The sequence below is a fragment of the Pristis pectinata genome, chromosome 32 (assembly GCF_009764475.1).
Source record: "Pristis pectinata isolate sPriPec2 chromosome 32, sPriPec2.1.pri, whole genome shotgun sequence".
Taxonomy (NCBI): domain Eukaryota; kingdom Metazoa; phylum Chordata; class Chondrichthyes; order Rhinopristiformes; family Pristidae; genus Pristis; species Pristis pectinata.
Window position 1 is genome coordinate 13533889 of NC_067436.1, and position 72089 is coordinate 13605977.

A 72089-nucleotide genomic window follows, 5' to 3' on the forward strand; every position below is an offset into this window, starting at 1 on the left:
TATAGGCTAGGGTATTGGAGGTTTGTCCACTTAAGTCTTGGTCATTACTTTTTTATTCATGCAAGGGATGTGGGCTTCACAAGCTGAGCCAGCATTTAATTGCCCATCCCTAGTTGCCCTTGAGAAGGTGGTGGTGAGCTGCCTTCTTGAACCTCTGCAGTCCTTGAGGTGTAGGAATACACACAATGCTGTTAGGGAGGGAGTTCCAGGATTTTGACCCAGTGACGGTGAAGGAACAGAGATATATTTCCAAGTCAGGATGGTGTGTGGCTTGAAGGGCAACTTCCAGGCGGTGGTGATCCCCATCTTTTTGCTGCCCCTTGTTCTTCTAGGTGGTAGAGGTGGTGGGTTTGGAAGGTGCTGTCTGAGGAATCTTGGTGAGTTGCTGCAGTGCATCCTGTCCATGGTGCAAACTGTTGCTATTGTGCTTCGGTGGTGGAGTGAGTGAATGGCTGCAGATGGGTTGCCTATCTAGTGGGCTGCTACATCTTGTATGGTGTCGAGCTTCTTGAATGTTGTTGAAGCTGCCCTCATCCAGGCAATTGGAGAGTGTTCCATTGCACTCCTGACTTGAGCCTTATAGATGGTGGACAGGCTTTTGGGGAGTTTTGACGTGAATTACATGCCGCAGGGTTTCTAGTCTCTGACCTGCTCTTGCAGCCACATTATGGCCACTCCAGTTGAGTTTCTGATTGATGGTAACCACCAATATATAGATAGCCAGGATTCAGTGATGGTACTCCCATTGAATGTCAGGGGGTGACAACTGGGTTTTCTCTTGTTGGATATCATCATTGCCCGGTACCTGTGTGGCGCGAATGTTGCTTGCCACTTACCAGCCCAGGCCCGGTCTTGCTGCATTTGGACTATAGGCCACAGCATTACAATGTTGACCATTGCAGACTTGTCTATTTTAACTCTAAGCATTATTAGCTTACCATAAATTGCCCCTACACAGTTGATCATTATTAGTCTTTTTCTGGTTGGAGCACAACAGAAGCTACTGTAATCTTCATAGCCAAAGGATTAACCATTGGAGTCTCTCAGAGTGTTCTCAGTATTTCATTTTTAATTGCGATCTGAGTTTTTTTGCCAGTCAGAGCTAGATAATCAGCTTACTTTTGACCTTTCGCACACTTCATTGAGACAGGACCTTGAGCTTTTTCCCCTTTGGCTTCCAAGATGTTGGAAGTGGATTGACGAGAGAGTAGGCACCATTGGTTACACGTCGCCTGGCCTTGTAGAGAGGATTTATGCACTTTTCCCTCTGCGTTTACCACACACGGTTGAGTATTTGGAAAAGGATATCAAAGGGGAGAAAATGGAATGGTTAAAGGATGTTGACTTTCAGATTGAAAACATTTACATTAATACACCAGATTTAATGTTATTGATATATGGGATGGTCTAATTTTTGAATGAATAGTTTCCCCATCATTTAGATTGTTGGTGATAAAAATAGATACAATTTTGCACAATGCGCCAATGAATCTCATAGTGTAGCTTGATAAATATTGCCCATAAATCTCACTTAGTCTTTGACATCATGAGTGGACTTTGCCTCCTTTAGCTACAATTTTCATCAGTATTTTCCAATCTCACATTTGCTCCCGTTTCTTAGTGGGGATTTTATAATTGTTTCTGCAGGTGTTTCCAAGTGGGTGGTATTCATTTGGTAGAGTAAGTGACTTGGAATAAAAGTGGTGCAATACATGGGATTTACAGTACAGCACCAGGGTTAGTGATGAATAGCTATTTCTCCAGTTTCTGGTCTGTGTGTGTGTGTGCATGCGTGCGTGTGTGCGTGCGTGCGTGTGTGTGTGTGTGTGATTTAATAGTCAGGATTTCTGACTGAGCATACACTGCTGATATTGCATAAGGTTCCAAAATGTAAAGCTACATAGGTTAGACAAAATATTCTGATGTGCCAGACTCTTGATACAAGAATTTGATGGAGATAAAATAGTGGCATTTAAGAGGCTGCTAGACAGACACATGAATATGCAGGTTATGGAGGGATATGCATCATGTACAGGCAGAAGAGATTTAGTTCAGCATCGTGTTCAGCACAGACATCGTGGGCCGAAGGGCCTGTTCCTGTGCTGTACTGTTCTATGTTCTAGCATGCATGATAATTCCCCTTATAAACAACCATAGTGACTTTCACAAACCAGCAGAAGTTTCCAGAAGTGAGTAATTTTTAAAAGCAGCCTAAAGTTGCCATATATCTATGGCTCTCTGTAGCTGAGCACTTGCACCAGTGACCTTGTTTGAAATGCCACGGTGTCAATTTACTTTGCATTGAGCACCATCCCTTTTTTGCCATCATAGAAAGTTGTGGCCCTTGTATGATTCTTTGATTACTCGAGGTATGCTAGTCACTCCCGAGTAAACCAGTCAAAACATCCAGCGCAGAGGAAAGAATAATTACTTTCTCTGAATAGCTGACCTAATGAGCCCAGCAGATAAACATCCCTGAAGGGTAGAGGAAATCAGTGCAGCAACAGTCTTCAAACATTTCTTGTCACTAATTATGGCTCATGACTGAGCATGTAAGTGTCTAATTATTATGCTAGTGTAATTCTCACATCTGTCTTTGCCATTAAAAGAGGCAAATTCCAGCCATTAGCTTGTTCAACGATCAAAATGCAAAGTTCTGTTCTATCTACCATCTCCCCAAATCTGAGCATTGAGTTGAAGGCCCTCTTTTAATATTTAAGACAAGATAAGATAAGATTTCTTTATTAGTCACATGTACGTCGAAACACACAGTGAAATGCATCTTTTGCGTAGAGTGTTCTGGGGGCAGCCCGCAAGTGTCGCCACGCTTCCGGCGCTGACATAGCATGCCCACAACTTCCTAACCCGTACGTCTTTGGAATGTGGGAGGAAACCGGAGCACCCGGAGGAAACCCATGCAGACACATGGGGAGAACATACAAGCTCCTTACAGACAGCGACCGGAATTGAACCCGGGTCGCTGGCGCTGTAATAGCATTACACTAACTGCTATACTACCGTGCCTGCCACCTATGGGTAAAGTGTTGGCAATTCATGCGAGACTCCTGGTGTTTTTACAAGTAAACACCACTATGTTCAGGATTCCAGCACAGACACAAACCCACCAAATGTTGGCAGATCTTTGCTGGTCATTTTACAACTGTATTCCAACACTGAATTTCTTATGAAAACCATGGTTGAGCACAAAGCTGTAGCAACACTCACTTCTGCAATACCCTTCATTGGAATGGAGAGGAATATCATTGAAGAAGCAGGTAATCAGCAAAGTTTTGAATTAGTTGAGTTTAATTAAATGTTTTCAATTGTTTTAAGCGTTCTTAAATGTTTTAGATTTTGTTTCATTGTTTTAATTTTACGTCAAATTTAAATTATTTTATTTTTAATGATTCTGAAGGCAAAAGACAGTTGGACAAGTACATGGATGGGAAAGGTTCAGAAGGTTATGGGCCAAGTGCAGGCAAATGGGACTTGCTTGGAAGAGAATCTTGGTCAGCATGGACCAGTTGGGCTGAAGGGCCTGTTTGCATGCTGTATGAGTCTATGACATTCAAAAACATTCCTAGCTTTTGGCAGAGTTGATAGCCAGTTAAGTCAGGGGAACAGATTAGCCAGTTCCTATCAATTCCCATCACATGGTAATGTAGCAGTTAGCATAATGCTATTACAGTGCCAGTGACCCAGGTTCAATTCCGGCCACTGTCTGTAATGTTTGTACATTCTCCTCGTGTCTGCGTGGGTTTCCTCCGGGTGCCCTGGTTTCCTCCCACATTCCAAAGACGTACAGGTTAGGAAGTTGTGAGCATGCTATGTTGGCGCCGGAAGCATGGCAACACTTGCGGGCTGCTCCCAGAACACTCTATGCAAAAGATGCATTTCACTGTGTGTTTCGATGTACATGTGACTAATAAAGATGTCTTATCTTAACATCTGCCTCCATCCACACACTAGCAGAAATTTACAGTGGCCAATTAACTTACCAACCCTACTAATGTGGGAGAAAACCAGAACACCTGGAGGAAACACACACAATCACAGGGTGAACATGCAAACTCCACACAGACAGCGACGGAGGTCAGGACTGAACATGGGTCACTTGCACTCTGAGACAGTGGCTCTACTGGCTGCACCACTGTGCACTAGCCAATGTGCATAAAGCAAGATCCCACAAACAGCAGTGTAATAGTGACTAAATAATCCTTTTACATTAATTAAAAAGTAAACTTTATCTGATAAGCAATAGGTAACACCCCTCCGGGAGAGTTGACAGGACATCAGTTCAATGTTGCAGCGGAAAAATGGCAGATTCAACTTTCGAGTGCTCCAGTAATACTGGGGTATTAATACTGGGCTGTAGGGGTGGGTACTGCACTGGGCCATCAGTGTAGATTTTAAGCCAGAACAGAGAGTCCCAGGGATACAGGTACATAGTTCCCTGAAAGTGGGAGCACAGGGAGACAGGGTGGTGAAGAAGGTCTTTGGCACGCTTGCGTTCATTGGGCATTGAGTAAAGGAGTTGGCACACTATATTGCAACTGTACAAGTCGTTGGTGAGACCACACTTTGAGTACTGTGCTCAGTTCTGGTCACCCACTTGTCATTAAGCTGGAAAGGATGGAGAAAATATTCATGAGGGTACTACTGGGATGTGAGGGCTTGAGTTATAAGGGGAGGCTGGCATTTTATTTCCCTACAGCATCGGAGGCTGAGGGGTGACCTTATAGAGGCATATAAAACCATGAGGAGCATAGATAAGAGGGATGGTCACAGTCTTTTCCTCAGTGTAGGGGAGTCTAAAACTAGTTAAAGTGGGAAGGGAATGGTTTAAAAGGGACCTGAGGGGCAACCTTTACACACAGAGTGTGGTAGGTATGTGGAACTAGCTGCCAGAGGAAGCTGTAGGGGTGGATCCAATTACAATGTTTAAAAGACACTTGGACAGGTATGTGGATGGAAAAGGTTTGGAGGGAAATGGGCCAAACTCAGACAAATGGGACCAGCTCAGGTAGACATCTTGGTCGGCATGGGTGCGTTGGGCCGAAGGGCCTGTTTCCATACTCCATACTTCCATACTTCTAACTCAAGACTTGAATGGAATCCACTGAGCCCACTTGACACATCATAGAGATATAACATTGTGAAGATGAAACTCACACCATTCTATGGAAAGTCAGCTAGCTTTGTGTTTTTTGAAGTATTCTCATGTTAAATTGATCCTGCCTGTCTACTCCACACACACTCTGTGGGTCCTATTTAGGAAATTGTGAAGACTTTCAAATTAGACTTGTTTTGTATCTCGGCTCCAACAAGACTCAAAGGCATCTAGAGGAAACTGCCCAAATAATTCAGATTGCCAGTTCATTATTAACACAAAGCCCATGAACAGATTCACCTGAAGATGTTTCAGTAGTGAGGGCTACGACAGCTGGGCTTGATAATATCAAAGCAAGCTATTTTTCTTTTGAAACAGCAGATATACAACACTCTGTGTTTATCTGTGCTTTAACCCATTTCTATGTTGTTCTCTTCTTATTTAGGCTCGTTGCAGATTAGGCAATGATTTTGAAAGTTGCCATGCTAACCGGGAAGCTTTCTCCTGACATTTCATTGTTGATTTGATGGGACTAATCATGGTATTTCATTGCCAGTGTGGGACCTCAAGCGCAGGGTAAGCACCCACACTAGCGTTTTATATTTTGGTCTCGTTCTACCCTCCTGTTGAGTGGGTACACTAACTCATCTTCTACAGATTATGTCGACTTTTTTCTTTTCTTCTGAATATTTTAACTTCATCTTTCCCTCTTCTTTGGGGGGTTTTGATGCCAATCTTATGTTGGCTGCCTCTCCAATGACATGTATGCAACCAGTTGTCGTCTGTCATCAACCAATGTACATTTGGGAAACAAAGATCTTCTGTTCCAAATGGCTTGGCATTAGGGTCCTATTTCCCAAAATGCTATTAATGGAAAAGGAAGATCCAACCCAGTCCTCCACCTGTGAATATAAATATTGTTATAGAGTGCAGAAGAAAATCTGTAAAAAACACGGGTTCGGCTTTGACATCTGTACATCAATGAAATTTATGAATCTCCCTTCCTTTATTCAAAAGAACTACCTAGTGGGCTCCAAAGCTTTCATACACTGTGTCAGAGATATTTGTGAAGGTGGAAAGGAGGAAGCTGCCCTGTATCCTTGGGGCTGCTGGGCTCTCAGGGAACGTGAGGAGTGCACAGTCAGAACCAACGGTTGTGGAGGTTGGGCAGAAAATAGAAGGCCCCGCTGAACTAAACGTCTGCTCTGGTGATCACAGCTGGAGTCCTCCTGTTCAGTACAGGCATTATTTCAGCACACAAATGGTAAACTGTAACAAACAAGCTGTAACTCATACACAAGCACACCCTTACGTGTGCGCTCACACACACTCACACACACACGCACGCACGCACGCACGCACGCACGCACGCACGCACGCACACACACACACACACACACACACAAAGAGCACCCAAGATCAGGATTGAACCCGGGTTTCTGGCGCTGTGAAGCACAGAGGCACAGCTAGTAGAAGTTGTATCTTCGCAGTGGCAGCAACCTGGGTTCAATCCTGACCTCAGGCACTCTGTGTGTTTGTGTGTGTGTCTGTGTGTGTGCATTTGTGTGTGTGTTTGTGTGGGTGTGGGTGTGGGTGTGTCTGTGTGTGCGTGTGTCTGTGTGTATGTGTTAGTGTGTGTGTGTGTGTGTGTGTGTGACCATCTTGATGATCAGTATACTCATAGTACACAAAAACACCTTTGTTGCCTGTGCCAACTTCTCGCTAAGAATATTGACCAAGAAGTGACTCCAGCTGAGATCTCATATCAGAATCAGTTGACGTACAAGTACAAGGAGAGAATTCTTCTGATAATCCAAACCAGTGCTTTCAATCTGCCGATAAATGGTTAAAAAATGTTACATGTTAGGTACATTCCTAACATGTACTCTGTTTCCATGAAACATGGACACATTTTCCTGCCAACACCATGCATTATCTTGTCAACAGTCAGTATTTAATTTGACTCTGTGAACTGCATTTGAGGGATGTGGCCATCAGATGTCTATTTATCAAGGTCTTGAAGTCTGGGTTATGCTACTGTATGAGTAGTCCATGTGTTGGCCAATAATACAGAAACGAGTTCAAATCCCACCAGAGCCTACCAACTAGGGAATTAAAACTCAGTGAATCAAAAGTAACACATTGGACAGTGAAGAAAATCCATCTGGTTCTCCAATGTCCTTTAGAGAAGGAAACCTGCTCTCCTCTTTTAGGTTGGTCTATGCTTAAGGATATGGTAGAATAATGATTAGTTCATTAGAAATGCATCCAAATGCCAGATCGTTGATCAGGAGACATGGGATCAAAACCTGCAATGGGAATTTAACCAAATAATAAATAAATTAGGAGTTGTATTTAAATCAAAAGCTATTTGTAATAGTGGCTATGAACCTGTCAAGTCTGCACAAGGCCATGCACTTCATGAATGTCCTTCAGAAAAAGAAATCTGCTATCCCTACCCAGTTTGTGACTTCATGTGATTTGAGGCCCACCAATGTGGACGATTCTCTCCTCATGAAAGACAGAAGCAGAGTTGCCCACAAGATCCCTCATGCCTGTTCTGCTATTCGATGGAATGACAGTCGATTTGACTTTGGCCTCGGTACCACCTCCGCCTGTTTGCCACAACACTTGAACTCCTCTCTAGTCCAACATTCTCTCTATCAGAGCCGCTAATATCATTCAGAGGTAATCAGTGGCAAGCTATAATTGCTGGCGTAGCCAATCCTGAACTCACCTGTAACACATGTGCCATACATGAAGTCCGTAGTGAATAAATGCTGTTGTTTTTACCGCTTTAAAGATTGTATCACGTGACTAACGGCTCCCTGCGTAGTGTCCACAATGTGTAGTGTGGAAGGTTCCTGCACCTGCCTGCCTCTGTAGTAGAGAGATGCCTTCACAACTGTTAAAGTCATAGAGTCAAAGTTTACAGCACAGAAACAGGCCCTTCGGCCCATCATGTCCATGCCGACCTTTTTTGCCCATCTATACTAATCCCATTAGGACTGTATCCTTGTATGCCTTGCCTATTTAAGTGTCTGTCCAAATGCCTCTTAAACATCATGATTGTATTTAGTTGCCTTTGTTATTCATTCCTCTTTTCTAGTGCCTGAGAAAGAGGAATACTGAACCTGCCTTGAATTAAACAAAAATTAATAAAATAACTGATGGTGAACAATTTACTAACGTTCAGCTAGGGTGGATTATATTCCCTATCTGCAACCCATATCATATATCTCTTCTGCACATTGTGTGAAATCTTAACAGTAGCTCATTTGTAGATATCTGAGGTGGGTAATTGGTATATAGCTCTCAACATTTTATTCCTGAAAGAATAGGGTGACATTACTGGTATAACACACGAGCATTATGTGTGTAAATGTTTGTGGTGCTTTAGGGGTGTTTGAAGTGTATCTCTTTACCTTTCAGTCATACTGGTAGAATTCTACTGTTCGGTATCTGAGGACGCAGAGAATACTTTAGCCAATTTTCCATTAATTGATAAGAATTATAATGACTGTTGCGGTTTGCAATTTTCACTCTGGGTTTTTAGTATTATAGCACAGAGTTTCTCTCTGCTAAAAGAGATAGTCTATAATGAGAATCTATGATAGGTTTATCCTCAATCTCTTAAAATAATGGGGCTGTTTAAAAGGAAACCTTTCAAAGTATATAACACGCATGGGTAGCAATGATAATATGAGCCAAATTATTTCCATTACTTCAAAAAGATTTGGCAAAGTAGGACAAGAGGATATAAAAGGAAATTAGTGGAAGTAATTTCACAGCAGACATCAGGAAGAATATATTTGCACAAAAAGTAAATATTTATGTTTGGGATATTTAGCCAGACTGCACGTTATAGGGGTGTTGGAAATATAGCTCTTTTTTAGCCTACGCAATGTGACTGAGATTCTTACTGAGACATGCCAAGAAGCAAAATACGGCAGGTGCTGGAAATGTGAAATGAAAACAGAAAATGTGGAAAGAGAGACTGAGTTAATGTTTCAAGTCAATGGAAGTTCTCAACCATCGATGAGAAATCCAGCAAATCCATCAGATTTTCCATTGAAATATCATCTGCTTGATGACATTTCGTCTGAAAGTCTGATGAAAGTTCTAATGAAAGTTCTCTCTGCTGCCTGATCTGCTGAGAATTTGTAACATTGTCCTTTTTAATTCAGTCTGCTGGTTGGAACATATGAGATCCGAAAGGGTCTTGAAAAGTTGGATGTAGAAATGTTTCCTCTTGTGGGAGAGTCTATAACGAGGGACCACTGATTAAAAGTAAGGGGTCACCTATTTAAGACAGAGATGTAACAAAACCTTTTCTCTTAGACTGTCATACGATTGATAAATTTTTAGATATGAAGGATGATATTTAAGAAGTATCATAAATCACCAAGGCGTAAAAGGATATGGCCCAAGTGCTGATAAATGGGATTGGAATAGATAGCTACTTGGTAGTTAACATGGTCATCATGGGCCAGAGGACCTACTTCTTTGCTGTGTGACACTAGGACTCAATGAGCCTAAATTGATGGCTATGGGGTTTCTGCAAGAAAGTGGTGCTGAAGTAGAACAATGCCAGAGAAGTCATGAGGGGCAGAATGGTCTCCTTCTGCTTCTATTTCTTATGTTCTTATAGCCTAATGTCAAAGACATTAACAAACATTCAATAACACTAGAGCAGCCAACATTCTACTGGAGGAACTCAGCAAGTCAGGTAGCACCTGCAGGGGAAAGGATTTGTCGACATTTCAGGTCGAAACCCTTGTTATCCTGACGCAGGGTTTCAACCCAAAACATTGACGGATCCTTTTCCCCCCACAGATGCTGCTCGACCTATTGAGTTCCTCCTTGTTGCTCCAGATTCCAGCATCTGCAGTCTCTTGTGTCTCCTATCAATATCACAGATGGCTTTGATAGTCCCTTTGACTAGACCAGGTGGAGCGGGTGGAGGTGGGGCCTAACCAGCTGTCAGAACCGTCGTATGATAGCAGCTGACTGCCTCCTCTGAGTTGGCCCCTACCTTGTATTGGACTATGTTGAAATACTGGGAGACAAGATATAAGGAAGCTGCACTGAGAACACACTGGGCTCACATCACAGACCAGCGACCTTGGGTCAATGGGAAATCAGCCCCATTGTCATAGTCTTAGAAATAAATCTACCATCATAGAGTCATACAGCACGGAAACAGGCCCTTCAGCCCATCTGGTCCATGCCGACCAAGATGCCCATCCAAGCTAGTCCCATTTGCCGTGTTTGGCCTACATCCCTCTAAACCTTTCCTATCCATGTTCTTGTCCAACTGTCTTTTAAATGTTGCAATTATACCTGCCTCTACAGCTTGCTCCTGCACCTCTTCCAACATATACACCATCCTCTGTATGAAAAAGTTACCCCTCAAGTTCCTATGAAATCTTTCCCATCTCACCTTAAACCTGTGCCCTCTAGTTTTAGACTCCCCTACCCTGGGAAAAAGACTGAGTATATTCACCCTATGTCCTTCGCGATTTTATACACCTCTATAAGATCACCTCTCCTACACTCCAAGGAAAAAAAGTCCCAGCCTGTCCAACCTCTCCTGATAACTCAGTCTTCTCATGAACAGCAAGATCTGAAAGATGATTGGTGTCACAGAAAATCTGCTTCACAAAATCATTAGTAATTTCCACCCATGCTAGCTAACACCTAAAATTGCCAAGAACATATGTTGTAGCAGGTACACACATTGATGGGATTAAAAGCATTAAAAAAAACAGTCTGCAGCTATTGATTTTTATCAGTGATTATTGAACAATACTTTCAGACTGAAGCCTTTCAAGCTTATTAATAATCTGTTTTCATGCTTAGAAAGGCAAAATGGAAAAGCAATCTTCAATTTGAATTCTGTCCAACTGTCCGGATAGCCTGTAAGTTTTAATTAAGAAGGACAGGACTATGAGGAACAGTGGACAGATCTCAAGTGTAAACAGCATATTGACAATCAATGGGCACAAACCAATTCATTTACTACCATTTGAAAGGGACGGGTGATGCTTATCAATAGTTCGTGAAAATGTTGGGACCAATTAATGCTAACTGACAGCTGTCCAATTGACAGACTGACAAAAATCGAGTGTGTGACATGATTAAAAAACGCCTGTGGATGAGATAGTACGCAACTGGTGGATGAGAGTGAAGCTGTTCCTTCGATTCCGGCAGCTTTCTGCTTGTACATTGAGTCACAGTGGTCATAGAGTTGTAAAGCACAGAAGCAGGCCATTCAGCGTATTGAGTCTGTGCCAACCATCAACCACCCAGTTATACCACTCCCATTTTATTCTCCTCATACCTTCATTAACCCCTCCTGGATTCTACTGTTCACCAATACACCATTGGTATTGGTATTGGTTTATTATTGTCACTTGTACCGAGGTACAGTGAAAAACTTGTTTTGCATACTGATCGTCCAGGTCAATTCATTACACAGTGCAGTTACATTGAGTTAGTACAGAGTGCATTGATGTAGGACAGGTAAAAACAATGACAGTACAGGGTAAAGTGTCACAGCTGCAGAGAAAGTGCAGTGCAATAAGGTGCAATGTCACGACAAAGTAGTTCGTGAGGTCATAGTCCATCTCATCGTATAAGGGAACCGTTCAATAGTCTTATCACAGTGGGGTAGAAGCTGTCCTTAAGTCTGGTGGTCCGTGCTCTCAGATTCCTGTATCTTCTACCCGATTGGAGAGGAGAGAAGAGAGAATGTCCCGGGTGGGTGGGGTCTTTGATTATGCTGGCTGCTTCACCAAGAGAGCGAGAGGTAAAGACAGAGTCCAGAGAGGGGAGGCTGGTTTCCGTGACGCGCTGGGCTGTGTCCACAGCTCCCTGCAGTTTCTTGTGGTCAATTTACACAGGGGACTGCAGATGCTGGAATCTGGAGCAACAAAGAATCTGCTGGAGGAACTCGGTGGGTCGAGCAGCATCTGTGGGAGGAAAGAAACTGTCATCACACTGTGATCCTCCAGCAGGTTGTTTGTTGCTTTAGGGGCAACTTACAGTTGGCTATTAACCTACAAATCCACATGCCTTTGGGATGGACAAAGAAACCAGAGGAAACCCATGCGGTCACATGAAGAACCCTGAGGTCAGGATTGAACCCTGGTCGCTGGTGCAGTGAGCCAGCAGCTCTACCAGTCGCACCACTGTCTTGCCCGAGTAGTAAGTGAGTCCATTGTGAGACGGAACAGAACACAAGGCTCCTTGGAGTTTGAGGTAGAGTGATCAGTATACCTTTGACAACCCAAGCCTGCCACCCCCACCCTGTCACCACCCCCTCGCTTCCTCCCTGTGGCAATTGCACATCACTTCTCCCTTTGGCGACATTACCCAGAAGTTCTAGACCTGGAATGCTTAACTTAGCTTGAACATTGGGCTGAAGCTTGGTCTTAAGAAGTGTGCTGTGGATAAAACCAGAAATGGTGGATAGAATTACTTTGCATGGACTCACTTAGAACGCAGAAAGAGGCCAACAGATCCAGCAGGTTCATTTATGCCCCCTACAAGCCCCCACCCACTCACCCTGTCAGTCCCTCCACTCTCTTCTCCCATGTGCTTGTCTAGATCCCCTTAAATTCACCTCTGTTATTACTGTCAATGACACAGTGCCGTCGCAAATTTCACATCCTTATCACTCGCTCATTTTTCAAGCTCCCCGCTGGGTTTTTCAGTACTGTCATATATTTCCAGCTCATCACGAATAGAAAGGTCCACTACATGCTTAGCTTCAACCCCTTCATGCCTCAGAAGCCTTCTCGGAGGCCATCTCTTCCTTCTGCAGGGAGTCCCATCCTGTTAAGTCTTTCTCGACAGAGATACCCTTTATTTTGACTGGGATCCACAAAGTATTGGACCCCCTATAGAAAGCCTTTATTCTGCTTTGCTTCAGAATCAGTGAGTCCAGTCTTGCTGTGAATTCACAAGCCCATCTTAGCATCGGGACATGGTGTGAACAACTCTGTAGCAATGCCAACTTATCGGCATAACTGTAGGCTCAGACTCTGAAGTCTGACAGCTATCTTTCACTGACAGTGTCCTGGTCAGGTCTGAGTGAGTTACTTGTTTCTTAATGTTATGTGTACATTGTCAGATCCAGATGGAAACGGGCACTGTTTCTCATCGTAGAACTTTTCAGATGCCCAATTTACCCTTGACCTTCCTCTGAGAGAAATGCCAATTAGTCTCACTCACTCTTCTTATTGTCAACAGCTCAGGGAATGCTTCCTATTTTAGTAGCATTTTCCTATCTCCTTAGACAATCCATTAAAATGCAATGGAAGGAGATAGATCAGCTCCTTACAACATGAGGTTCTGTTGTCAATTCCACTCGGTTTTTTTTGGATCATTCCATTGATTTCAATTAATTAGAAAGCTGTTGAATAAAGTGCAAGATGGTATCTGTGCATCGGATATAATGTGAATGGGATTGTGTATCTCACACCAATGCCAGGCATCTCCACTGAGCCATTTCAATTAGTGACGTGAAGCAGCTTACGTTTAGATGTTTGATTCAATTCAATCTAAGTCCATTGAACATAAAGCTCTTAGAATCCTCTTCTCTCTCCAACTGAATCAGATGCACTGAAGTTGGGATTTCAGTATTCGTTGAAATACGTTAGTTCATTTAGTGTTGCAAACTCCACAATGCCAACTGCAGAATAATGTTTAAAAGTGTTGGTTCAGATAAAGGAGAGTTGAGGAGTTGAGGTTCCATGGAAGTTGGATGGAGGATTCATGGAGGTCCTAGTCACAGTGTCATACAGCAAGAAACAGGACATTTGACCCACCATGTCTATATTAACCATCAAGTTTTCATCCGTATTAACCCCATGTAACAACATTTGGTCCATAGCCTTCTACGAACTGGGAATTCATTCTTCAATGTTGCGAGAGTACCTGCATTATCCACTCAAACAGTGCATTCCAAAGTTCAAACACCCTCTGAGTGAAAAAGTTCTTCCTCAGATCCCCTCTAAACCTCCAACCCAAAACCAATGCTGTCTAGTTGTAGATACCTCTGCTATAGAGAAAAATATCCTACTATCTACCCTATCTATGTACATTATAATTTTCTGTACCTCTTTTAGATCGCCTCTCACCCTTCTCCACTTGAAGGAGAAAAAAACCTTGCCTATCCAGTCTCACCTCATGACTGAAGTGCTCCATCCCAGGCAACATCCTGGTGAACCTCCTCTGCACCCTCTCCAATGCAATTACATCTTTCCTATAGTGTGGCACACGGAACTGCACACGGTCGAATCCAACAAGCCTTATAAAGCATCAGTTGTGGCCTAACTGATGCTTTACAAGGTTCGTTGGATTTTACTGTTTTAAGTGGTTTTTTAACATGCATAGTGTTTAATACACCTCAAGTGGCTGTAAAAGGTATAAACGCTTTTTAGCTTATTGGTTCATCCATCAGGTGAATACGTGTTTTCTCATTGGTTTGTTTTACCACAGGTATCTAATAGGTTTCCTGATTGGACTATTGTTAGCTCAGGAGTACCTCTTATCTCAGGTTTAAAGGTGTCGTTCTTTTGTTACTCTCTCTCTTGCTCTCTTCCCCCTTGCTCTAGCTCATTTTAGTTCCTTTGTCTCGGCTCATCTCCTAGTAGTAAAGCTAGTGCCATGTGCTCTGTGACTGTTGCTTTGTCTTAAACTTATCCAATAAAACTTTGTGAAGCACTAAGTTGTTTTCAACTCATTCTTGGACTCCTGAAAGAACCTGTGGATTTGAAAATAACCAGATCCGATAGGTTATACTGGGCTTTATATGAAATCTAGCATCTCAAGAGCACCACACAATCTGCTGGAGGAACTCAGCGGATTGAGCAGCATCTATTGGAGGAAAGGAATTGTTGATGTTTCGGGTTGAAACCCTGAATCAGGATCTGAAACATCGACAATTCCTCTTCCCCCACAGATGCTGCTCGATCCGTTGAGTTCCTCCAGCAGATTGTTTGTTGCTCCAGATTCCAGCATCTGCGGTCCCTTATGTCTTCAACATCTCAAGAACTGAAAGTGGAAACCCTATTGTAAGTGCCGGCCTGGAAACCTCAGTGATACTACATTAAAAGAATGTTATAAATACCTAACTGTAGATAGGCATCAAGGTGGTGCAGCAGGTAGTGCGTCCCCCCACTGTTGCAGGAGCCTGGGTTTGTTCCTGACCTCATATGCTGTCTGCCTGAAATTTGCACATTCTACTGTGACCACGTGGTTTCCTCAGGATGCTCTGGTTTCCTCCCATAGTCCCAAAGATGTGCTGGTTTGTAGGTTAATTGGTTCAGTACAACACCAGTCTTGCACTCTCAGTGATGCTATGAAACCGAGCGCCTTTCAGGTAAATGTGACAGATCTCATGGCCTATTTTGAAGAAGAGAATTAGAGTCCTCCTTAGTATCCTGGTCAGCAATTATCTCTCAATAAACATCACCAGAAAATCTAGATATAATCTAAATGGTCACCACCTCATTACTGTCTATAATTGAAACTGGAAGTGGTGGAGGCGGGTACAATTATAATGTTTAAAAGACGTTTAGGAAAATACATGGATAGGAAAGGTTTAGAAGCATATGGGCCAAACATGGGGAAATGGGACTAGCTCAGGTAGAGAACTTGGTCGGCATGGATGGTTTGGGCCAACGGACCTGCTTTTGTGCTGTATGCCTCTATGACTCTTATGTTTGTGGGAACTTCATAGAATAGAAAATTTACCGTCTTTCTGTCGCTCTTGCACAATGAGCATCTGGGCAGACTGAGAGCAAGTTAAGAAGACCATTCAGCCCATTTTATTCATACTGGTTGAGAGAGAGGCACACAACTCAATTTACACCTTTCAGCGTTGGATCCTGTAGGTCACACCTCTGCATCCACATCCAAGTACTGCTTCAATGTGATGAGAGGTTTTGTCTCAACCACCCTTTCAGGAAGTGAGTTCAAGACCCCTCCCACCCTCTGGGTGAAGAAAATCTCCTCTCTAATCCTATTAATTACCTTCTGACTCCTGATAAAAGAAGTCAACAGGTTCTTCCTATTTACTATATCAAGGGTGCTCATAATTTTATACACCGCAATTATCTTCCCTCATGTTCCTCTGTTCCAAACCAAACAATCCCAGCCTCTCCAATGCAATCCCAGCCTCACAGATGCAATTTTCTAGTCCTGGCAGTAATGGGTCATACAGTAATGCCTGTAGAAGAGCAGCTGCCTCATGGATCCAGTGACCCAGGTTCATTCCTGACCTCTGATTCCACTGTGCGGAGTTTGCACGCTCTCCCTGTGACTGCACGGGTTTTGCATCCCAAAGACGTGCAGGTTGGTAGGTGAAATGGCTGCTGTAAATGCCCCTGGTGTGGAGGTGTGGGGAATTGATGGGAATGTGGGGAGAATAAAATGGGATTAATGCAGGATTTGTGTAGATTGATGATCATTGTGGACCTGTGGGCTGAAGGGCCATTTTCCCTGTTTTTTGATTCGATGAACATAAATCTCTTCACCCTTTCCAATGCAATCACATCTTGCTGCATGCTAATTGATTGCTACTTTCACTACATAACGCAAGTTGTTATATTTAGGATGTCCTAAGGTCATGTAAGGTTCTATTTTTCCCTGGGGTGCTAACGGCAGCTCAGAAGTCAGGCTGATAACTTACTCTCTAGCCTGCTCTTTGCCTTGTTGCTGGCTCGAAGCTCAGTGTGCAAGAGTGGCGGGAAACTGCTCCACCGTACCACCTAGTGGCTTGAACCTGTCACCACACCGTGACAAAATGAAAGGTAAGATGCTGACAAGATATTGTGAAGATACACAACAGTCAAAAAAATAAAAATCTGCAGATGCTGGAAATCCAAAATTAAAGCAGAGAATGCTGAACATACTGAACATTTGTGCAGAGACAAATAAAGTTAATGTTTTATGTTTTCAGAACATAACAAAGAGTGGTAGGAATATGGCCCTTAAGTCAAGTTTATTGTCATATGCACAAATACGGTGAGGTACAGATACAATGAAAAACTTGCTTGCAGCAGCATCACAGACACAGGCAACACACAAGATATAAATTATACATAAATTGTACATAAATTATACAAGACAGTGAAGGAAAAGACTGGGCAAAACAAGACATTAGTGCAAAAACACAGAGACAAGTCCGTGGTACTGCAAGAGGTGGTCCGTAGTGTTCCATTGCTGAGGTAGGGTTAGGGTTGTGCAGGTCAGTTCAAGAAACCAAGGTTGTAGGAAAGTAGCTGTTCCTGAACCTGGTGGTGTGGGGCTTCAGGCTTCTGTACCTCCTGCCCGATGGTAGCTGCGAGAAGAGGGCATGAACCAGGTGGTGTAGGGATCCTTGATAATTGATGCCGCTTTCTTGAGGCAGCACCTCACGTAGATGCTTTCCATGACAGGGAGGGCTATGCCCGTGATGGATGGGGCTGTGTCCACTGCTCCCTGCAGCCTCTTATGTTCCCGTGCATTGGAATTTTAATACCAGGCTAAGATGCAACCAGGATACTTTCTACAGTGCATCTGTAGAAGTTCACAGGTAGAACCTGCACTACCCTAATCCTACTTCAGCAACAGAACCACTTCTTGCACTACTATGGACTTGTCTTCTGTTGTGTTTTTTTGCACTAATGTCTTGTTTTGCACAGCCTTTTCCTTCACTGTCTTGTATAATTTATTTATCATTTATGTTCTGTGTGTTGTCTGTACCTACATGCCTGTGATGCTGCTGCAAGCAAGCTTTTCATTGTACCTGTACCTCACCGTACTTGTGCACGTGACAATAAACTTGACCAGAGAATGCTGGAAGTACCTAGCAAGCAGCATTTGTGGAGAGTGAGAGTTAATGTCACAGGATGACGACCTTTCATCAGAGCTGATACATACTGGAAAAACTGGTCATCTGAAATTGTAATCTGCTTGTAACCTGCTTGTAACCTGCCCCATCCAAAGATAAGATGCTGAGTTCGAACAGTGCAAGAGATCAAAGAAGAGAGACCAGAATGGGAGTGGGACGGAGAATTAAGGTGACAGGCAGCTGGAAGTAGTGTGTACCTCTTGAGGACCAAATGAAAGTATTTTGCCTTACCTGTTCAGTATTTCCAGCATGCTCTCTTATCATGTCAGATTTCCAACATCTACAATGTTTTGCTTCTCTAGTGTTTTGTATCCCAGTTTGTTATTTTTCTATTCTCCCCTTGCTTCTGTTCATCTCCTTCAATTTACACCAGCTACTTACAGATCTGCAGCACTTAACAAGCCTTCTCTGCCCTCCCTCAGCAGGTACCACCACACCCTCTGAGACTTCCCCCCCCGCCTTATCAGAGAGTCCCTTTGTTCTCTTTTCCCTCCCCGCTCCCTTCTCTCTAACTTAAAATATGCTTAATTTCAGTTTCCTCGGTTCTGATGAACGGTCTTTGGCCGAAAGCATTAACTGTTTCTCTCTCCACTGATGCTGCCTGACCTGTTGAGTATTTTCAGCTTTCTCCATTTTAGTACCAACAAAAAGAATTGTTAACAGCATGCTTGCGTATGCCGTGAAGGATTTTTTTAGTAATAAATAGATAGCAGGTAGGGTGATTCCACTAATGGTATAACAAGATTCTAAAAAAATAAATTTGCCACTTATAAACTATGTCAGTGTTGTGATTAGATTCAAATAAGTTCACCTTCACAGGTATTTGTCAAGATCTAGTTATTCATCTTGGTTTAGAAACCAAAGACACTGGAACCATATGTTATCATTCTAAAAGTTCACCTAATGTAAACTATTCTATTTTTACAATGATATTTACGCTTCACAGTTGCTGGGTCATCTCTTATTATCCAAGGAAGTAACCTTGGATTTTTTTTAAAGGTTCCTGTGGATCTAATTGTCTCAGACTGAAAGTACCTCTTTTTTTAGAAGTCATCATCTCTATGAGTGTTCTGCTTGTTTGTAGACACAACATAGTTTGGCAAAGTTCAAGGTTATGCAGTGTGCAAGCAACAACATTGTGGAGAACTCACTCCCCCCCTCCTTTTACAACAAAACAAACTCGACAAATTTTATTTTGTGAAGGCAACTCCACATTAACCATATCATGGTTATTTAGTACAAATATACAGAATCATCACAGAATCTCCTAACGCAGAAAAAGGTCCTTCAGCCCATCAGATCTGCATCAACCACCCCATTTACACATCCTACACTAATCCCATTTTATTTTCCCCACATTCCCATCAACTGCCCCCAGATTCTACTGCTCACCCATGCATGAGGGGCAATTTTCAGTGGCCAATTAACCTGCCAACCTGCATGTCTTCGTGATGGGGGAGGAAACTGTAATGCCCAGGGGAAACCCACACAGACAGTGGGAGAATATGCAGACTCCACTCAAACTGCACCGAAGGTCAGGATCGAACCCGTGACAATGGGACAGTGAGGCAGCAGCTGCTCTATGGTAAGCATTTCTTAAAATCTGGCCCCACGTCACAATGGGAACTTGATTCAGGGTAGATCTTCCTCAAGGCTTTGCTACAGACTGGAAGTGAAAGGCAGTAAAGTTGCATATTAAATGTTGCAAAATCCTGATGGAGTGACTTTCCTGGAAAAGTTTCAAGTTCGGCTCTGAAGCGTCATGTGATTTGATCAAGGTAGATCTCACCACAGACAGTGGTTGGAGTGAATAAACTGTAGATGAAGCAACACTAAAGATAGATTGGACTTGTCAGTGAAGGAGTTTACCTGGATAGCACTGTCAATGCACATTTACACAAGGTAAACTTGTGTGCACCAGTACAAGGACCTCGCTCGTCTTCCTCCAATTACACTCCTTGAGCCAGATCAGCTATGATTAACTAGCTGTCATTGCCTTCTCGTTGAGTGTCACCTGGACAGCTTTGGCCTCCACTTATCCCAGGCATGCCCTTGGTTCTCTCCACCCCTCTGCCCTCCTTGCAACTTAAAACACATTGGCTTTCACGTTTTGCCAGTTCTAATGAAGGATCACATTCTGACATTGACCCCTGGAAATCTCTGGCCCGTGACTGCTCAGAGTGGAGTAGAAGCAGTCAGGATGTATGGACAACCTTGGAGAGTAGAAGCAGTCAGGATGTATGGGCAACCATGCATTGGGAACACGGAGAACCCCTGCGTAAGCGGCAGAATGGGTGCACCACCTCACAAAGTACCCTCACCCCCACCCCATCCGTGGAAGTGTCTATGGTTCCCACACTGACTTCATCAGCCACCTTAGAATGCACAAAACCAGAGTGGGAAGCCAGTCATCCTTGATGTTAAGGGTCTTCCCAAGAAAGAAGATCAACCAACGCTATGACAATTATCTATTGTTTCCTGAAGCCATTGCTAAATGCAAATGGAGGTTAAATGTCCAGGAATCAAGGCATTGTCCTATTTCAGGGTACTTTGAACCATCCAGTTAAGTAGAGGTTAGAAACTACCATTGACAGCACTTGCTCAGTCATACTACAGTCCACTGCTTGTTGCTTCAATGTTTTCCAGCTTGAATGTGTTAACAAAATTAACAAAAGATATGCTGAATTTGCTGGATGTTAAGGAAATCACAGATTCCGGGAACAGTGTGAATGGTGTGGAAGTTCAGCTATCATCACCCAGGGTAATAGTGGAGACTCAATGGGGTAAGTCCAACTCTGCCTCTCATGATAAGTACATACTACTCATATTTTTCTCACTGTATCAGAAGCCTGAGCCTTTGTGTGTTATATTATTGACCTGGTGCCCAGAAAATGAATTTGAGGTGTCATTGGCCATTCTAGACACCTCACCCAAAAAAACTGACTTTATTAAAGCTTGCTTGATCATCAGCAGTTCATGGATATTCATAGACTGATATTATTATCAAAAGTCAGTCCAACCATCCAAGCCAAGTCCATCAATCGGCTATTTTAATTGACTTATCTCTATTGATTAGACGTGACCAGATTGGTCAAAGGCAGTGTTTAGATACTCAAAAAATTCCTTTTTGTTTATCATGCATGGAGGTTCACTTACTTGTGACCAGTGAGACACAGAAAGCTAAAGGAGCGATTGGCTCAGGCAGTGATGGCGATACTTCATGAGGAAGACACCACTGCGTGGCCACGCATTGTTCGAAGGACAAATGGACCTCTTGGAAATGATCCACTGTTGTGTTCTTCAGTCGTAACTTCTGACCAGCCACTGTCATACAGACATACAAGTTAGGAACAGGAGTAGGGTACCCAGACCCTCAAACCTGCTGGGCTATTCAATAAGATCATGGCTGATCCCATGTAATCTCGGCCCCTCATTCTCAGCTACCTGTGGTTACCTTACACCACCTTGCTTGTCAAGAATCTACTGACCTTTGCAATCAAAGTTTTCAAAGCTTCTGCTTCCACCATTCCTTGAGGAAGAGAGTTCCAACAGAAGGGAGAACTTCACCTCATCTCAATCTTAAGCGGGTGACCCCTCATTTTTAAACAGTGACCTTGGTTCTATTTTCTGCCACAGGAGGAAAATTGTCTTCACATCCACTATTATACGTTTCTTGTCCTTGATAGCACCATTTCAATCACATATATAATTTTGTCAAGAAGCAACATGTGTGCAATGTAAGGAAGTGTATTTCACATGAAAATGGCCAGTTTATATTCAGTGCAAACACTTGCATTCATTCCATTTTACCAAAGTTTGGAACGGCAGCATTAATTTACCAGACAATTCATCCTGGAACAGATACAGGTTTTATGCCCTAGTTGCAACCAATGATTCATTGGGTTAATTCCCGGCATGAGATAGTTATCGGGTCACAAGCGCTGAAGGAATTAGATTTATTTTCTTTGAAGTTTAAAAGATTGAGGGGCGATATTGAAGGTTTTGAGGGGATATGACAGGGTAGACATTGAAATGTTTCCATTCATTGGAGAATCTTGAACAAGGAGACATTGTTACAGGATTAGGGGCGGTCGTTTAAACTTGCGCAGAAACTTCTTAGAGCAGAGGGTGGTGAATGTCTGGAATCCTCTTCCCTAGAGGATTGTGGAGGTGAGATCAGTGGAGGTGGCTAAAGAGGAAGGAAGTAAACTTTTGAAAGATCAGGGAATTGAGGACTATGGACAACTGCCAGAGAAAAGGAGATGAGGCCTGGGACAGATCAGTGGTGATCATATTGAATGGCCAAGTGACCTACTCCTGCTCTGATTCTCATTTATTTCTGATGGTCAGTTCAGCCAGGAGAGAGCAGAGAGCAAAAACAGGGAATGCTGGAAACACTCAGCAGGGCAAGCAGCATCTGTGGAGAAAGAACCAGAGTTATTGTTTCAAGTCAATGGAAGTTCTCATCACAATTACTGCTTGGCCTGCTGAATATTTCTAAAATTTTCTGTTTTTATTTCAGATTTGCAGCATCTGCACTATTTTATCTTAGGTGGTTGCACTGAATGTTGGTTTGCTGAACAAGATTCTAATAACTCCTTCTCCTGCTCCCCATTGGATACTGCCATAACATGCCTTGTTGCAACTAGTTGGATCTTGCCTCCAACTGGTCTTGAGCAGCTATCCCGATTGGTCTAATAGGTCACCCTGACAGCGAGACATAGATCAGTTACAGAAATGGGCAGAGAAATGGCCGATGGAGTTTAATCTGGGCAAGTATGAGGTGTTACACTTTGGGAGGTCAAATGAAAGGAGAAAGTACACAACTAATGGTGGACCCCTTAACAGCATTGAGATACAGAGGGATCTTGGGTCCAGGTCCATAGCTCACTGAAAGTGGCTACGCAAGTGGATAAGGTAGTAAAGAGGGCATATGACATGCCTGCCTTCACAGGTAGGGGTGTTCAGCATAGGAAGTCATGCTGCAGCTATATGAAACTTTAATCAGACCACACTTAGAGTATCATGTGCAGTTTGGTCGCCCCATTACAGGAAGGATGTGGAGACTGTGGAGAGGGTGCAGAAGAGGTTTACCAGGATGCTATCTGCATTAGAGGGTATGAGCTATAAGGAAAGGTTGGACAAACTTGGGTTATTCTACCTAGAGAGTCAGAGGCTGAGGGGAGACCTGATAATTTTAAAACTATGAGATGCATAGATAGGGTAGACAGTCAGAATCTTTTCCCCAGGGTAGAAATGTCAAACACCAGAGGACATGCTTTTAAGATTAGAGGGGGGATGTTTAAATGCGACGTGAGGGGCAATCTTTTTTTACACAGAGAGTAGTGGGTGTCTGGAATGGGTTACTGGGGTAGTAGTGGGAGCAAACTGTTTGGTGGAGTTTAAGAAGTTCTTAGATAGAATATGAAGGGAACGAAGGGATATGGATGATACACGGCAAGAGGACTTTTAGTATAAATTGGCATCTAGATCGGCACAACATCGTGGGCCGAATGACCTGTCTAGTGCTGCACTGTTCTATGTTCTATAATGGTTCCATGGTCCCGATTGTGTTTCCATGATGAGCTGGGCAAGAAGTCTATTGGCCTGAGTTAACTAAGCCGGATAGTTGTAATAATCGGGAAGGCGGAAGAGTAAAGATCCATATAATATTACCCACTCCAGAGTATGGAGTAATGTAGTCTCTGAAGCCAAGATACATGGTTACATTCTATTGGAACAGTACAGCACAGGAACAGGCCCTTCAGCCCACAATGTCTGTGCCAAATTAAACTAAATCTCTTCTGCCTGCACATGATCCATATCCCTCCATCCCCTGCATATTCATGTCTAACAGTCTTAACCTCCACTATTTGCTTCCACCACAGCCCGTTCCAGGCGCCCACCACTCTCTGTGTAAAAAATCTGCCCCATACATCTCCCTTAAACTTTCCTCCCTCACTTTAAATACATGCCCTCTAGAATTTGATATTTCTACTCTGGGAAAAAGATTCTGACTGTCTACCCTATCAGTGCCTCTCATAATTTTATAAACTTCTATTGGGTCTCCCCTCAGCCTCCGACACTCCAGAGAAAATGACCCAAGTTTGTCCAACCTCTCCTTTTGGCTCATACCCTCTGTTGCTGGGTTCATGCATCAAGATTGTTGATTATCTCTTCAATATGGTCTAAAAACATTGATTAAAAATACAAAGCACTGACCTTGAGAAAAACATGATGTTAAAATAATCTAATGATTTAGACTATGCATGAAGATAGTCAAATGTTTAAGTAAATTTACAAGAAGACAAGAAAATGGGAGCAGGAGTAGGTTGCTCAGTCCCTCAAGTCTATACCACCGTTCAATATGATAATGGCTAGTGCTCCTCTGTCCCATTCTCCATAATCGTCAATTCCTCGATCTTTCAAATATTAATCTATCTCCACCTTAAATACATGTAATGACCTGACTTCCACTACCCTCTGGGGCAGAAAATTCCAGGGATTCACTCCACTACATTTTCCCTTCAATGATACAGACGGAATGTTATATTTTATGCTGAACTCATCCAACAAGCACTATTACTGGGATGTTAATACTCTAAAGGTTTTCTGTCTGTTTTATTTTGACATATGGATGAGCTATGTACTGGCACTTCCAAATGATGGCCATCTCAAGGCTATGAATATTCCTGAATAACAGAGAGTGCATTGCAAATGTGTTCTGTGCAGTAGGTTGGTAGAAAATTTAAAGGTCTTGACTTTTTGAGTATGTCAAAAATCATAAGCTGTATTATGAATGTCAAGGACCAAGGGGACCGGGACGTCAGCTGTCATGTTGAAGAGCAGGAAGCTGAACTGCCAACTGGGTTGAAATTTCTCTTTTAACTGAAGACTGAGCAATGCTTGATTTTTCTCTGCAATTTGCAAGCCAATAATAGTTATAGAATTACAGAGAGATACAGCTTGGAAACAGGACTTCAGCACATCAAATCCAGAACACTCATTTACACTAATCCTACAACTTTATTCTTCCCACATTCTCATCAACTCCTCCCTGATTCCACCACTAACCTACACGCTAGGAGCAATTTACAGAGGTGAATTAACCCACCAAACGTCTTTGGGATGTGGGAGGAACCGGAGCATTGGGAGGAAATCCAGGCGGTCACAAGGTACAAACTCCACACAGGCAGCGGTGGAGGTCAGGATTGAACCCTGGTTGTTAGCATTGTGAGGCAGCGGCTCTGCTGTTGTACCACTGTGCCGTCCCAATCAAAGTGTATCCTCAGAGATTCTGTTTAAAATTCCTGAAACTTTTGGTGGATAATTGCTAAAAGAAAGCTCAATCCTGAAAAGTGCGATTAAAAGAAAAGTGAACTTCTGGCATTGATTCCACCTTTGACTGCACCAGATTTGGTTGGTTGGTCTACGAAGAAGAGTAAATTAGCGTCAACAGTAGCCCCTCAGTGAGAAGTTCAATGGATCGACTGTGAGACGGGACTTTCCAACTTTACAATTCTTCTACCACTTACCTCTCCGGTAACAAGCTAGTTCCAATGCTCAAAGTTGAGCCTAGTGGGGACTGTTCTCAAACAGAGACCACCTTAAGGTATCTTCTACCTTTGAGCTTCAGCTCAGAAGCAGTTTTGTGCCTGGCAGATTGGTCTCATTGCTTCTTGATGGCCCTTCAGCTGCTGACTTGGATATGGAGGTTGTTCAGAGTCTTCCCAGTGTCAACCACACTCTGCAAGAAGCAGAATGAGCTTGTGTATGTGTGGGAGTGTGTGTGAGAGTGGCCGAGAGTATGTGGGAGTGGGAGAGAATGTGTGGGAGTGTGTGTGGGAGAGACTGTAAGAGTGTGAGTGTGAGAGAGGGTGAGTGTGAGACAGTGTAGGTGTGAGTGTATGTGAGAATGTAGGAGTGTGTGAGGGTGTTTGTGATTGTGTGTGAGGGAGTGTGTGGGAATGAGTGTGAGACAGTGTGTGAGTGAGTGTGAGAATGTAGGAGTGTGTGGGAGTGATGTGTCAGAAGGTGTGAGCATGTAAGAGTGTGACAAGTGTGGGATTGTGTGTGAGAAAAAGAGGGGGTGAGGGCAAAAGTGCGAGTGTGGGAGTATGTGAAGGTGTGGGAGTGAATGTGTAGGGACGATGTGAGTAGGTTTGACTGACTGGTGGTGAAAGGGAAAGAGAAACCTATGTGGATGAGAGAGGTGTGTATACACTGAAAGAATATGGGACGATGTGTGAGTGAGGGCAGGTGTGTACAAGTGTTAGAGAGTTATAAGTTTGAGAGGGTATGAGAGTAAATGTGTGAATGTGTGTATGTGAATGAGCATTTGTGTGGGAGGAGAATGTGTGTATGTGAATGAGCATTTGTGTGGGAGGAGAGGACATGTGTGAATAGGTGTGCATTTGTGTGTGTGTGTGTTGTGTTAAAGAGAGGATGAATGTGTTTGTGCGTCCTTGTGTACAAGAGCATGCATGTGTGCGGTTATTACTGAGCATGTGTATGTGATTTTATTATCAATTCTTTTGATTCATTCAAATGATATAGGCAGAAAGGTCAGCATTTATTTCCCATCCCTAATTGCCCCTAAGGAGGTGATGGAGATCCACCTTCTTTAAACCCTTCTGTTCTGCTGGAGAACATGCTCCCACTGTGCTGTTAGTGTGGGAGTTCCAGGATCTAGACCCAGCAATAAAGAAGACACAAGAAAGACTGCAGACACTGGAAGTCTGGAGCTACACACAAACTGCTGGAGGAACTCAGCAGGTCAGGCAGCATCTGTGAAGGGAAATGAACAGTTGACGTTTCGGACCAAGACCCTTCATCAGGTCTCGGCCGAAACGTCAACTGTTCATTTCCCTCCACAGATGCTGCCTGACCTGTTGAGCTCCCCCAGCATTTTTAGTGTGTGGCTCCAGCGTTAAAGAAGATAGGTTAATATGATTCCAAGTCAGGACGTCGTATGTCATGGGAACCATGGTCCTGCTGCCCTTGACCTTGGTGGCTGAGGTCATGGGTTTGGGAGGTGCCGTTGAGTAGCCCAGTTGCTGACTTATTGTAGTGTCACCCTGGAGTCATGATGTGTTGGTAGTGGAGGGAGGGAACATCTTGGGTAGTGGAGTGAGTGCCAATTAAGCAGCTTGCTTTATATTGGATGGTGTTGAGCATACCCTTGAGTGTATCACACACACAAAAACAAACATATACTCTCTCTCTCTCTCTCTCCCTTTCACACACTCTCACACATCAACCTCCTCAAGTTTATACACGCTCTTGCTCACACACACTCCTAAACTACAATGAGTACAGGCACATTGAAACTGTAATAAGTAGTTGCTAAGCTGTCTTTGTAAAGTCCATAAGATACTACAGAGGCACTTTCTATTATATGCACCTGCTACAACACTATACTCCATATAATACAAGGTAACTACTTTATTGCAGCAATGTTAAAAGTTTCCAAAGGTGATGATGCTTTTACAGGAGCGGCTGGTGAGTTGAATGGGAATATTATCCTTCCAGCTGGAGTTGAAGGCAAGCCACAATTAGAAAATTGAACATAGAACAGTTCAGCACAGGAACAGGCCCTTCAGCCCACGATGTCTGTGCCAAAAATGATGCCAAATTAAACTAAATCCCTTCTGCCTGCACACAATCCATATCCCTCTATCCCCTGCCTATCTAAAAGCCTCTTAAATCCCACCACCGTATCTGCTTCCATCACCACCCCTGGCAGCCCGTTCCAGGCATCCACCACTCTCTGTGTGATAAACTTGCCCTGTACATCCCCTTTAAACTTTCCCCCTCTCACCTTAAAGCTTTGACACTTCTACCCTGGGTAAAAGACCCTGTCTACTCTATCTGTGCCTTTCATCTTTGTCCAACCTCTCATAGCTAATAAACCTCTTCTGCAACCTCTCCAAAGCCTCCACATCTTTCTTGTAATGGAGCAACCAGATTTGTTGAGGTGCAAAGTAAAATGTGATTAAGGATCTTCAAACTAGTCCCATGTCTGCTTCTGAATGCACCATCAAAGTTCAGCACTAATTGGACGAAGCTATCAGTCTTTTTCAGGGAGTACAGGTTTTGTCTCCATATTTGAAGAGGGATATCCTTGAACTTGAGGCAGTGCAGGGAAAGTTCACCCTGGGATGAAGGAGTTGTCTAATGAATGGTTGAGCCTAAACTCATTGAAGTTTAGAAGAATGAGAGGTGGCCTTAAGATTCTGAGGACCCTTAAACAGGGGATATTCACCCTCACTTTGAATCTGAAACTAAGGGGCATAGTCTCCGAATGAGGTGGTCAGCTTAAGAAGAAGGTGAAGGGGAAGTCAGAGTGTCATGAACCTTCAGAATTCTACAGCCCAGAAAGCTACAGAGGCTGAATCATTGAGTACATCGAAGACTGAGGCACACGAGAGTTCTGGACCAGAGGGGAGTCAATGGTAATGGGGAGGTGGAGTTGATACTGTTCAGATCAGCCATGACTTCACTGAATGGCAAAGCAGGCTCGAGAGACTGATTGACCTGTTCCTGCCCCTGTATCTTATGTTCTCATGTGAAACCGCGTGAATGACTGGCATGGAAATTAGAAATGTCACACGAGATAGTGAAGGGAACATTGCTGAGACTGTAATGTGTGCAAAGGGGGACTAAAATTGCTTTGCTCCTAAGAGTCACACCACAGAAATTCATTGAGTTTTATGGCTGAGTATACAAGTCCCATCCACATTCTCGCTAAAGCCAGCTCTCAGTCTGAGATCTTGATCATCCTGGCCTTTTTGAAACATGACATAGGTATCTGCTGTCACTAGGCTGTGAGTTTTTGACCTTCTCTGCCCTTTGAATAAAAAATTCTTTCCTTTAGCACTGTTCCTATCCTTTTACCGATGACCTCATATATATGTCTCCTCATTACCAATCCCTCGGCTAAGTCCCATCCAGACATCCCTAAGGTTATTTTATGCACCTCCATGAAATCCCACAGCCTCCTCTGATCCAAAGAATATGTTGCCATGATCTATAAAAAATCATCAGAATCTACCCCCTTCCCCACCATTGAAACCCCTCAAATTAACACAAAAAATTCAATGAACATTCCCACTTGTTTTAGCTCCAGAATTCTCTACCCTGCAGAGTTGGTTCAAAGCAGCTACCTAAAAGAGGTATCAGATACATTTTAGAAAGGTCTGTGAATTGAGGGCTTGAGGAACCGGCACAGAGGAGGAGATAAGGCCTGAGGCAGATCAGCCATGGTGATGTGGAATGGTGCGGTAGGTTTGAAGGGCCGAGTGGCCTACTCCTTCTCCTCACATTTCTCGGACTGTCCCTGACTGTCGCAGATAGATGGACAGAACTGGCTCAATCTGTGTGAAAAAAAATTCTAACCTTAAAAAAACAACATTACAGACTTAATGAAGCTTTTTAAATCTCAACCTTTTGCTCATCTCCAATATAATACGAACAGCATTACATACTTCATTAAATTCATTTAAAATAAAACGTTTCTATTTCCAAAATGCTTCACACTTGCTTCTGTGCGGATTGAATGACGCAGTTATTGAACAGGACCATGGTCGGCTGACCCACTGTTGAAGCGTATGGTTTTTATGTATATTTTACATCCACAACATGCTTCCGATGTGGCAATGTTATCATGCATTCATTCTAAATGTTAATTGTCTGCTGCTTTCCACAAATAATAACCAGAAATTAAGCAATAAACGCTTCCTAACAAATGAAGAGCTTTTAAACGACAGTATTTCATTTTAGGTGTGGGAACAGCATGGGTAGTTTCACTGGAGACAAGAAATACAAGAAAACAGCACCTGGATCAGGCCATTCAGCCCCTCAAGCTTAACCTAAAATTCATATGATCCTGATGCAGTCTCAACCCAGACGTCCTCTCCCCCCGCAGATGCTGCTCGACCCACTGAGTTCCTCCAGAAGATTGTGTGTGGCTCCAGATTCCAGCATCTGCAGTCTCTTGTGTCTCCAATATGATCATGTCTCAACTCCTGCCAGATCCTGAAATGGAGTTCAAATGTCTCCATGTTTACCCCTCTTTGGGTCACTCACTATCTCCCTTTCTTTTGATGACAATTTATTTAGAACAAGCCATTTTCCCCAGTGACTCTCTGACAGAGAATCCTCCCGTGATTTGACCTCACATTACAAAACTCTACTTGGTCAGATGAATTCAAACGAGTCATTTGGTTAGTTCTTCCATCACTCCACTGGCCCAACGCTCTATCAATGTGTGTAATCCCGTCCACATCCCTCAGCAGGGACTGGGAGATACTTGCTCAATAAAGGCAGGTACAAATGATTGACAGTCAATATTGGATCACTGTAAGCTCCACAATATGGTATGTACTTATTTATGGTTCCTTTGATAATATATAATAAAACATCCTATTAACCATTCCTCCTCTAGCCCTTTTCTCTCTCCTTCTGATCCACCTGGCCCCCTTTACCCATCTCTTTCCCCTCCGCAAACCCTCTCCACCTGCCCACACTCCTCCCACTGGGTCCCCTCCCCCACCTCCCTCCCTCTTTATTCCGTGCCTCCATACTTCCCCTGCCATCAGATTCCGTTATCTTCCACCCACCACCTCCCAGTTTCTGACGCCATTCCCACTCTCCATCTTCCTCCCACCTATCACCTGGCAGCTCTTGCTCCACCCCTTCCCCTCACATCTTTATACTGCCCACCTCCCCTCTCGGTCCAGATTAACAGTCTCGACCATTTCCCTCCACAGATGCTGCCCGGCCTGCTGAATTCTTCCAGCATCTCCTGTGTTGCTCCAGATCCCAGCATCTGCAGTCTCTTGCGTCTCTATCTTAGTTACACTGTCCATTCATAACCTCTAATATAGGAAATCTGGCGTCATGTTCAATCCTTCTCACTGCACAATGAACATTTGTTAATTTTTTTGCCAATGCCCTGTTATCTTGTGAATGTGTCATCAAAGAGTTTCGGTATGTTTTTTATATTGATAAATCTTCTGGAGAGTATACATGGCAATTTTTTTTTCTTCTAGGAAGCTGTTATTGTGGGAAAAGTAGGTCTTGTGGTTTGTAGCTTCAACTCTGATCAATACCGTCTTATTAATAATATTCTGTGGCTGGCCTTTTCAACTCTTGCTATGACATGTAACACATGCAAATGTCAAATGCAGGAATGAATCTTAACCACCTAAGTACTGGGAGAGATTGTTTCCAACCTTGAGAAGACAATTAGCTTAGAAATCCACAGTTCCTTTAACAGATTATTAATGTAGCATGTTCCAGCCAAACACTGCAGCATCAACTACAAGGGAGGGAAGTCCTCCGATTAAAATTCTTGTCATCAAAGACACAAGAAACTGCAAATGCTGGGACCTGGAGCAAAAAGACGAGCTGCTGGAGGAACTCAGCAGGTCAGGCATCACCTGTGGAGGCAGATGGATGGCTGACGTTTTGGATCAAGACCCGGCGTCAGGACTAAGAGTATAAAGGGGAGATAAGCCGGTATAAAGAGGTGAGAGGGTGAGGTGAGGTGGGAGCTGGCAAGCGATAGGTGGATCCAGGTGAGGAGAGGTGGATTGGCAGATGGTCAGGCGAAGGAAGGAGGGGCAGAGAGGCTAACAGAAAATGGGAGGTGATTGGCGGAGGCAACAAAGGGCTGAAGATTGTGGAATCTGATAAGAAAGGAAGGTGATAGGACGTCCCAGATAAGGGAGGGATGGTGGACAGATGGTAACAGAGGGAGGAGGAGAGGGGATTAGGGGACCGAGTGTGTGGGTTGATAGAAGGAGAGGGAAAAGTACAAGAGGAGGTGTGGTTTACCTGAAATTAGAGAATTCAATGTTCATACCATTGTGTTCACAAGATCACAAGACAAAGGAATAGAAGTAGGCCATTCAGCCCATCGAGTCTGCTCCGCTACCTCACTATGAGCTAAACTACTCCCATCTAGCCCTAGACTACCCGGATGGAATATCAAGTGCTGTTCCTCTAATTTGCATTTGGCCCCACCCTAGCGGTGGAGGATCCTGAGGGCACAGGTCAGTGTGGGAACAGGGAGGGGAGCTGAAAAATCTTGCAACCAGGAGCTCAGGATGGCCATTGCAAACCGAGCGCAGGTGCTCATAAAGCGGTCACCCAGTCTCGTCGACGTAGAGGAGGCCAGTATTTTCAAGCATCTTGCAGCAAAAATAATCTGTCAATACCTGGTACATATCAAACACTCTGAAGCTTATACAGGAGAAGGCTGTGAAACAGAGAATGGAATTACTGTCAGCAACATTTAGACATTGGTGTTTAAGTGTGCACATGTGTGTTCTCCACATGGTTCGTGGTGGGATGTTGGTCAGCGCTGGTAGATTGGATGTCATGATTTGGGGCAATGTGAACGTAACTAGAATAGTCACAGCAATGGGCGATCTCAGCTGTAAAGTTAGACTGGAGGAGCTGAGGTTGGAGCAAAGTAGACTATGAGGAGATTTGACAGAGGTGGGCAAGGTTAGAGGAAAGTTATTCAACATTTGGGGCAATGGGTACAAGGAAAAACTGGAGACACAAGAGACTGCAGATGCTGGAATTTGGAGCCAAAATTGAGCAGCTGGAGGAGCTCAGCTGGTTGGGCAGGATCTGTGGAGGGAAATGGACCATCAACATTTCAGCTCAAGGTCCTTCATCTGGACAATAAAAAGCTGTTTTACTCAAAACTTTATGTAGTTATGACCTCGAATTCACTGCCCTTGAGGGTGGAGGAAACAGAAGCAAGCAGGGTCTTCTGAAGCCAGTTGGTGAGGCAGTTAGAGTTTGGGGAAGAGGTGTGGGAATGGGAATGACAGCATTGCTCTACTAGGAGCTGGCATACATTCAGTGGGCTGAATGGCCTGTGTCATAACAATACAATTGGTCATTCTTTTGATGGGCAATAGAATAACCAGCAATTTTGAACTGCTGTAGATGGAAGCTCTTTGTTCAAGAAGAGAAGCTTGCTACTCCCACAGCCTGATCATAATAGCATGGTACATTTTAAGTACTTAGTGCTTTGCTATAATCGCACCATCACCCATGGTGGTGCACACATTGTACAGTACTTGCTGGTTCATCTGATGAGCTGCAATTAGCACATCTTCACAAAGAGTGTATCATTTTGCAAACCACCTTTCGAATGAATTGTACTAGGTATAATTCCATAGTCTCAGCAATTCATGGCTTCAGTTACAAGAACACAACCTCGATTCTGCCTTGAGCTCTGAACTCCAGTTGTGAGTGGGAGTACGTTCATTGTACATGGTCACAGAACTTCAAGAAAATGTGAAAAGCAGCTGTTAGCAAGGTGGAAATGTGGAGAAAATAAATAGTTTGTTACTCTGCCGTGTTTTATTGTCAAAAGAATCCACTTGTTTCACTCAAAAATTTTCCATTATTTGTCTATGGTTACCAACCTTTCCCGGTCTCTAACCATTCGTGATGAATACCAAGGGGCTGAAAATAGTAATTGAAGTTTAAAAGTGTAACCATTGCAAATATTCCAGTTCATTCTTTACTATTCAGAGGAGCTAAATCCATCTTCAGAAGGGTGTTGTCAGAGCAGAGTCGTTATATTTCCCTTTGACATCAAAGAAGGCCATTTCGGTTCATTGAGTCTATGCCATCTCACAGACCAATCCCATTTCCCCAGTAATTTTTCTCTGTGAGCCATTGTCCCCAAATTCCATTCAACTCCTGCCCCAGGATTCTACCAGTCACCTACAGCAACCCATTAACCTACCAATATACTCCCTATATACTCATGACTGTGGCCAGATTCTGCTCCAACTCCATCTACAAGTTTGCAGATGATGCCATCATAGTGGGCCGTATCTCACATAATGATGAGTTGGAGTGCAGGAAGGAGATAGGGAGCTTAGTGACATGGTGTCATGACAACAACCTTTCCCTCAATGTCAACAAAACAAAAGAGCTGATCATTGACTTCAGGAAAGGGGGTGGTGTACATGCACCTGTCTACATCAATGGTGCTGAGGTCAAGAGGGTTGAGAGCTTCAAGTTCCTGGGAGTGAACATCACCAATAGCCTGTCCTGGTCAAATCACGTAGATACCATGACCAAGAAAGCTCACCAGCACATCTACTTCCTCAGGAGGCTAAAGAAATTCAGTGTGTCCCCTTTGACACTCACCAACTTTTACCGATGCACCATAGAGAGCATCCTATCTGGATGCATCACAGCTTGGTATGGCAACTGCTCTTCCCAGGACAGCAAGAAACTGCAGAGTTGTGGACATAGCCCAGCGCATCACAGAAACCAGCCTCCCCTCCACAGACTATGTTTTTACCTCTCGGTGCCTTGGTGAAGCAGACAGCATAATCAAAGACCCCACCCACATGGATCATTCTGTCTTCTCCCGTCTCCCATCAAGCAGAAGATACAGGAGCCTGAGGGCACATACCACCATGCTCAAGGACAGCTTCTATCCCACTGTGATAAGACTATTGAACAGTTCCCTTATACGATGAGATGGACTCTTGACCTCACGATCTGCCTTGTTGTGACCTTGCGCCTTATTGTCTACCCAACTCGTCCATGCCAACCAAGTTGTCCACCTGAGCTAGTACCACTTGCCTGCATTTAGCCCATATCCCTCTAACCCTTTCTGATCCATGTACCAGGCAAATGTGCAGACAAAATTTACAGGTGTTCCAACCTGTGTGAAACATGCACAGAAAACACAAGGAGAACACAAAAGTAGGTTGTGATTTGGAATGTGGGGAGAATAAAATGGGTTAAGATAAAAATGGGTGAAAGATGGTTGGCACGGACTCAGTGGGCCGAAGGGCCTGTTTCCATGCTGTGTGGCTCTATGACTCTATTTTCCTTGTCAATGATTTTGCATTGAAACTGAATCACTTTGTGCACAAGAGGCAGATACAAGCTTTGGACTTAATCACTTTTAAGGTTTTGGTAAAATTTAGGGCTGTAATTAAACCAGATCATTACCTAACGGTGGATTTCAAGGGGATGAGCTGTGAATATTTTGCAGAGCTTTATTTTTAACGAGATAAGGAGAGTGACAAAATGTACCATTTTAAATGCCTCGTTTAATAATCATTCCTAGTGCAGTCTAATGAGTTATGTAGCAGGCGAAGCGTACACTGCAGGGCTGAGACACACAGAGCACAAAGGCTCCAGTACAATTCACATCTTTATATTAAACTAAGACATCAACCATATCTATGGGACAGTAGAGGTTCCTGCAAAGGATGTAGTGGTAGCACGACAGTTAAGTTACTGGGCCTGTAAACGAGGGGCATGGACAAACGATCCAGGGATCTGAGTTCAAATCCCACAACGATAGTTGTGGAACTTAAATTCAGTTCGTCATTTAAAAAGCTACCAAGTTGTTGTAAAAATCAACTAATATCACACAGAGGCTGGTGAGGATGTGGAACGAGCTGCCAGAGGAAGTGGAGGGTACAATTACAACGTTTAAAAGACATTTACACAGGTATGTGAATAGGAATGGTTTAGAGGGATATGGGTCAAACACAGGCAAATGTGTCTAGCCCAAGTGGGCGCATTTGTCCCTGTCCAGCCACAAAGATGCTTCGGTGAAGAAAGCACACAAACGCCTCTGCTTCCTCAGAAGGAAATTCAGCATGTCCCCGATGAATCTCACCAAATTTTTACAGATGCATCATAAAAAGCAACCTATCCAGATGCATCACAGCTTGGTATGGCAACTGCTCTGCCCAAGACTGCAAGAAATTGCAAAGAGTTGTGGACACAGCCCAGTCCATCATGCAAACCAGCCTCCCCTCCATTGACCCTGTATACACTTGCTGCTGTCTCGGTAAGGCAGCTAACATAATCAAGAACCCCTCCCAACCCAGTCATTCTCTCTTCTCCACACTCCCATTGGGTAGAAGATTCAAAAGCTTGAGAACATGTACCACCAGGCTCAAGGACAGCTTCTATCCCGCTGTTATCAAACTCTTGAACAGCTAAATATGAACTTTTGACCTCAATCTACCTTGTCGTGGCCCTTGCGCTTTATTTGTCTACTTGTACTGCACTTTTTCTGTAACTGTAACACCATATGGAAGGCACGGTAGTGTAGCGGTTAGCATAACGCTATTACAGTGCAAGCAACCCAGGTTCAATTCCGACCACTGTCTGTAAGGAGTTTGTACATTCTCCCCGTATCTGCGTGGGTTTCCTCCAGGTGCTCAGGTTTCCTCTCACATTCCAAAGACGTACAGGTTAGGAAGTTGTGGGAATTCTATGTTGGTGCCAGAAGCGTGGCGACACTTGCGGGCTGCCCCCAGAACACTCTACACAAAAGGTGCAATTCACTGTGTGTTTCGATATACATGTGACTAATAAAGATATCTTATATACTGTTCTGTATTTATTTTTTGCACTACCTCTATGTAATGTATGGAATGATCTGCCTGGATGGCACACAAACAAAAGCTTTTCACTGTATCTCAGTACCTGTGACAATAATAAACCAATTATCAATCACATTGGTTGGCATGGATGAGTTGGGTTGCATGCCTCTATGATTTCTTCAGAGAAGGAAATGAGATAAGATAAGATAAGATTTCTTTATTTGTCACATGTACATCGAAACTTACAGTGAAATGGATCTTTGCATAGAACGTGCTGGTGGCAGCCCACAAAGTTTATCACGGGTGCAGCAACTAGAGAAACAAAGGACTGCAGATGCTGGAATCTAGATGAAAAACACGATGATGCTGGAGGAACTCAGCAGGCCAGGCAGCATCCGTGGAGAAAAGCAGGCGGTCAACGTTTCGGGTCAGGACCCTTCTTCAGGACTGAAGATAGGAAAAGGGGAAGCCCGATATATAGGAGGAAAAAGCAGAGCAGTGATGGGTGGACAAAAGAGGGGAGGCGGGGTGGGCACAAGATGGTGATAGGTAGATGCAGGTAAGAGATAGTGATGGGCAGGGGTGGGGGAGGAGGGGAGAGCAGATCCACCAGGGGATGGGTCAAAGGAAAGAAAGGAAAAAAAAGGTAAAAAAAAAGGCTAAGAAGAGAAGAAGCATGGGGGGGGGGGGAATTGTGGGGAAGGGGGGTGGGGATTACCTAAAGTGGGAGAATTCAATATTCATGCCATTAGGCTGCAAGGTTCCAAGACGGAAAATGAGGTGCTGTTCCTCCAGTTTGCGCTTGGAATTCTCCTGGCAGTGGAAGAGGCCGAGGACTGACATATCAGTGATAGTGTGGAAGGGAAGGGGAGTTGAAGTGACCGGCAACGGGGAGATGCAGATCGCGGTTACGGACGGAGCGCAGGTGTTCTGCGAGATGGTCACCTAGTCTGCGTTTGGTCTCACCAATGTAGTGGAGGTAAGTGTGGCCAGGAAAGGGAAGAAAAGAAGAAGCATGGTTGGGGGAGACGTGGGGAAGGGGTGTGGGGATTACTTAAAGTGAGAGAATTCAATGTTCATGTGGATAGAAAGCTAGGCTTTGTGCCCATGCATTGATTAGACTGGTATTGATGTCAAGTGATGGTACCTTGTGTGTTTATTGTATCTGAATGTGAGGTTACCCTTGGATTCCAAGCCACTACAACCTCAGAGAATTCAGCTGAGACTTCACCTACAGCCTACATTTGATTGACACTGGCAAATTCTCAGATTCGCTTCTACAATTCCCAAACCCTTTGAAATACAAAACAAAATCTTGAAAAGGATCTGAATTTTCTATTTTCTTTTGAGAGGTTCAGGTTGAGGAGACATAAAGTGAGCTGTTCAGCTCTGGCTGAAACCTTCGCTTTGATCCTCACATTTTGATGCGGTGCACTTGTCCACAAACATCTGACACAGAAACACTACAAAGTGGCCCTATCTTAATAAAGGGAAGTTGTTTCTGGTTTGAAGGAAATGGGAATAAAAGCATCAAAAGGGTGAGATTAAAATTGCCGGAAACTCAAATAAATAAGCCTTGAAACTCAGTTTACACCAGGGGCAAGTGCACACATCTCTAGAGTGGCACTTTCTTGCTGTACCTCAACCCTATTAGAAAATCGTTCCTAATCCTTGGTTGTCATTCTCCAAGAGTAGGGAAGCCATGTTAAAAAGGGAGGTATCCAACCTTATCTCATCTACTATCCACACACCCCAGCAGGATATTCCAGCTGGTAAACTCACGACAGGTACACCTGTCCAGGTGGACCTTGTTTCTGCTCTGCCTCATTGAAAGGTTCTGACCGCAGCAACCAAAGTTCAAGGTCTCATCAGCTGGCTGTGTGGATTAAGCCTGGTTTCTTATAGAGCTGACCAAGGTGGCAAAATGGCACAGCAGATAGAGATGCTGCCTCACAGCTCCAGTGTCCCCGGTTCGATCCTGACCACTGGCGCAGTCAGTGTGGAGTTTGCATGTTCTCCCTGTGTGGATTTCCCCCAGGACTTTCACTTTCCTGCCACATCGCAAAGACGTGAGGATTGTTAGGTTAATTGGCTGCTGTAAGTTGCCCCTAGTACATGAGTGAGTGGTAGAATCAAAGACAAAGTCAAATTTATTGTCAAATGCACAGGTACATGTAGGCATAAGTGCAATGAAATGCTTATTTGCAGCAGGCACATAGCATCAGATGCACAACATTCACAAGAAAAACATAAATTATACATAATTTTTACAAGAAAGAACACAACTAGAACAAAAAAAAAATCAAAGTGCATTGTAGTACAAAGTGGTCAGAGTGGTCATCGCGTTGTTATACTGATGTTTTTGAATGAGGTGGAGTTGTTGGGAATGTGGGGAGAATGAAATGCGATCAGTGTCGTGCTAGTCTAAATGGAAGGTTGATAGTGGATGGAAGGACATGTTTCTGTGTATGTGACTGCACGGTGTATACTGCACATTGGGCCAAGTTTATCAACCAGATTTCTTCTTAAAATAAAAGTATTCCTTAACAGTTGGGGGCACATAGGAGATAAGTACTAAGCCAACGTTTGTTTTATCCAATACCGTAGGATTTGTTTTGCATCTCGGATTGGAATATTGGATCGATACGTTCTTGGATCAGGGTGTAGAGACAGTATTACTTTCCAGATAACTCACTTGGATAACATTTCTCTTGTACTGATAGGATTTAATTCACAGGATCTTTTGACAACGGTGTATTGGGAGTGGGAAAGATGTGTTTGTGGGTTTGCAGCTTACAGGGGATTGTACGGCTAACATCATCGTCAAATCAGGAAGACAAGCAGCATTGAAATTATTCATGTTAATTCTACCCCAAAACCCTGCAAGGTTTTATTTTAGCAGCCCTTCCTGCTCTATTCCACAGTGCATGGGACTGCATTGTGGGTAAGGCCCTGAACATATTAAATTGGTAAATTGGTTTATTATTGTCACATGTACCAAGGTACAGTGAAAAACTGTGATTTGCATGCCATCCACACAGATCATTTCATTACATCAGTGCGTTGAGGTAGTACAAGGGAAAAGTAATAACAGAATGCAGAATATAGTGTCATAGTTACAGAGAAAGTGCAGTGCAGGCAGACAATAAGGTGCAAGGCCATGACGGGGTAGATTGTGAGGTCAAGAGTGCACCTTATCATACTAGGGGACTGTTCAATAGTCCTATAACAGCAGGATAGAAGCTGTCCTTGAGCCTGGTGGTACGTGCTTTCAGGCTTTTGTATCTTCTGCCCGATGGGAGGGGGGAGAAGAGAGAATGTTTGGGGTGGGTGGGGTCTTTGATTATGTTGGCTGCTTTACTGAGGCAGCGAGAAGTGTAGACCGAGTCCATGGAGGGGTGGCTGGTTTTTTCATGATGTGCTGAGCTGTGTCCACAATAAAGGGCTTTCCCTTGCCTTCTCCACCAGCATTGTACGTGCAAAGGAGAACTGGCTGGTTGCGGACCCAGTTAACAAGTCGCAGGGTGGGGTCACAGGGAGAAGTATCTGGGATTTGGGGAGAAGGCTGAAGTGGGCTTCACCTGTCAAAAGAAGGCCATCCTCTGCATGATTGGTCACACTGTTGGACAAGGCACAGTGTCCTGCTCAGGAAAATATGACAAGATCCTACATTCTTCTTATCCAGTGCTATAAGTTTTATCATTGTTGAACACTCTCTGAGGACCCCTATACTTTAGGATGTTAGAAGCACAAAGTACTTGCAAGGAGAATCAAGGACTTTACGGGGAATATGATGATTCCCCAATATTCCTTTCTGAAGCCTTTCTCACTGAAGTTGTATGGTGGTGCATGCAAGACTAGTGAACAAGGTTATGAATTTTCTCGGCCAGAGAAATATATCTGAAACTACTACAATAAAAGCAGGAAAATATCTCTTAAAAAATGCAGTGAGTGGAGGATAGTTTAAGTACAAATTATGTGAAACAGAAACAGAAAATGATGGAAATGTTCAGCAGGTCAGCTGACATTTGTGCTTTTCTCTCTCCACAGATGCTACCTGACCCGCTGAGTGTTTCTTGTTTTGGATTTCCAACATCTGCAGTTCTTTTGATCTTCATACAAGTCAAGTGCTCGAAGTCAATCTCAGCCACTTAGAGCAGTTTAATTGCCAGGGGAATTATCCAATCAACTACACTCTGGATAGAATTACCTAATATCTTTTCATGCTTTGGAGCCAAACCGTTACTCCTACCCAATTAACATTACGACTTGGAAACTTTTCATTTGCACATTGTTTTATGGGCCGTGTTAAGATCTGTGTCAGTTTTCTTCCTCTGTGTGCAAAAGAATTTCAGGAGAATGTTGTAACATTGACGTTAGCAGTGCTAAATTTCTTGGTTTTGTTAGTATTCAGAATGAGAAACAAGAGCAGTGCCCTGAGTATCCTAAGCAGGTCCTAATAGCAAAAGCAATATCAAATATGTAAAACAGTGTTGGATTCTGAGGGATGAAACCATACTGGTGTTACATGTGGCTTAAAAAAGTAATGGACGCTAATATACTGAATTCTGCAGCACAGGCAGTTTATTTAGCTTGCAAGCCAATCGTTCCCCCTGACAATAGCCCTTTAAAAGCTCCCTTTGGTTTGATCGAATGCTACATTTTTCTATTAACTTTGTTCTCCTCTGCTATATGCTTTGTCTGACTCAGGCTGTCTTCAGCTAGACAGCCGGAGAATTGACATTAAAAATGTTGGGAAGCAGCACTCTAAACACACACGTAGCTTTGTGTTGTCCTGGAGGCATTGTGCTCAAGCCTTTTGTCAAGGTTTATCCGAGCTTCAATAATGCATTGCTTGAATCCTTCTCCAAACTGTGAAAAGCAATCTGTACAATGGGTGCAACCTGTCAGCCCTGAATGCTTCATTCTTACACGTCCGTTACAGTGACAGCAGCAAAGCTTAAACTGTTTCCCAACCTTGAGAAACACAATGGCTTGGAATGGGCAGGCTTTAGCAAGGCTGGTGGTGGAGTGGGAATTTCAAAACAATGTTCCCATCTTTTCCGATGTTCAACTGCTCACCAATACTCCGTGGTTGTCATGCATTCTCCTGGAATTTAAGATTAACTTCCAGACACTGCTTGGGTAGGCACGGTAGTGTAGTGGTTAGCGTAATGTTATTACAGCACCAGTGACCCGAGTTCAATTCCGGCTGCTGTCTTCAAGGAGGTTGTACATTCTCCCCATGACTGCGTGGGTTTCCTCTGGGTACTCCGATGTGTACGTTCTCCCCATGACTGCATTGGTTTCCTCCGGGTGCTCCAGTTTCCTCCCACATTCCAAAGACGTACGGGTTAGGACGTTGTGGGCATGCTATGTTGGCACCAGAGACGTGGTGACACTTGCACGCTGCCCCCAGAACACTCTACACAAAGATGCATTTCGCTGTGCGTTTCAATGTACATGTGACTAATAAAGAGATCTTACTATCTTACCTTATCTTTAGGGGCATAGTGTCAGACAACACCGAACAGACCCTTCAGCCCATCGAGTCTGTGCAATCAGCAAGCACCCAGTTTTATTAATCCCATCTTACTCCCCACATTTCCATCAGCTGTCCCCTCTATTCTACCTCTCACCCACACACTGGCGGTAAGTTACAGTGGACAATTAACCCACCAACCCATACGTCCTTGGGAAGTGGGAGAAAATCAGAGCAGCTGGTGGAAACCCATGAGGTCACAGGGAGGACATGCAAACTCAACACAAACAGGACCAAAGGTCAGGATTGAACCTGGGTCATTGGAGCGGTGAGGCAGCAGCTCTACCAGCTGCACCCCAAATGACTGAAGCCTTATATATTTGGAAATGACTTGCCTTATAACGAAAGAGTTTAATAAGTGACACTTCTATCCATGGACAACAGGAACATCAGACTACCGTCCAGCATCACCAATCTGATAAACTCTTCTCATTTTGAAGTTAACTATCTGGTCATAAAGGTAATCGTATTTATACTGCTTGTATTGATTTAGTTACCAATAGAAAACTGCAAACAATTTTTCACACTTTGCCACAGATTTTTATCTTGTGTGGCATTACTATTTCCAAAGAAATTTACATTTCTCTATCACACAAGCGAGAAAATACAGTGTTGCCAGACGCTCTTTCAGCAAATACAGTTAAACTGGGGCTCTCGGGTGCTATGGAAAGGAGTGGGGAGTGCAGGCAACTTCAACTGATCCCCTGTACCCCTGTACCCGCTGGGCGGCACGGTAGCGTAGCGGTTAGCACGACGCTATTACGGCACCAGTGATCGGGGTTCGATTCCTGTCACTGTCTGTAAGGAGTTTGTACGTTCTCCCGTGTCTGCGTGGGTTTCCTCCGGGTGCTCCGGTTTCCTCCCACATTCCAAAGACATACAGGTTAGGAAGTTGTGGGCATGCTATGTTGTCGCCGGAAGCGTGGCGACACTTTCAGGCTGCCCCCAGAACACTCTAAGGAAAAGATGCATTTCACTGTGTGTTTCGATGTATGTGTGACTAATAAAGATATCTTATCTTAACAAAAATCTCAGATTTGCCAACAGCAATTGATATGACACTGCTTGACGTGAAGAAAAGTTCCAAATGTCTTTGCTAACTTCATTCCCAAATGGTGAAGCTCTGATCTTTTGATTATGCTCCTAAATTCCAGACTGCTCAATGAGCAGGAATTATTTCTCTCCATCCCCCCTATCAATCTTCTCCTTCGTCATAGAATTTCTCAGTCTTGGAGAAATCAGCTGTAGTGTGAACTTTCTTTGTAATATGATCCCAAGATAGTTAGTTAATTGGTTATTGAAAATTGACACCAGTGCAGGTGGGCAGTAGGAGATTCAGTAGGGACTGATAGGTATGTGGGAGGAATTGGATTACAGGCAAATAAGTGGGGGGTAATTGGATGGATAGGTTGGTTCTGAGGGCCAGCATATATTCAATGCAATGAATGGCCTCCTTCTATGTCATGAGAAATTAGACGTAGGACTCTTGTAACACGCAGCATGCAGGGAGGTGTGTTTTCTATAACAACACTACGGGAAATAAAAATGCTACAAGTCTACAGTAGAAGGTGGTACGGTGAGGGAGGTGGGAGGGGAGGAGGTGGTGAGGAGCCACTCTCCTACATTCTGCTCCTTAATTCTGCTGATGCCAACGCCATATGTTCAGATACAAAGTGCTAGTACTTAAAACATTTGTTTTGGCATCCTATTTTAAAACAGAATGGTAAAAGGTTTAGTTTAATACTGTACTATGATGTTCGAAAAGAGAACAGACATCCACAAACCTAACAACATGATTATACAGAGCTGATGTTCCATCGAACGCAGCAATATTAGTTTTGGACCAAAGAGTGGAACAGTAATATAAACCTGGAAAAGCATTGTAAATCAATTTCCCTGTTTTAACCTGAAGACGAATCTCAATCCTTTTCAGTAAATACACCCCTGCTGGCAATGTTCTTCACTGGCTTTGAAACATGTTGTTGAAATGTAAAGAGGCAGGCATGTAGCGTTCCACGTTCTCAGAAGTTGAACGTCATGAGAGGGTGAACTATTGCCAGTAGCTGCGTTTTCGCGGTGAGCTTTAAAAAAATATATATCAGAAGCTGGGCTGAAATCATTTCCGACCAGCGAGCCACAGATTGATGTGATTACCTCCAACTGGGACGGAGGAAATTTAATTGAGATTGTTAGCTGAAGAATATAACAATGTTATAAATGTACATGAACACTTTTACTTGACAGAATTTTTTTCTGACAAATCATTAATGTATTCGTAGAAATCATAGAATCATACTGCACAGAACGGGCCTTTTTGGCCCAATTCATCCATGCCGATTCTGATCCCTATCTACACTAATCTCATTTGCCTGTATTAGGCCTGTATCCCTCCAAGCCTTTCCTCTCCAAATTCCTGTTCAAACACCTTTTAAGTATTGTAATTGTAGTAACTTAATTATAGTACAGAAACCTCAAGATTCATACAGTCTTACAGCACGGAAACAGGCCCTTCGGCCCAACTCGTCCATGCTAACTGTGTTGCCCAGCGAGTTAGTCCCACCTGCCCACTTTTGGCCCACAGCCCTCTAAACCTCTCCTATCCACGTACTTCTCTAGATGGCTTTTAAACATTGCTTATGTGCCTGCCTCAACCTCAATTTCTGGCAGTTCTTTCCTAATACACACCACCCTTCACGTGAGGAAGCTGCCCCTGATGTCCCTTTTAAATCTCTAAAACAGAACTCTCAATTATCTTTGAAATTTTTCTTTCTACTCTGATATATGGCTAGGATTCAGCATTATTTGGTAATCCTAAACATGTTTGTGGCCTTTGCATGTTACACAGTGTCTCTGATATTTTGCTCACTATAGGATGGATGCGTAGGTCCCAAAGAAGGAAAAGATTTGCTACAATGGTACAGTGGCTCCAGAACGACACTGGAGGAGCTGGATTTGTTCTCCTTTGGGCAGCACAGTAGAGCTGTTGCCTCACAGTTCCAGGGACCCAGGTTCAATCCTGACCTCAGGTGCTGTCTGTGTGGAGTTTGCATGTCCTCCCTGTGACCGCGTGGGTTTCCTTCTGGGTTCTGTGACATTATATCCAATTGTTCACTGGTCAGTGCGTGAACTGTAAGTCAGATTAGGCCAGGCTGTGTGTATCAGAACCGTACTGAACAGGAGTTATGCAGAGTCAATCCCTGGGCTTTTCCAGTCAGCTATCTGAAGCCACAACAGTGGTGAGAGCTTACCATCAGCCTCAGTGTCCCTTGAGTTATCAAAGGGCAAATGTAAATGATTTCTGTTCCTGTATGCGTTGTCCACGCTCTTTGTGTGGAGGGGCATGTGTGCGTATGGACGAGTCTGTAAGTATCTTAGAATCAAAGAAGAATTATAAACAGAATAGCTCTATTTTGCATTTTGTATCCATACCAACCAATAAGTGACAGTGAGGTAGTTAGGCTAATCTTACTTCCCAGCTTTTGGTCTGGTGACACTGAAAGTTACAGGATTTCAGCTGCTCTTCCAGGTAGTTCTTAAATATAGTGGAAGTTTCTGCCTCTGTCATCATTCAGGAAGTGTCTGTGTGGTGTGTGCGTGTGTGTATATGTGTGCATGTGTGTGTGTGAGGGTGTGTGTGTGTGTGTGTGTGTGTGTGTGTGTGTATGTGTGTGTGTATTGGGTGCATGCGCTTGTGTGTGTGTGTGTGGTGTGTGTGTGTGAGGGTGTGTGTAGTGGGTGTGTGTATGTGTGAGAGTGTTTGTGTGGGTATGTGTGTGTCTGTGTGTGAGGGTGCATGTGTGAGGGAGTGTGTGTATATGGATGTGTGTGTCTGAGTGTGAGGAAAAGGCACAGTTGTCACACTTTTGTTCTCAACTGATCAGCCAACATTCAGAAACTCGTGCTTATAGATGAGAAAGTCGACTGGAGCCTTAGAGACCAAATGCCTGCAGGTGGGCAGGAGAAAATTGAGTAAAAACAAAGAAGACCATTTAACAACCTTCCCAAAATATTTTATTGATTTACTTCTGCCGTTGATATACTATATTATGCATATAATACAATGGATAAGACTGATTGCTACCTACAAATGAAGAGAGTGAACGTTAAGTAGCATATGTTAAAATACCTTGGATGATACGTTCTCCCCAACCAAGTTAATGAAACAATGTCAAGGAATTCTTTCTATCATTGCCACAGGAATTAACTATCAAATCGCGTATCTAACACAATGAGCTCTGGGATGATTCACAGACTGTGGTGACAATAAGACCAAGTGCACATCAGTGAACAAACTCAGGACTGCAAGTCCATTTGAACGTGTCCAATGTTGTGAGGGCTTGCGATCGGCACCAGGGCTGCTTTTCCCTGATGTCTTGTTCAAGGTGTCAGTCACGGGTTACATGCTAGCTCTTGTTCCTAAGTTAGTGAAATCTTGTCATTAGTAACAAGAGATCAGATCTGTAATTAACTTTGTGACTGGGAAAACTAGAAAGTATTGAAGAAAATTAACAGTGTAGAAACAGGCCATTCAGCGCAATTGATCCATACTGGTGTTTCTGTTCCACACGATCTTTCTCCTACCCTTCTTTGTTTTGGCCCATCAACATATCTTTCTATAATTTTCTCCTCCATGCAATTATCTAGCATGCCCTTGAATGCATCTAAGATATTCACCTTGCTTGTTGTCTTCCACCAGTGATCTGGTAGGTTGTCTAATTCTGTGAAATAGTGGTACAGCTACATAAAGATCTTCTGCTGCCTTCTTTGGATGTGGGTGTTGCTGTCTAGGCCAGCATTTATTGCCCATCCTTATCTGCCCTTGAGAAGGTGGTGGTGAGCCACCTTCTTCAACTGCTGTTGTCCTTCTGCTGAAGGGGCTCCCACAGTGCTGTTGGAGAGGACGTTCCTGGATTTAGACCCAGTGATGATGAAGGAACGCCAAGATATTTCCAAGTCAGGATGGTGTCCAACTTGGAAGAGAACCAAGGTGGTGTTCCTTTGCACTTGAAGCCCTTGTCCTTCTTGGTGGAAGAGGTCATGGCTCTGGGAGATGCAGTAGCCAAGGTGAGTAACTCCAACACACTTAGTTCATGCAGCCATGGCGGATCAGTGTTTTAGGGAGTGGATAATGTGGGAAAGTGTGAGGTCATACACTTCAGAAAGAAGGAGGAGAAAGCAAATTATTATGGAAACAGAGTAAGACCACAAAACGTTGTGGTACAGAAGAATCTGTGAATTTCAGTACATGAAACACAAAAAAGGTTAATAAAAAGTTGTAGCAAGTAATTAGAAAAGCTAATAGAGTCATAGAGTAATACAGCACGTAAACAGGCCCTTCGGCCCAACTCGTCCATGCCGACCAATGTGCCCATCTAAGCTAGTCCCAATGCCCACATTTGGCCCATATCCCTCTAAACCCTTCCTATCCACACACTTAACCAAATGTCTTTTAATTATTGTTATCGTACCTGCCTCAACTACTTTCTCTGGCAGCACGTTCCATACGCGCACCACCCTCTGTGTGAAGAAGTTGCCCCTCAGGTCCCTTTTAACTCTTTCCCCTCTTAACTTAAACCTCTGCCCTTTAGTTTTTTTATTCCCTTTTCCTGGTAAAAATATGCATTTACCTTATTTATGCCCCTCATGATTTTATAAGATCACCACTGTGTCCCCTCAGCTCAAAGGAATAATGTCCTAGCCTGCCCAACCTCTCCCTATAACTCAGGCCCTCGAGTCCTGGCAACATAAATCTTCTTCGCACTCTTTCCAACTTAATGATATTTTTCCTATAACAGGGTGACCAGAACTGTGTACAACACTCCCAAGTGCGGCCTCACCAACATCTTGTACAACTGTAACATAACATCCCGACTCCTGTACTCAGTGCCCTGACTGATGAAGGCCACAGTGCCAAATACATTCTTCACCATCCCGTCTATCTGTGACACCACTTTCAGCAAACTATGTACTTGTACGCCTAGGTCCCTCTGTTCCTCAATAGTCCCCAGGACCCTACTATTCACTGTATGTCCTACCGTGGTTTGACTCCCCAGAATGCAAAATATCACCATTATCTGGATTTGAAGCCATTTGCCAATACTCAGCCCACTTTCCTAGCTGATCAAGGTCCTCCTGTAATTTTTGACACCTTGCTTCACTGTCTACAATACCACCTAATTTAGTATCATGGAATGTAGGGTTTCATAATAAAGTGTATTGCATACAAAAGGAGGGAAGTTCTATTTCAACTTTATGGGGTACTGGTTAAACCACACCTGAAGTATTGCATACAATTTTAGTCTCAATATTTAAGAAAGGGTGTGCTTGCATTTGGAGCAAGATTCACTGGGATAATTCCTGGAACGAAGGGCGTGGCATTTGAAGAAAGGTTGAGGGGTTGGCCTGTACTCATTGCAGTTGGAAGAATGAGAGGTGCTTTCATTGAAATCTATAAAACTCTGAGGGTAATTGACGGGGTGAATTCGGAGACATTTGTCCTAGTGATGTAACTAGAATGATGGGACATAGTTTCAGAATAAGGGTCACCCATTTCTTCTCTCAGAGGGTTGTCAATATTAGGAATTTTCTGCCCCAGAGAGGTACAGAGGTGGAGTCATTGAATGGATTCAAGATGGACATTAAGATTACAAACATAATCATTTGAGGGACTGAATTATGGAGAGAGGTTGAGCAGTTTGGGACTTTCATCATTGGAGCGTAGAAGACTAAGGGGTGATCCAATAGAGGTGTATAAAATTATGAGGGGCATGGATAGGGTGAATGCCTGCAGTTCTTTTCCCATGGTTGGGGTATCAAGAACTAGAGAAGGTGAGAGGGGAGAGATTTAATAGGACCCTGAGCTAAGGGACAACTTTTTCACCCAGAGGGTGGTCCGTATTTGGAATGAGGTGCCAGAGGAAGTGGTATATTAACAATATTTAAAAGGTACATGGATAGGAAAGGTTTAGAGGGATATGGGCCAAACATGGGCAAATGGGACTGGCTTAAATGGGAACCGAAGGCCGTGTTTCCATCCTGTAGGACGATATTACCCTAAGGCAAAGAAGTCAAGGCATATAGGGGCCATGATCAATAGTGGAGCAGACTTTAGGGGATAGGTCTTGCCCCTGTTTCTTGCGAATGTTTAGAATGGTGATGGGGTTATAATCAAGCTGGTTGCTTTGTTCAGAATGAAGTCAAGCTTCCTCACAGCTGTTGGAGTTGCATTCATCCAGGCAGGTGGAGAGAAACCATCACACTCTTGACCTGTGCTTTGTAGATGATGGAGAAGATTTGAGGTGCCAGGAGGTGAGCTATTTACCACAGGGTATCCAGCCTCTGACAGGTGTTGATACCCACAGGACTGACGTAGCTGGTCCATTTGAGGTTCTGGTCAGTGCTGACTCTGGGATGTTGATGGGTAGAAATGTAGTGATGGTGATGTTGTGGAACATCAAGATTAGGTAAAAACCCTATCACAATGTTGAAGAGTTCAAAAAAGGGACCGAGGAAAGACTTCAGGATTTAAATCTGAGGGGGTAAGAAACGATGACCTTTTCCAACCTGGGAAAGAGTCTGAAAGTTGTCATGGGCGTCAAGAAGGGAATCATTGCATTGACCATGAACGTTCACTTCACTTTACCAGTAGTGACTCCATCACAACTTCATCATGAGCTAACCTGTGACTTGAGGAATGAGAGAATGTCTCACACTTGAAGATAGGAGGCTCAAGAAGGAAAACCTCGTTTGTATCTTCCAATACACACACATATATATATGCACATGCATGTACATACACACATACATGCATATACACACATATATACCCACACATGTATACACATGCACATACACACACATGCATGTACACACATAGACACACACACACACACACACACACACACACACACACACACACACACACACACACACACACACACACACACACACACACACACACACACACACAGAGTAAACTATACAACCTAGCCAAAACTTTGATCATAATCCCTGAAGTGAACAACCTAAATCAATGCCTCTTGGGACAAATGATGTTTTCCTTTCAGGGTCTGTTGCTTTTTTTTATTTATCCTTGGATAAAATCAATCCCCAGAACTAAACTCGAATTTAACTGTCCTAAAGTTTACAATAAGATCAGCCATAATCTTATTATATGGTGGAGCTGGTTTAAGGAGCCAAGTGATTCCCCTGCTCCTAATTCACATGTTTTTTCTGTATAATGTGGCACAACTGGGTATTATTGGTACTTTTCTTCATTGCGGCATACGGAAAACTTTCAGCACAGAATTTTAGCATTCAAAAAACCCTCATCATTACGTTTCCTTATGCCTGACTGACTGGGTCACAAGTGCATTATGGCTTGTTTCATGCACTAAAAGACCGGTTTTAAAATCAATATCTCATATGTGTGAGAAGAGAGGCTGACGTCCTGTACCATGCATAGAAAAACAGCCCAGATGTGCAACAATATTATTGAAATATTAATGGCTTATTGACCAGATTGGAGCTGAGGAGACAAAGGCTGAACAGTGCACTTCACAAGTGAAGTGAAATTACTATATCGTCTAAGCACCATCAAATCCATATTCAATCAATATCCTTCTAAATAACCACCCCTAAGACAAAACAGTGTATTTTATATAGGCAGTACTTTTGTTTTTCAGGGATAAGATAGCAAAGATGGAATTCTGCATGAACAGAAATGCTTAGTTCTTGCAGGGAGTGAGAGTTGATGGTTTGACTATTATAATGCAAGGGCACATTTCTTGCTAATTAACAGGAAATCTAACATATTTACATGAGGCTTAACTGGCTGGATATTTTGGGACTAATTTCTTAAATGTGTAGTGACAGCTTTGTTCCCAGGAGGTCACCCACCACAAGTTAACTTAGTCATGAACTGGCAGAGAAATGCCAATTATATTCAAATGTAGTCTCAGAAACTTGAGCCGACAATTCCATTAACTGTTTCTCCTTCAAAGAGCAGTTAGATACGTTGATACAATGCATTGCAGACTAAATATGTTTGGGTCAAATATTGAAATAGAATTACTGACCATTGCTGCCTTAAGAAGCTTACCAAACACTTGTTTTCAATGCTATTGACATTAGACAGCACTGACCTGTTGAAGTTTAGATTTGTCAGGAACTGTTGGATTTGGACACAAATTTCTTTTGTGGAACTCTATTAAGAAATATGGATAAGTTGGGTAATTGGAGTAAAATTAAATTGAGCGTAAGTTAATTAAATGGAAGCACAGTTCTGAGAGACAGAATAGTCTTAGCAAGGCTATAAACTTGCTCAAGACATTGATGAAGCCGCACTTGGAGTATTGCATACAGTTTTGATTACCCAGTTATAGGAAAGACGTCATTAAGCTGAAAAGAGAGCAAAGAAGATTTACAAGATATTGCCAGGACTTGAGGGCCTAAGTTATAGGGAGAGATTGAACAGGCTAGGACTTTATTTCTTGAAACATAGGAAACTGAGGGGAGACCTTATAGAGGTGCATAAAATCATGAGGGGCATAGATAGGGTGAATGCACACAGTCTCTTTCCCAGGGAAAACAGTGTATTTTATATAGGCAGTACTTTTGTTTTTCAGGGATAAGATAACAAAGATAGAATTCTGCATGAACAGAAATGCTTAGTTCTTGCAGGGAGTGAGAGGGCAGCGGGCATAGGTCTGAGGAAGGGGGGAAAGATTTAAAAGGGACCTGAGGGGTAACTTCTTTGCACAGAGGGTGGTGTGTGTATGGAACAAGCTGCTGGGGGAAGTGATTGAGGCAGGCACGATAACAACATTTAAAAGAAATTGGAGAGGCACATGGGTAGGAAAGGTTTAGAGGGATATGGACCAAATGCGGGCAAATGGTTAGATGGGTGTCTTGGTCGGCATAGACCAGTTGGGCCGGAGGGCCTGTTTCCTTGCTGTATAATAATGACTCTATGAGTGGCTATGACTCTAAACGGTGCGCAACACAGAATAGAAAGTATTGCAAATACTCGGCAGGTCAAGCAGCATCTAAGGGAGGGCGAAATAAAGTAAAAGTTTCAAGTTGATGGCCTTTGCTGGGAATGGCTGGAGATAAAGCAGAGAAAGTGGGGGAGAGGAGTCAGGAAGGAGAGACTGAATATCAAAAGAGATGGTGGTAGAGGCGTAAGTGAATAACATAATGCAGGAAATGGAAATAGAAGAAAAGAGAGAAAAACTGTGAATGTTGGAGAGGCAAGGGCAGGAATTGATTTTATTGAAACGTTGAACTCATTGATAAATCCACAAGGCTGTAATGTGCTTCATTGGAATATAAGGTATTGTTCTTCAAACTTATGCCAATGAGAGCGGTCAGAGTGGGGGGTGGGAAGGGGGAGGACGATGATAAAATATCAGACAACTGGAAGATCAGGGTCACTCTTGCAATAACTGAATGGAAACAGTCCACACACCCAATCTGTTTTTGGGTTCCCCAACTGAGAGGGGATGACCACATTCTGAATGGGTAACGAAAGAAGCACTTCAGCCCTTGACAGCTGAAGCTATGGTTCTGTGTGGTGAAGCGATTAAATTCACAGATTTACGAGAGAACGGAATATGGGGAACATAGAAATCCTAGGATTTTGTTTTTTTTCCCTCTTTTTTATCCTGCTGGCTTACGATTCATGTTCCTAAATCTGAAATTCCACTGTTTGCGGTGCAGGCACTGTGGAGAAACTTCTGAGGCTAATTATAATTAGTATTATAACTATATTTAATCTTATTATTTTTATTATATTATGCAGTTTATTATTTATAGTATATTATTATATATTATAATATAAATAATTAGATAATATATTATTATTAATTGTATCATTATATTATTATTATTATGCCTTATATAATCAAAAGCATGGCTTATGTAAGAAATAGGAGCAGCATTAGGTCAAATGAACTCTCAAATGCCATTCAATAAGATCCTGGCTGACCTGATCCTGGCCTGAGGTTCACTTTCCTATCTGAACCCTATAAATCTTTCTTCCCATAAACCTACCCTGGCCTTGAATGTATTCAGTGATTCTGGAGTAGAGAAGGCTCAAGATTCATAATCCTCTGAGAGAAGAAGTTCTTCCTTGTGTTCACCTTAAAGGGACAACTCCCTGTTCTGAAGCTACTCCCCATGCAACAGAGGATCTACCTTGATCATAGAGTCATAGAGCTATAGAGTCATCGAGCTATACAGCATAGAGTTGGTCCATGCTGACCAAGATGCCCCATCCAAGCTAGTCCCCTTTGCCAGAATTTGGCCCATAACCTTCTAAACCTTTCCAATCCATATACCTGTCCAATTGTCTTTTAAAAGTTGTTATTGTACCTGCCTCGACCACTTCCTCTGGCAGCTGATTCCACATAGATACTACCCTTTGTGTAAAAAAGTTGGCCTTCAATTTCCTATTAAATCTTTCCCCTCTCACCTTAAATCTATGCTTTCTAGTTCTTGATTCCCCCACACTGGGAAAAAGACTGAGTGCATTCACCCTATCTCTGCCCATCATGATTTTATACACCTCTATATGATCACCTCTCAGTCTCCTACGCTCTAAGGAATAAAGTCCTGGCCTGTCCAACCTCTCCCTATAACTCAGGCCCTCAAATCCTGGCAACATCCTTGTAAATCTTTTCTGCACTCTTTCCAGTGTAATCACTGGAACTCTTTTCCTGTTATGTACCTGTAATAACTCTTCCCTGTTAAGCACACACAGAACGCTATATGCTTCTGTATAGAGATTGTAGAAATCACAGAGACCAGGAGTGACAAGGCCAAGCAAAGATTTGAAAACTAGGAATAGTAGAATTGCATTAGAATCCTGATCTGTCTCAGCCTGACACACAGACAGAGGACACTGTGTAACTATTTGTCACTTAAAATTCAGCTGTTCCCTAATTTGCAAAACTGCTTGAGATTGGGACACATACAGTCGATACTCATGAGTTCTTTCACACCCTGAGCCACTTACTCACTCTTTTAATCACTCTATGATGGTCCACATAACTTTTTATTAAAATAGCACATGTCGGAATATTTTATAACAGCAGTGGCAGTAGATCATGACAGGTACAAGCTTCTGGGTTTTGGCCAACTGCACCAGCAAGACAGCATAAAAATAATAAAGCATTCTTCCTACATTTATCTGTGGTTCAAGAGGTCTGTAATACTCCCAGAAAAAGCAATGAGGCATATCCATATGACAGTCCCTCAAAGTCTAATATTTGTAATGCAGTGTTAAAGAACCTCGGCGCACAGTAGGGTAGGATCAATTAAGCCTACCATGGGACAATTATCTTTAGCCCAAAATGCTAAGTGTTCATTACTGAGTGCATATTTCAAATTTACTATCAACATAAAAGGTCACAATCGGTATTTTACAATAAAATATGAACCTCTCTTGCAATTATGTTAGATTAGTCAAAGAAATTAGATTTTTTTTACTCTGCCAGTTACAGCTTGCTTTCTAAAAATCCTGAATTATAGCTGATTTTAGTGGCAGGCACTGTGGAGTAACCTCTGAAATCTCTAGTATAAAAGCAATTATAATTAGAATCGTACCAGCACATAGATGCATATTTGCAATGTAGCCTTTCTCAACCTCAGGGGTGTCCAACATGCTTTACATAAGAACATAAGGAGTAGGAGCAGGAGTAGGCCAACCAGCCCCTCGAGCCTGATCCGTCATTCAATAAGATCAAGGCTGATCTAATAATTGGCCTCAGCGCTACATCTCTGTCTGCTCCCTCTATCCTCGATTCCCCTAAAATCCTAAATTCGTTTATCTCGGTCTTGAATAAATCCAATGATTCCCGTAGCTCTCTGAGGTACAGTTGCAAAGATTCACAGTTCTTTAAGGGAAGAACTTCTTCTTCATTTCTATCCTAAGGAAGATTTGATGTCTCTGGGCCTGTACTCGACGGAGTTCAGGAGAATGAGGGGGGATCTCATTGAAACCTACTGGATACTGAAAGGCCTGGATAGAGTGGACGTGGAGAGGATGTTTCCATTAGTAGGAGAGTTTTCCCTCAGCTTCTAGTCTGTCAAGTTCCCTCAGGATCTTACTTGTTTCAAAGATCACATCTCACTCTTTTATATTCCAATCAGTCCAGGTGCAACTTACTCAATTGTGGCTCATTAGACAAATCCTCATTCCATGAATCAGTCTAATGAACCTTCACAAGCACATGAAGTCCTAGACTCTCCTACTAATGGAAACATCCTCTCCACGTCCACTCTATCCAGGCCTTTCAGTATCCGGTAGGTTTCAATGAGATCCCCCCTCATTCTTCTGAACTCCGTCGAGTACATCCACTCTATCTGAATAGAGGGATGTCGCTTTAGAACTAAGATGAGGAGAAATTTCTTCAGCCAGAGGGTGGTGAATCTGTGCAATCTGTTGCCCCAGAGGGCTGTGGAGGCAAGTCATTGTGTATATTTAAGGCAGAGGTTGATAGGTTCTTGATTGGTCAGGGGTTCAGGGGTTACGGGGAGAAGGTGGAAGAATAGGGTTGAGAAAAGAAAAAAAAAATCAGCCATGAATGAATGGCAGAGCAGACTCAATGGGCCGAATGGCCTAATTCTGCTCCTATATCTTATGGTCTTATGGTGTTATAAATGGACGAACGCTTATTCTGAAACTATGCCCCTGATTCTAGATTCCCCACAAGGGAAAACATTCACTCAGCTTCTAGTCTGTCAAGTTCCCTCAGGATCTTACTTGTTTCAAAGATCACATCTCACTCTTTTATATTCCAATCAGTCCAGGTGCAACTTACTCAACTGTGGCTCATTAGACAAATCCTCATTCCATGAATCAGTCTAATGAACCTTCACAAGCACATGAAGTCCTGAATCCACTATTATAATGCAGGGATTTGCAACAGCTAACTTGCACGCAGCAAGTTCTGAGAACCACAAAAATAACTAACAAGTTCAGGAGAAATAAAGGACTGCAGATGCTGGAATCTAGAAAAAAAACACGATGATGCTGGAGGAACCCAGTAGGCCAGGCAGCATCCGTGGAGAAAAGAAGGCGGTCAACGTTTCGGGTCTGGACCCTTCTTCAGGACTGAAGATAGGAAAAGGGAAAGCCTGATATATAGGAGGGAAAAGCAGAGCAGTGATGGGTGGACAAAAGAGGGGAGGCGGGGTGGGCACAAGGTGGTGATAGGTAGATGCAGATAAGAGATAGTGATGGGCAGGTGTGAGGGAGGAGCGGAGAGATGGGTCAAAGGTAAGGATAGAAAGGGGAAAAAAGGGTAGAAAAAAGAGGCTAGGAAAGGGAAGGAGCATGGTGGGGGGGGGTGTTGTGGGGAAGGGGGGTGGGGATTACTTAAAGTGGGAGAATTCAATGTCCATGCCGTTAGGCTGCAAGGTTCCAAGATGGAAAATGAGGTGCTGTTCCTCCAGTTTGCGCTTGGAATTCTCCTGGCAGTGGAGGAGGCCGAGGACTGACATATCAGTGACAGTGTGGGAGGGGGAGTTGAAGTGACCGGCAACGAGGAGATGCAGATTGCGGTTATGGACAGAGCGCAGGTGTTCTGCGAAACAGTCACCTAGTCTGCATTTAGTCTCACCAATGTAGAGGAGGCCACAAGTTTAGTAACGAGTTCATTGACCTTAACAAGTTCATTTGGTTTCAGTGACATTGTCCGAGGAAGGTGTTGGCACAACATTGTGGGCCGAAGGGCCTGTACTGTGCTGTAACGTTCTACGTTCTATGACGGTATGCAACTTTGTTTCAGAAGTGGAATGCCAAACCTTCTTGCTACTATAAAGCAGATGGAGCAATGAAGTAGTGGATGACTATTACCCTGAGAATTGTCCACAATGATAAAGCAAGATGTAGCTGTCAAAAATATTCAGTTCTATTTGTATAGAAGTGACTCCCCCCCTCCCCCAAGCCCGCTGATTTTAATTGCAACTTTATGCTTTGTTTTCACTATTAATGAAAATAATTTTGAATCTTCCAAAGAGTCCTTGAACCTGAAACATTAATTATTTCTCCATCCATAGATGCTGCCTGACCCGCTGAGTATTTCCAACATTTTCTACTTTTATTTCAGATTTCCAACATCTGCAGGTTTATTTTTTTCATTTTCGTGAACCTGTATCACAAAGTTATCCGGATGTGAACTTTTGCTCTCCAACCCCAGAACCCCATTCATCAAGTGCGAGTAAATGTGCATCAGTCAGCACACTTGAAGAAGGTGTGAAGGTCCTAGAGAGGTTTCAGGGATGAGGGATTTCATCTCCAGGGTTAGACTGCAGAAGCTGGGTTTCTTCTCTTTGGAGGAGATTTGGTAGAGATGGACAAGGTCACTGGTTTAGATGGGGAGACAGAGTTACAAGGAGAGGTTGGACAGGCTGCGACTGTTTTCCCTGAGAGGTGACCTTATGGAGGTTTATAAAATATGAGAGGTGCAGACAGAGTAGATAGGCACAGTATTTTTCCCAGTGTAGGAGAGTCTTAAACTGGAGGGCACAGACTTAAGCAACACAAAAAGTGCTGGAGGAACTCAGCAGATCAAGCAGCATCTACGGAAGGAAATGAATAGTCGATGTTTCGCATCGAGACCCTTCATCTGGACCCTCTCATTTTAAGTCAATCTGGCGTAGACTTAAGGTGAATGGGTAAAGATTTAAAGGGGACCTGAAGGGCAAGTATTTCTACAGAGGGTGGTGGGTATATGGACAAGGCGAAAGAGGCACATGCAATTACAACATTTAAAAGACATTTGGACAGGTGCATGGGTAGGAAAGGTTCAGAGTGATATGGGCCAAATGCAGGCATGTGGGTTTAACGTAGATAGGCATCTTGGCTGGCATGAATGAGTTGGGCCGAAGGGCCTGTTTCCATGCTATGTAAGTACAAATCTAGGAATCTCCATGGATCTATGAAGGGAAACTGCCTCCATTAGCAGATGGCTCAAGGACCAAGAGACATGGGTTTACATTGATAGAAGGTAAGATGAGGACTGAGGAAAAGCTTCACACAGCGTGGTGAAGGTCTGGAACTTACTACTTGTAGGAGTGGTGGAAAACAGAGACAATCTGGACTGTAAAATGGGAATTGAATCAGCACTTGGACAGAAGCAAGGGGGAGATGTGAAAGTGGGAAACAGAACAGAACAGAATTGGTCTATTAGGACAGAATGTGTCAAATGACCTCCTTCTGTGCCATGTGATTCGATGGTTCTATGATGCTTTAATCATTACAGAGGAAACCAAGTGCAGGTGAGACCAACACGTAAAGGAGAGGCCTGGCAGGTAATAGAACATAGAACATAGAACAGTACCAATCAGGAACAGGAACAATCCACAATATCTGCCCCAACCGTGATGCCAAATTTCACTAACCCCATCTACCTGCACACGATCCATATCCCTCCATTCTCTGAATGTTCATGTGCCTCTCCAAACACCTCTTACACGCCACTCTTGTGTCTGCTCCCACCACCTCTCCTGGCGCCTGTTCTAGGCACCCACCACTCTCTGTAAAAAATTTGCCTCGCACATCTCCTTTAAACTTTCCCCCTCTCACAATGCTATGCCCTCTAGTATTCAACATTCTGACTGTCTGTCCTATCTATGCCTCTCATAATTTTATAAACTTGTTTCAGGTCTCCCCTCAGCTCTGACACTCCAGAGAAAGCAACCCAAGTTTGTCCAACCTCTCCTTATTGCAAGTACTCTCTTATCCAGGCAGCGTCCTAGGGAACCTCTTCTGCATCCTCTCCAAAGCCTCCACCTCCTTCCTGCAATGGGGCAACCAGATTTGCACACAATACTCCCAAATGCAGCCTAACCAAAGTTTTATACAGCGGCCACATGAATTTTAGCTCTTATACTCAACATCCTGGCTGATGACGGCAAGCATGCCGTGTGCCTTCTTAACCACCCTATCCACCTGTGTTACCACTTTGTAATGTTTAGTTGATGCCATGTCTGGGTTACTAAAGAAGATGGGAGGAAGGCATCAGTGAGCAGTGAAACTGAGAGTCACAGTAACACTATCCCTAGGATTAAAGTCGTACTCCTGTCTCTGCTTGCTATCGTCTCTTTTATTCTACTCATTGTTTGCTTTTCTTTCACTAACCCCCTCCCCCCATTTCTCTATCTCGATATCCATCCCTGTCTCACTCCTTGACTTCTGTCCCTTTACCTTTCCCTCTACCATCCACTAACGGGAACAGCTTCCCTCTATTTACCCTCCCTAAACAAGTCATGATCTTGTCCACCTCAATCACACCTCTCAACATGCTGTGTTCCAACTGCAGCTCCAGTCTAATTGTACAGTTGAAATTCCTTATCCCTGAGACCATTCTAGTAAATCTTTTCTGCATTCTGCCTTAAGCGTGATGATTGATGTATTTTCAGTCACCCTTGTTCTATGGCACACTCTAACAGTCTTGTTGCTCTCTCTCTCTCTCTCTCTCTCTCTCTCTCTCTCTCTCTCTCTCTCTCTCTCTTTTTGCTTCTCTCTATCCTCTCTCCCTCTCCCTCTGTCTGGTTGTCTATTCTTCTTTGTCTCTCTCTCTCCTTCTGTCTATCTGCCTGTCCCTCTCTCTCCCTCCCCTAATCTTCTTTCTATCGTTTCTCTATCTGCCTGTCTCCCTCTCTCTTTCCCTCTCCCTCCCTAATCCTCTCTCTCTCCCCCTCTGTCTCCCTCTCTCCCTCTGCCTCTCTCCCTCTCTGCCTCTCTCTCTCTCTCTTTTCTGTATGCTTCTATCTTTTACCTGTTACTCTTTGCCGCTCACATTTTCTCTCCCGTCTCAATCTCCCTTTGTATGTCTGTCACACACTCCACTCATTGTAATGTCTGTCTTGAGGCAACCTTTTTATTTTAATGTCAACAAAATATTTTTAAAATTCAGATAAATTAAATCAGATATGAATCAGACAGTGTGATGGAAGCAATGAGAGCTGGAGCATAAGTAAGATAATGTAATAAGTGAGTGGAGACTAGACCTACATAATCATTAGCAATGCTGGATAGAACTGATTATAAGAAATAAACTTGATTTACATATTATTATTTGAGTACCACTTCAGGCAATGGGCTGCTGGAAATTGACTTTTAATTCATATTTTATACTATGTGTTAATACAAATATTCAAGCAAAAATGTACCCAGTACCCCTCAGAGATAAATTTCTACACATACAAGAAAATGTTCCTTTTTAACCCTTTTTCCGCCATTACGCCTATTTCTTCCAACTGATCACACATGCTTTTTTGTTATTTATTCATCTTTTCCGTGATAGCTGCCGAGAACAACATTTGTTGCCCATCCGTAGTTACCCTTGAGAAGGTGCTAGAGAGAGATTGCCTTGAATCACAGCAGACTTTCTGGGGAAGGCACTCCCACAGTGCTGTAGGGGAGGCAGTTCCAGGATTCAGACCCAGTGCTGATGAAAGGGGGAAAGTCAACATACTTCCAAGTCAGAATGTGGTGTGACTTGGAGGGGAAGCTGCAGGTGGTGGTGCTGCCTCTGTCCTTCTTGGTGACAGACGTTGCAGGTTTGTGAGGCGTCAGAGACGCCAGGGTGCATGTTGTAGATGGTACACAGTGCAGCCACCATGTGTCTGTAACATGTGATCTGTATAAATGGTGTGCAAGACAAATTTTTCACTGTATCTCAGTACAAGTGACAATAATAAGCCAATTTCAATACCAATACCAATGGTGGAGGAAGGGACGAGGTGCCAATCAAGCAGGCATTCAAGCAATCAAGATGCCAATTAAGCAGTCAAGCTTCTTGAGTTGGAGTTGCAATTGGCAAGTATCCCATTATACCTGTACCCTGTAGCTGGTGAAAATGATCTTATGAGGTGCAGTAACTGCAGGATACCCCGTCTCTTGTTGCCATGGTATTTACGTGACTGGCTCAGTTGAGGTTCTGGTCACTGGTGACCCCAAGCTGTTGATCATGGGGGACTCAGTGACTGTAATACCATTTAGCCTTTAGTCAGGCACACAGTGCAAACCTACTTCATTTATCCTTAAAACCTTTAAACATTCACTTTGTAAACTTTTAGCGATGCACCATAGAAAGCATCCTATCTGGATGCATCGCAGCTTGCTAAGGCAATTGCTCTGCCCGAACTGCAAGAAACTGCAGAGGGTTGTGGACACAGCTCAGCACATCACGGACACCAGCCTCCCCTCCATGGGCTCTGTCTACACTTCTTGCTGCCTCAGTAGAGCAGCCAACATAATCAAAGACCCCACCCACCCCGGCCATTCTCTCTTCTCCCCTCTCCCATCTGGCAGAAGATACAAAAGCCTGAAAACACGTACCACCAGGTTCAAGGACAGCTTCTGTCCTGTGTTATAAGGCTATTGAACGTTCCCTAGTATGATAAGATGGACTCTTGACCTCACAATCTACCTTATTATGAATTTGCACCCTATTGTCTACCTACACTGCATTTTCTCTATAGCTGTGACACTTTATTCTGCATTCTGTATTGTTTTACCTTGTACTACCTCAATGCACTGTGTAATGAATTGATCTGTATGAACGGTATGTAAGACCGTTTTTCACTGTACCTTGGTTCAAGTGACAATAATAAACCAATTCCAATTCCAATTCCAAAGATTTAGCCATTGTATTAGTGATTAGATGCACATATTGCTACTTTTTTCATATTCATTCAAGAGATGTGGGCATTCAAGTGGTGAGCTGCCTTCATGAACCACTGCAGTCCTTGAGGTGTGGGTGTATCCAGAATGCTGTCAGGGAGGGAGTGCCAGGATTTTGACCCAGTGACGGTGAAGGAACGGCGATATATTTCCAAGTGAAGAATGGTGTGTGGCTCAGAGGGCAACTTCCAGGTGGCGATGTTCCCTACACTTTTGCTGCTCTTGTCTTGTTAGCTGGCAGAGGTCATGGGTTTGGACTGCACAAAGCGGAGTCCACAGTTACCACCTCTTGCATTTGCTCACAGATATTGTTTTTAAAAGGGAAATAAACACAATAATGTTGCTTATTTCCATCCCTTGGAAGAGATGCTGGTAGATAGCAGGGGGAAGTCAAACTTGACCACAATAAGATCCCTCAACAGTTAAAATACTGTGGGAGAAATTACTATCTGTATCGAGATTTTCCATGGAGGAGGTGCAAAAAACAAGAAGGCATAGGTTTAAGATCAGAGTTGAGATTTAAAAGGGACATCAGGGGCAGCTTCTTCATGCAAAGGGTGGTGCATATTTGGAATGAGCTGCCAGAAATAGTGGTTGAGGCGGGCACATTAACAACATTTAAAAGGCATTTGGATAGGTAAATGGATAGGAGAGGTTTAGGAGGGCTATGGGCCAAATGCAGGCAGGTGGGACTAGCTCACTGGGCAACACAGTTGGCATGGACAAGTTGGGTTGAAAGGCCTGTTTCTGTGCTGTATGACTCTATGACTCTAAGGTGAAATCTGCAGCATCTGCCAAAGCTTCATACACACCATCTCCCACCCCTGCAACCTCAACGACCTGGGAGCACAAGGTCAGCAGTATTCTAAATGCACCTCCACTTGTGGACATCAATTTTCCCAATAACACCACTGACTCTTTGAGTTACGTGTCTTTGCTTTACAAATCCGTTTTTTTCTACAATGAAAAGTGTATACTCTCCATGTTCTGGAATACATTGTGCCAAAATTCCCAAAATTCATTCTTGCCCAGAGTTTTTGATTTATTAAAGTAGACATTCTCTCTTCCACCCCCTTTCAATGGGAAGAACATACAAAGCTAGAGAACACATACCACCAGGTTCAAGGACACTTTCTATCCCACTGTTAGAAGATTCTTGAGTGGACCTCTTGTACTATAAATCTCAGTCTTACTCTTACTCTTGATCTCTTAATCTACTTTGTCATGGTCCTTGCACCTTATTATCTGCCTGCACTGCACTTTCTCTGTAACTGTAACACTATATTCTGCATTCTGTTATTGCTTTTACCTTTGTACTACCACAATGTACTTATGTTTGGAATGATCTGTCTGGATGGCATGCAAAACAAAGTTTTTCACTGTATCTCGGTACATATGACAATAATAAACCAATTACCAATTACCAACAAACAATCTGCTGGAGGAACTCAGCGGGACGAGCAGCATCTGGGGGGGGGGGGGGGGGGGGAAGAAACTGTCGACGTTTCGAGTCGACACCCTGCATCAGGACTGAGTGTGGAGAGGGAAGGTCGCCAGTATAAAGAGGAAAGCGGGAGGGGTGAGACAGGCGCCAATAGGTGATTAGTGGACCATGGAGGGGGGGAAGGACTTACTAAATGATGCTACATTTTCAAGAATGCATCTCTTTTCTAAATCGAGAACTGGCTGTAATTTACTACATTGTGGATTTAGTGCATGCAACTGAGGGTGAATTTCTATTGTCCTTCTGGATGATAAATAGAGACCAGAACCCAGAGTCAGCTGAATCTACAGTTGTTGCCTTTTTTTTAAAAATAGTTTTGAGGACAAAATGGCACCTTCAGCAACTTGGTACCATTAGCAAGACTGGCACCATCAGGAAAATCTTACCCATCCACAAAATGTCACTATCAATAAAATAGAACCATCAGTAAAATGTTGCCTTACATTTGACCCATTCTCCTGTGGTCTTATGAATAACTGAGGACTCAGAACAGCCTTCTGCAACACTCTGTTGGTAGCTCTGCAAGAAGATCTCACCCATTTATTGTAACCCTCTCCTATCACCAGATGAATCCACCAAAACCCAAGTTACTAAGTCAAAGTCAAGTTTATTGTCATGTGCACAAGTCCATGTACGCACAGGTGCAGTGAAAAACTTACTTGCAGCAGCATCACGGGCACATAGCCTCAGATAAGCAGCATTCACAAGAAAAGCATACATTAAACATAAATTATACACAATTTTTACAAGAAAGAACACAATTAGAACATAAAACAAAGTTCATTTTAGAGAAGACTATACTACCAGTGCCCTTAAATTTACTTTAAAAATGTAAAATTCTCATGTCAACCCTTGTCAACTGCAAAGGTAACTCTTATCCTTGAATCCAGTTACACCCAAGGAAAAGATGTTGCAAAATCCCCTTTCAGCTTCTGAATTATGAATTATTTGCCTGTCCTGCCTTATTAATGAACCTATCCTATACTGTGTAATCATATTAGTCATGTTGAGTATCAATATTACACTGCTTCACTTTAGTTCAATATTAATCTAATTACACTGAATACTTTTGCCTCATACCCTGTGTGTTAGAAACTGCTACTCCTGTACAAGGCAGTATCATCTTTCAATGGAGGAATTCTACTTACAAAACCCTAATTGAGATCATTAATAAATATTCTGTAAAGCAGCAATTCCCTGATCGTATCACATGGGGATTTTGCTGGTCATCGCAACCAAAGTAGAACCATTACCGTTACTAACATCCTTTTTTCTTAATTACCACTCCAATTAATTATCCAAATTACAACCTCCTACCTGACAGAATATTTAGCCAAAAATCCCCTGCTTAAAAAATTCATCAGGTGTTCCATAGAGAGTCAAATGTTTTGTATGTGGGTTAAGGACACTGCAGTGTAGTGAAGTAGCAACCAGATTTCTATAACCATTGACCAGAGACATTAATACGAAGCCCACCACCTGCACTTGGGGAATTTAAATTCAAATAATTAAATAAATCAGTGTTTATTAAGAGTTAACTTCAGTAATAGTAACCATAAAACTTCCAGATTGTCATTAAATCCCATAAGAAAGAACTTGCTGCAAAAACCATCAGGGCAACCAATCAAGTATTATGTAAGTAAACATTGACCACCAAGATACAGCAAACCCTGAGACTGACACCAAACTTTTTGTCCTTCAGGACCTTTATAGAAGTCCTGACGTTGCATCTTTACTGCTTCCTCACAACAGAGTAATTATGAATGAAGAATAATCAGAATCAGATTTATGATCACTGATTTAAATGACGTGAATTTTGATATTTTGTGGCAGCAGTACAGTGCAAAGACATAAAATTACTATAAATTACAGAAGTAAATAAATAGTGCAAAAAGAAGGAATAATGAGGTAGTGTTCATGGGTTCATGGACCATTCAGAAATCTCATGGTGGCGGGAAGAAGCTGTTTCTGAATCATTGAGTTTGGGTCTTCAGGCTCCTGTACCTCCTCCCTGATGGCAGTAATGAGAAGAGGGCATGTCCCGATGGTGAGGGTCATTAGTGATGGATGATGCCTTCTTGAGGCACCGCCTCTTGAAGATGTCCTTGATGGTGGGGAGGGTTGTGCCCGTGGTGGAGCTGGCTGAGTCTACAACCCTCTGCAGCCTCTTGAAGTCTTGTACATTGGAGCCTCCATTCCAGGCTGTGATGCAACCAGTCAAAGTGCTCTCCACTGTACATCTATAGAAATTTGCAAGAGTCTTTGGTGACGTACCGAATCTCCCAAACTCCTAATGAAGTGGAGCCGCTGGCGTGCCTTCTTCGTGATTGCATCAATGTGTTGGGTCCTGGATAGATCCTCTGAGATGTTGATACTAGAACTACAAATCACGCCTACTTCCCATCAATGAATAAACAAAAACAATGCTGGAACTGTATTTTTCAGTGTACAAGGACAACTAGGTTCCTCTGAATGCCAGCACCTTGTAATCTTTCACCATTTGAAAAGTTCTGGTTTTTTCTACCAAAGTGGATAACCTCATAATTTTTCACACTATGTTTTATCAGTCATGGTGTTGCCCATTCACTTAACCTGTCTGTATCCCCTGAAGTATTTCTGTAATTCTCCCCACAACCTGTACTGCCACCCAGCTTTATATCATCGGCCAAGGTTGATTTTACACAGTCCCTTCGTCTAATCATTGATATGGATTGCGAACAGCTGGGGCCCCCACATCGATCCTTGCAACACCTCACTGGGTCAGCACCATTATAACCCAAAACAACCTGTTCATTCGTACAGTCTGTTTTCTGCCCATTAACCAACTCCCCATTCCATGTCGATATACTACCCCAATACCATGCGCTCCAGTTTTATTTAATAATCTCTTGTGTGGCACCTCATCAAAGCCTTCTGAAAGCCCAAATACACCACACTCACTGGTTCATTATTATCTATTCTGTTAGTTACAACCTCAGAAAAATTCAGACATCTTCAAGAGGCGGTGCCTCAGGAAGGCGGCATTCATCATTAAGGACCCTCACCATCCGAGACATGCCCTCTTCTCATTACTACCATCGGGGAGGAGATACAGGAGCCTGAAGACCCACACTCAACGATTCAGGAACAGCTTCTTCCCCTCCGCCATCAGATTTCTGAAGGATCCATGAACATGAACACTACCTCACTATTCCTTTTCTTTTTGCACTATTTATTTGTTTTCGTCATTTATAGATTTTGATGCCTTGCACTGTACTGCTGCCACAAAACAACAAATTTTATGTCATAGATCAGTGATAATAAGCCTGACTCTGATTCTGATTCTAAAAATTTATTTCCTTTCTTAGATTCTTGTTGGCTCTTCTCAATCCTATTATTATTTTCCAACTGCCTTGTTACTACTTCCTTAACAATAACAGCAGTGTGTACCACATCCTACGCACAGTAGCAGTAGTTTGTACCATCTACAGGACGCACTGCAGCAACTCACCAAGACTCCTCAGACAGCACCTCCCAAAGCTACAATTTCTACCAGCATAGAAAGACAAGGACATCAACGCATGGGGAACACCACCCCCTGGAAGATGCCCTCCAAGCCACACACCATCCTTCACCTGGAAATATACCACCGTTCCTTCACTGTCGCTGGGTCGAAATCCTGGAACTCCCTCCCTAACAGCATTGTGGGTGTACCCACACCTCAAGGACTGCAGTGGTCCAAGAAGGCAGCTCACCACCACCTTCTCAAGGGCAACTAGGGATGGGCAGTTAAATTCTAAATCAGCCTGTGAAGCCCAAATCCCATAAATATATACAATAAAAGATCCCAGCATTTTCTCTGCCACTAACGTCAGGCTAACTGGACTGTAGATCTCTGTTTTTCCCTCCCCCTCTTTACTTAAATAGTGGTGTGACACTTGCTACCTTCCAATCTGTATAAAGTGATTAAGTTACTGGACCAACTTCCAGCTAGCCATAGGTTCAAGACTTGAGTTTGAATCCCACTATGGTGTTTATGGAATTTAAATTCAAGCAATTATATACATCTAAAATTAAAATCTTCAGAAATGATAGCCAACAAATTACTGACTTGTTGTTGAAAGACCATTTACTAATTTCCTTCAGTGAAGGAAATCTGCCCTCTTTCCCCAGTGTGATCAACACAAGACTTCAGACCCACCAATGCAGTTGACTCTTCACTCTTCTTAGTCAGGGAGCAATTAGGGATAGACAATAAATGCTAGTATTGCCAACGAAAGTATATAATTGTAGTCCCAAATGGACTCCAGTTATACCTGATGATTATCAGTCAATGTTTCCCATTCCCGTTTCACACTGTTTTCAACAATCAGAAGCCTGAAGTCCCACACCACCAGGTTCAAGGACAGCTACTTCCCTTCAACCATTCAGTTCTTGAACCAACCCGCACAACCCTAATCACCACGGTCTAACAACACTATGACCACTTTGTACTAAAATGGACTTTTTTTTGTTCTAGTTGTGTTCTTTCTTGTAAAAAATGTTTTATTTATGTTTAATTTATGCTTTTTTCTTGTAAATATTGCGTATCTGATGCTCTGTGCCTGTGATGCTGCTGCAAGTAAGTTTTTCATTGAACCTGTGCACACATGTACTTGTGCATGTGACACTAAACTCAACTTTGATCCCTTCTTTGACTTTAATCCAATCTCAATCTTCAAATAATAACAAAAAAAAAGAAAATGCTGGATATACTCACCAGGTCAGCTAGCATCTGTGGAACGAGAAGAAGAATAAACATTCATGGCCTTTAACCTTACAGCTGCCTCACAGCTCCAGCAACCTTCGTTCAATCCTGACCTCCAGTGCAGATTGTGTAGAGTTTACATGTCCTCCTTGTGACCACATGGGTTTCTTCTGGGTTCCCTGGTTTTCTTGCGCATTCAAGCGACTCGGGTGCTGACAGGTTAATTGGCCGCTTTAAGTTGCCCCCCTTGTTTGTGAATGAGGTGGAATCTGGGAGGAGTTGATGGGAATGTGGGGAGAATAAACAATGGGAATGAGGAACACAGGTGGCATGTATGAACAACAGGCTCACATCAATAACATTTGGGTCAATAGCTTTATAATAAGAGAAATCCCCAACCAATCCAAGTGTTGTCTAAACAGGGAATCTGACTTCTTTGTTTTCCAATCTCATCCTTCTACCCAAGAAAGGTACCCAAGTGCCTAGTTTGTCGTGTTATTTAATAGTTATTATTTACCAGCACTATATTAAAAAAAAGCAAAACAAAATAAATAAGAGTAAGTCCAGATGAAGGGTGATGTCGACTAATTTCCCTCCACAGATGCTGCCCAACCAGCTGAGTCCTCCAGCAGTTTGCTATTTGCTCCAGATTCCAGTATCTGCAGCTACTTGTATCTCCAAGATAGTTAAGTGTAAAGCTTAAACAATATGTAGCCCAGTCTAGTTGTGTATCCTTGGAAATCAGTGCAAAGCATCACCATTAAATCCACCTGGACATGGTGATTACAAAAAGTTTGGGGGTGTTACGGTCTTAGGAACAGTTGTTGTGAATCTCTGGAGGCTAGATCATGGCACATATTTAAAGAAGAGGTAGATAAGTCTTTGAAGGAACTCAGTGGGTCGGGCAGCAGCTACGGAGGGAAATGGGTAGTCGACGTTTCGGATCGAAACCCTTCATCTGGATTCACCACTGCTTGATGACTGATGCCTCCCTCTCCCACCTCAAGCCCTCCTCCTCCTCTTGGACAACCCCCTCTGGCCTTCTGCCCTCTCTGGATCTTTTCATCTCTAACTGCCGACAGGACATCAACTGTCTTGACTTTACCACTCCCCTCACCCACTCCAACCTCACCCCCCCCCCCCCCCCCCCCGAACACACTGCTCTCCACTCTCTCCACACTAATCCCAAACTCACCATCAAACCCTCAGACAAGGGCGGTGCTGTTGTAGTCTGGTGGACTGACCTCTAGTTGCAGAGGCCTAGCAGCAGCTCTCCGCCCTGGACCAAAACTGAGGATCATCAGGCCATTATCTCCCAAACCATCACTAGCCACGTCACCTCTGGAGATCTCCCCTCCACAACCTCCAACCTGATAGCTCCCCAACCCCACACTCCCCTCTTCTACCTCCTGCCCAGTTCACATGCAGGGTCTCGACCTGAACGTCAGCTGTCCATTTCCCTCCATAGATGCTGCCTGACCTGTTGAGTTCCTCCAACAGATTGTGTGTTGCTCCAGATTCCAGCATCTGCAGTCCCTTGTGTCTCTGTAGACAAATGTTTGAAAGATCAGGGAACTGAGGGCTTAAGGGAATTGACACAGAAGAGGAGTATTGCCATGATCAGATTGAAGGACAGAGCAGGCTTGAGGGGCCAAGTGGTCTGCTCTTGCTGCTATCTCTTTGCATTCTTGAGTATATGTCCTGTCAGCTTCACAAGTCTGTTGCCCCTGACAGGATCCCAATGGATTAGCAACAGTCAATGCTTGTAGAAAGCAGACTATAGGTGAATGAGCAAGTGCAGGTCGTGTCTGAAAGAGACATGAAGGACAAACCTGGGCCACCTCCATCTTTAAATTAAATCTTCGTGATAAGCCATGAGCATTGAGTGGTGGGTTTAGAATTAAAATAAAAAATGATTTAACCAAAATAAAATGGAAGGCAGATTATTACAGCGTGTCACTTTTTTTTGCCAAGCTGAGAAAGATCGAACTGACACAAAATGATATTCCTGTCAAGACGACACTTGTCTTCCACAACTCCGGAAAGTTGGCAGCTTTGCTCCTGTTGTGTGCGTGACAGACAATTATTGGGATTAGCTGGAATGCAAGTAGTCATGTCGGTAAATGTCTCGATACGCCAGGTTTTTAATGTCTGATTAGGGTCTTTTGTTTGGCCTCGCTTGTAATACCAGCAACTGCTGCAAGAATTTCTGCTCCTCTGTATGATTGATGACACACAGGACTTGTTATTTCAGTGCTACCAGCTATAAGCTTCGAACCTGCCAACTGCCACAGTGACCTTGGTATTTTTGATGAAATAGCAGGTGTTCTAAATATAATACATTCGATGTATGAAAGTCGTGAAGGGGAGGAAGGGATAAAAAAGAGAATCAGAATGCAGGCAGTGAGTCATGCTGGTGGGGTGATGAAGCACCTGTTTAATTACAAGTGCACAGCAGAGGGCTGAGAATCTGTTCTAATTGCCCACACTACTTGCCAAAGAGAATTATGCAGCAAGAAGTGACAACCTAGCCAGTTCGGATGAAAGATCATCAACCTGTAACATGAACCTCTCTCCACAGATGCTGACAGACCTGCTGCGTATATCAACGTTCTCATGGAGACTCATAGAGCACGGAAACAGGCCCTTCAGCCCAACTGGTCCATGCCGACCAAGATTCCCATCTAAGCCAGTCCCATTTGCCCATGTTTGGCCCAACTTTTCCTATCCATGTACCTGTCCAAGTGCCTTTTAATTGGTGTTATTGTACCTACATCAACCTCTTCCTCTGGCAGCTCATTCCATATACTGACCACTCTCTGGGTGAAAAAGTTACCCCTCAGGTTCCTATTAAATCTCTCCCCTCTCACCTTAAACTTATGTCCTCTAGTTCTTGGTTCCCTAACCCTGGGAAAAAGACTGCGTGCATTCACCTCATCTATGCCCTCATGATTTTATACACCTCTAGAAGATCACCCATCGTTCTCCCACACTCCAATGAAAAAAGTCACAACCTGCTCAACCTCTCTCCATGACTCAGTCCCTCGAGTCCTGGCAACATCCTTGTAAATCTCCTCTGCACTCTTTCCAGTTTTACTGACATGTTTCCTTTTGTAGGGTGACCGAAATTGAACACAATATTCCTCACCAATGTCTTGCACAACTCTCTTTTATTTGTTGTATATATTCATTGAAGGGATATGGGTTTCACAGGCTGAGCCAGCATTTAACTGCCCATCCCTAGTTGCCCTTGAGAAGGTGATGGTGAGCTGCCTTCTTAAACCTCTGCAGTCCTTGAGGTGTGGGTAAACCCACAATACTGTTGGAGAGGGAGTTCCAGGACTTATTTCCGGGAATTGTGGCACTCTGTGGTGACAAGGCTTGGACCTCTTGGTCAACCACAATGCAGAAGAAGATCCTACTCCCTGCAACCTGTATCCCAATCCTTCAGCATGAGGAATTTAATTCCACCACCATAACCCAATATTTGTTTTAAATTCAGGCTTTGAATATCACCTAAAATGCCAGCATTTATTACCCATCCCTAATTGCCCCTAGAGGATCTGGACTCACATAAGAATGGGAAAGGGTATCAGTGAAACAAATTAACTTTTACTGTAACACAGCTACGACTAAGTGCTGGTAAATGGGATTAGTGCACAGGCAGTCCCCAAGTTATGACAGGGTTCTGTTCCTGAGAACTGTTTATGACCCAAACAGTTCGTAAATCAGAAATGAACAACTACAGTGTGTGCGAAGGGGTCACAGGAACAACGGTGATGGGGGGGAGCGAGCAGGAGCGGGAAGAGCGGCCGCCAGCCGGCCTCACTGACTCGGTGATCGAGCGAGTCTGCTCAGCACTCCCGGCTCTGCTCAGCTCCACCCAGCCCCCGATTGTTGTGGTGTGGAGGGAGAGAAGGCGCGGGGAAATCCACTTGCTACCCCGCAGCAGCCAGCAAATCCGTCCCCATCCGTCCCGCCGGTCTCCCAAACGCTCGTTCGTATGCACAGGGTATCCAATCGTCGGGCACTCATAACCCACAGGGAATCTGTCGATGAGTATTCGGTGGTCAGCATGAACAGAATGGACCGAACAGCCTGTTTGTGTATGAGTATGACTATGAGAAGCTCCATGCTTATTGTTACTGAGAAAAACTTTTGTTTAAATTCCAGCATTTATTCCATTGCTAGAATTTAAATACCCCA